Genomic DNA, 72,089 nt, shown 5'->3' with positions numbered 1-72,089 from the left:
TGTCAGTGCAGTGCTAGTTGCATTGGGTTGAGAAATGCATGCAAGTTAAGAAAAATGAGGCTAGACTATGATTTTAAGATATTTGCTTATGAAATGTACAGGGGAGGTGTGGAGGTAGCTTGAGGAGGAGGCAAATGTGAGACAGTTATTTTCCTTCTATGCTTCTGAAACTCCACATTAATTCCTATTTTTGTGCTAAGGAACCATGGACAGCTATAGAAACAAAATTGTACTCTGCTTTTAAGCAAAGCAACCCCTTTCATTACTTTAGATTTTTGATGTCTGTTTTCCACCCAGCAGGGACAAAGCCCATGTCCCTTTCCCCTACAGAGTCTTTATCTCTTTGGCTCATTTCTGTTCATCTCCTGAAGACCACCATATTTTAACAAGGTGTCAGGATCCCCAAAGTGAGGTTAGGGGTGTGCATGTGATTGTGACTATATGTGTGTGCACTAGGGGATAGACTGTGAATATACCATATGATGCCAGAGAACTAACCCTCTTCTGTGAAGAGGATCAGATGTCATCAATGGTAAATTTTATATTATATAATGGTACCATGATAAGAAAACAAGACAAAACAAAACTTGTCCATAAAACAATTTTGGCCACTCTTCTTCCCACTGCAGATTATGGTTAGAATGAAAAATGCAAAAGAAAATATTTGTGTTTTCTTTTTCCCTCTATTGCAAACTTATAAAGAGCTACTTAGATATGCTTGTGTGAATCTATCTATCTTGGAGATTGACAGTCCAGTGGGATGTGATGTAGGCCTCTGGTTTAAATTGCTTAATAGTTGAAGCGAAAGAAAATATGTATTAGAAAATTCTTCCTGGAACATCAAAATAATGCATTAATTTAGGAAAAAAGTGATTCATATGTGACCTTGTGTAATATTTGACTTTTTAAATGCCACACATAGCACTTATCTGGTTTTTAGCTTTGCTGGGAAATGGCTGTATCCAGCAAGGATAAAAGGCTTCCAGCTGGGATAACCATCCTATAATTAGTGATGCATTTTTTAAAAGGAAAACCAGAAATTATTGGAGACAGTTGATGTAAAAATCTCTACATTGCTAAAGTATGTGTGTTGGTAGCATGACAGATTTAGGCCTATTGGTGCAATGTTACACACACACACACACACACACACACACACCAGTTTCTCTTATCAGCATATTTGAGGAGGTCAGTTTTCTTTCTATTGATTTCAGGACGATTCACTGGAAGTCAGATCGGTTAATTTGTGTGATGTTGTTATCATGTTATAATATGAAATATATATTCAGTTTTTATCTCCAGTTCATGACACACAGCTCCTAAAACTCTTAGAGTTTCCTGAGGATCATCTCCTGTTATAATATTTGGTCTTTATTCCAGTTTCTTACCTAAGAACTTCTAACTAAAACTCTTGGAGTTTTCTGAGTGACAGGGTGAGAGGAGCATCTTTTGTTACATAATAAGCCTCTTTTGACTATACCTGAGTTTATGCTAATGAGGTGACTGTTGGTGGGCCCCTGGATAGCTTCAGGATGGGCTCTGGTTGCCAGAGGAACCAACCAGCCTCTGGGGAAGGGGGAGGGGCTGGAGACCGAGTGAATGGACAGAGGCTGATGATGTGATCAATCATGCCTGTGTGATGAAACTCCCATACCAACCTCTAAATGACAGGGTCTGGAAAGCTGCCCAGTTGGTGCACACGTCAAAGATGCTGGGACTTGAGCTCAGCATCTAAGATGGAGGTAGTCCTGGGGGCCTGAGTTTTTAACCTGTGGCGTCAGTGCTAACTCTGAGTAGTTAGTAGTAGTTAGTAGTATTAGTTAGTAGTTGGAATTGAGTTGAACATCTGACACCCTGTTGGTGTCCAGTGGGTGAGAGAATTGGTTGGTGTGGAACTTCTGTGCCACCCCACCCCCAATGTATTTGGTGGCCAGGAGTGCTGTGAGTAAAACAGCTCTGAATTTATGTCCACAATACATGATGATTTTATCAGAGTGATGTGATATGAAGAGAAAAATATTAAGAATTCTCTACTTAGAGCTCAATAAATACCAGTGTTGTATCTTAGCACTGGAAGCTGAAATCATCTCCCACATCACCAGAGCATTTTCATCTCTCTCCCTCAGTACTTCCAGAACATTCATCTCATATTTTGATTGCTGCATTTTCCATGTGATGCTGTTATTAGGAGTTTGCACGTTGGTCTCTCCATTGGACTTGGGCAGGCACGCTGGTACTTAGCACACCTGGATAGTGGTTTACAAACCTGGCTGATACCTCAATTGCTTGAGATTAAAAAAAAAATACTGATCCATGTGTTTCTGTGTCCTCTGAGAACCAGATGCCAAAGAAGGATTAGATAGGCAAGAGATTTATTGGGGGCAGCATCTGTGAAAGAGGCGGGAGGGAAGGGCAGGAGTGTGTGTGGGGGGCGGGGAGCATGCAGCCACAGTCCATAGCTGACACCTGTGACAGAAGAGGGGCTGGAAAAATCTCAGCAGTGTGGCCAGGCTGATGGGATGTGCCCTAGCAAACAGGCCTGCTGGAAGTGTTCTATCCCACAGGAATGAGATAGAACTAGTACTCCACAGTGTGCTGCTCCTAGCTGGAGCGGTGTGTGTATGTGTGTGCGCATGTGCGTCATGGAGTGGCCAGTGGCTCTGGCTTGCCTAGGCCCAAGGAGGTTACAAGGACCTGAGACCTTCCGTGCTCAAACTGGGAAAGCCCTGGCCAAATCCTGGTTAGCTGGTAACCTGAGTGTGGCCTCAGCATGAACCCAGAGTTGTACCCAAAGGGGCAGCAGGGAGTCCACCGCACAACTAGGATATTCTCCCCTTTGGGGGTGCACTTGGAAGAGAGCTGAGTGGCACATTTCAGAGCTGCCGCTGCCCCTTTGGTTTCTCCTGACACTAAACAGTTCTCCAGTTTTCCACACACCAACGGAATGTCTGACAATTCAGTTCAATTCTGACTTACCTAGCTGGGGTTGGCATGATACCCCACAAGTCAAAGGGCTGAGTCCCAGCAGACTGCCTCTATGTTAGCGGCCTCGAGAGGGGTCCCCGGATAGCCATACTTCTGCCCAACTGATTGTAGATCTGGGGGTTCCCACACTTCGCCTTCAGGCTTGATGATTCACAAGAGTGACTCAAAGGGCTCAGGAAAGGCTCTACTTATGATTGCAGCTTTATTAGAAGGATGCAGCTAAGGAACAGCCAAGTGGCAAGTGAACCAGTGAGCCAAGTGAACATCTTCAGGCACGGTGTGGGGGAAGGTGAGGAAGCTTCCAGGCTCTCTTCAGGAGCGCCCTCTCAGGAGCTCTCCAAATCTTGAGTTTTTATCAGACTCAGTTTCCAGTCTCCTTTCCCTCCCCAGATGTTGGGGGTGAGACTGAGAGTCTCTCTCCTTTCATCAGAAGTCTGGTCTACTGGTGACCATCCCCTCCTGAATGTATCCTGAATGTATCAAGGTGCCCCAGCCTGAGTCACCTCGTTACCAAAAACTCAGATGTGGCCCAAAGAGGCTCATCAGAAAAAAGAAAAACACTCCTATCACTCAGGAAATTTCAGGGGGTTTGGGGTCTCTGTGCCAACTGGGGCAAAGACCAAATACATACATTTGCATAATACTACACTCCCAAGCAGAGATTCTGTTTGAAGTGACCTGGGGTAGAGCCCAGACAGCCGCATTAAAAAAAAATAAACAAAACCAAACACCTGAAGGAGACCAATACATAGCCAGAGTTGAGACCCATGAGAAGCCATTCTTTATTTAGGCAAATGAAAAGAGGAGAGGGAAAGAGACAAAGACTGTTGGAGGAGGCTTGTTTAGTCAAGGAAGGCAGTGGCAAGCTAGGGTGCAGACTTGGGGGAGCAGCCTTGGGCTGGGTCTGGAGGAGTGGGTGGTTTTCTGGGTTGGCTGCCCAGCCTGGAGCCCTGCTGCTGAGGAGAAGGAGGAAGCCTGCCTGCAGGGTCGGGGCAGGCCTGGGCAGGGCAAACTGGGCCGGATAAAGAAACAGGTGCTGGGAGCTTTTATCTTTATTTCATATCCCCAAGTTTGTGGTGGTGGAGCGACCAATTTTCCCATAATCCTAGGAATGGGAGGCACTTGGGACACTCGACACATGCATCCTCTTCTGTCTGCCCATAGGGCTCGCATTTCAACGTCAGTCACCAGCAGATTCACCAGGCACTGTAAGCCACACAAGAGGGAAAAGTAGAGAAACTTCTCAAGGAGGGCATTCAGTTTCACCCAGACACTATGTAAGTTCTCTTAGTTGATGCTCTACATCTCTATTAACTTTTTTTTTTAGACTTATTTATTTGAGAGAGAGAGAGAGCAAGTTGAGGGAGGAACAGAGGGAGAGAGTGCATCTCAAGCAGACTCCCCATTGTGTGCAGAGCTCAACGTGGGGCTGGATCCCAAGACCCTGAGACCATGACCTGAACTGAAACCAAGAGTCGGAGTCGGATACTCAACCACTGAGCCACTCAGGTGCCCCTATGTCCATATTAGGTTTTGAGGATGGCTGTAACAAAATTTCATGTGTGCCGGGGAGGTTTAAATAGCAGAAATGTATTTCATGTGGTTCTGGAGGCTGGCGGTCTGAGATCAAGATGTTGGCAGAATTAGTTCCTTCCGGGCTGTGAGAGAGACCCTGTGGAAAGCCTCTCTCCCTGGCTTGTAGGTGGCCATCCCTCCCTCCCCACAATCCACCTGTCCCTTCCCCTCACGTATTCCTTCTGTGCCTGTCTGTGTCCAAACTCCCCTCTTTGTAAGGACAATGGTGTTATTGGATGAGGGACCATCTCATCTTAACTCATTATATCTGTAATGACCCTATCTCCAAATAAGGTCACATTTTGAGGTCCTGGGGTTTAGGACTTTCCAACTTCTAGCTTTACCTTTAGGTGCTCATCAGAAGAACAGCCTGGTAATGGCTAGATAACCCAACTTGCTCTGAGTTCTTTCCAGAGCTGATGCTTAAGTACATAGTTTATAGACAATAAAATAAATATTAGACAATAAATAAAATATTAAAAAAAGAAAGATTCTCTCCATAATGATCCCTTGAAGCAGCTAAGGTTGTTATTAAGACATAATGTACCTAAGCATATACATTTTTAAAAAGATTTAATTTACTTATTCATGAGAGACACAAAGAGAGAGGCAGAGACATAGACATAGGGAAAAGCAGGGTCCTTGCAAGGAGCCCAAAGTGGGACTTGATCCTGGACCAGGATCACACCCTGAGCAGAAGGCAGATGCCACTCAGGCATCCCTAAGCATATATATTTTGGCCTTCCTTCTAGAAAGAGCAGTAAATGGCAGAAATTTCATTTTGTTCAATGATTCCCAAGAGAGAACGAATATTTATGATCCAACCAAAGGGACTCCAAGAATAGCAAAGAGCCTGATCTCAGGCAGGCAGCAGTTTTTAAAAGGAGGCCCTGCTTTTAATATGGAGGCCCCTGCACTCTGAAAACTCACACCCTTCAATTCTGGTTATTTTTTTGATTATTTCCCATCCATGTATTCCTGCTGCATGGATTTTCTTTTTTTCTTTTTCTTTTTTTAATTTTTTTTATTTATGATAGTCAGAGAGAGAGGCAGAGACACAGGCAGAGGGAGAAGCAGGCTCCATGCACCGGGAGCCTGATGTGGGATTCGATCCCGGGTCTCCAGGATCGTGCCCTGGGCCAAAGGCAGGCACCAAACCGCTGCGCCACCCAGGGATCCCTGCATGGATTTTCTATTTGAAGTTCAACTTCTGGAAGTGTCTTGTAATTTCCCCTGCTTTTCTTCTACATTTTCTACATCTTATCTTTCCAGGAGACATTCCTCTCTTTAGCTCCCAGCACTGTAATTGATTTTTCAATTCATGCTATCATGTTTTTAATTTTCAGAAGCCATTTTTGTTTGTTACTTGAATAGCACTCTGTCTTTGTTTCCTGGATGCAAACTTCCCTTATATCTGAGGTGATAAAAGCTATTTTAGAATTCTTTTTTCTCTTGAACAGTGTCTAGAGGTCTCACAATTAATAGTTTTTAGAATAGGGATTCAAACTCGTGCAGTCAGACCTCACAACCTGTCCTCTTGATACTGTCCTAAAACGCCTTCATTTTAATGAACGTCAGATTCTGGCCCTGCTAAGTAGGCAGATTGAATACAAACATCAATTTTTTTTCCCTTTTAGTAATTCCAGTAAAACTAAATAAAAAGACTTAAAGAAAGATAAACTCACAGGGACAGGCAGAAAAGCATACAGGCGATTCCAACAGCAAAATATCAGAAGTTGGATTTTTGTGAGAAATTAATGAGAAAATTTATGTAGAAGACTTAACACAGTGTGTGGCACCCAAGAAGCGTAGCATAAAAGTTAGATATTAATGTAACATAATACCTGCTTTAAAAAAGAGATAGAATGCCTTTAAAAAGTATTTTAAATGTGTTGTATATGACTTAAGAGCTTCCTTGTACCAAACCAGGTGCTTACTTCCACATGTGAATGTTAAAAAGGTGGAAAAAATTTTATCATGATATTGGCATAATAGTATAATTTGGGGTGTTGAGTTTATTTTTATATTTTATGGAGAAAAATCTGATGTGTGATACATAGAGACAAGAAATACATTGGGGTATCTGGATGGCTCAGTCAGTTAAGCATCTGCCTTTGACTCAGGTCAGGATCTCAAGGTCTTGGGATTGACTGAGTCCCACGTTGGGCTTCCTGCTCAGGGGGGAGTTTGCTTCTCCTGCCCCCTCTGCTTCTCCCCCTGCTCATGCTCTTTCTCTCTCAAAAAAATAAAATCTTTTTTAAAAATAATACATTATCAGAAAATATGAATATGTGTAATTTAATGGTGAATGGTATATTAGAACTTCATGTATCTTAGTTAAACTGGAAAACTCTTGTAGACAATACTACACTAATATGAAAACAACACATGACTTACTTTATGAAAATATAGTCTACCAGGGTAAAAGTAAATAATTCAAGAAATATTTATTGAACATGCACAATATATTTTTAAAGAATAAGGTGCTGCTTCTAGGGGAGAATCCAAAGGTAAATTCCTGATCTATGCCTACAAGAAGCTTATTAGGGGAGAGAGATATTTACTTGTTAACTAGAGAACAAAGCACAATTAAGTAATGATTTCAACAGAAGGATAAACAACATAGGAGTTGGGCAAAAAGAATATTTAAAGCCCACCAAGGGAACTGATAAAGGGTTCATTAACCAGGGGGTATTTGGGTTTGATTTTGAGGCTGGGCCAGGGCTTTCTTTGATAGAAGGAAGTACAAAAGCAAAGCCCTTGAAACAGGGTAATGTGTTGCCCATTCCAAGTCCTGTCTGGCTCTCTCTTTTCTTTTTTTTTTCTTTAGATTTTATTTATTCATTCATGAGCGACAGAGAGAGAGAGAGAGAGAGAGAGAGGCAGAGACACAGGCAGAGGGAGGAGCAGGCTCCAGGCAGGGAGCCCAACATGGGACTCAATCCTGGGTCTCCAGGCTCAGGCCCTGGGCCAAAGGCAGGTGCTAAACCACTGCGCCACCCAGGGATCCCCCTGTCTGGCTTTCAATGTACTGTCTATCCTCACCTCTTACTGTAGCCAGGACAGAGGCACCATTTAAGTGTTAAATGTACTTAAATGAGCTCATTGATTGGTTTTGTTTCTCAAGTAGGCAGTAATCTTGTTGAGGATAGATATCCTGTGATAATTTTTTTTTGTATTACTCACCCCACCCCAATTAATCTCAGAGTGTTGGTACATGGCAAGTTCTCTGTAAATACTGAATGAATACAGGAACTTTTTGCTGCTCAGACAATACATTTTAATGCAGGAAAATTTAGAGGACAGTAGGAAAGCAGTACATAAGGAAAATATTAGGACTAGGATTCCGACCATTTCAAAAATGTTTTCAAGTGAGCTACAAATATCTATCTATCTTTTCAATGAGTCTAAAGACTAATTACAAAACAAACTCTAGAGTCTTGAAAAAGTATTTTTTTATATAGGCAGTCGTTGCAAACCCCCCCCCCCCACTTTATTTCTGCTAAAAGTGGTTACTAAAATATTTAGAAGTTCTAAGAAAGCACCCCAGTAGATCTGAGTCACAGTGGAACCTTCTATGTCCAAAAACAGAAGGACATATTGTTGCTGTTTCTTGAGCAGTGTTTTGTGTCAGTGGTCTTCATTGCATGACCACTGGACTACTGGAAACATCCAAGCTATCTGCACAATTGCCTCTGGAGATTCCTGTCCTTGAATTGGGCTTGTTTTTATATAATAAATTTTCTGTTTATTAGTTATCTATTTTACAATTTAAAGCTTGGATTCAACAACCAAACCATTTCACAACATATCCAGTCATTCGTCATGACTTCCAGTGATCACCATTCTGGGGCAACACAGACGCTTTCTCCATGCCATGAACTTCTACTAAATTGGTCACCCAGGGATGCCTGGGTGGCTCAGCAGCTGAGCGTCTGCCTTCAGCTCAGGGCGTGATCCTGGAGTCCCAGGATCGAGTCCCATATCAGGCTTGCTGTGAGGAGCCTCCTTCTCCCTGTGCCTGTGTCTCTGCCTCTCTCTGTGTGTCTCTCATGAATAAATAAAATTTAAAAATCTTTTAAAAATTGGTCACCCAGAACCCACATTTCTGCAAGATTTCAGTGGAATGAGAATGAGAGGATGAGAAAAGCCTAAAAGATGCGCTTCTATACCTGAAGAAATATTGAAGAAAATTCTATATATCTGAAAGCTCTTTGAGCAGAACAGATTTCAGAGCAATAATGTGAGACCTTATAAAATATAAGTCCTGGCAGACCAATTTAATCATTTTCAGGGACGTGTGGTAAGCCAAATTGAGGGAGAGGAAGCCAAGGATATAATGTGCCTTGACTTTACAAAGATCTTTGTTCTGTGCTAACAAGAATACTTGCCTAGAAATCGAAAATAAGGTAGTTCAGGGTCACACAATTTCGGGCATTTCTAAGATGAAGACACGGCTCCTTTCCTGGGCTTTTCCTTTATTTCTGCCTGGGACGCCACTGGCTTCACTTTCACAACAGGGTGGAAAGGTGAAGAGAAAGGGCTAGGCAGCCCATGTTCCTAGGGTACTTCCTTTGCACAAGAAGTAGCAGGGAGGTAGGACACACAGCAATATGTTTACATATTGCCCTTGAAGTTTGCAAAGCATATTGCATGAAAAATGGCTATAGGAGTGTGTGTGTGTGTGTGTGTGTGTGCACATGCATGTGTGTGTGTGTGTGTGTACTGGGAAGAAAAGGTGAGGTGACCAGAAGCAGCAAAAAGACCAGAGTGTCCTTTGAATGAATTACCTTTCTATCTTTACATGCCTAATGAGCAAGGTTTCAGTACCTAGAAATGCCCTGTGCTAAGAATACTGGATTCAGCAAGGAAGTTCAAGCGTTATTCTCGCCCTGAAGGATGTTGTAGTAACTGAACTTGCTTGGTGGGAGGCCCTTTGCCTCATGCGTGGTTATGCTTGCACCAGATTCAACTGGAATGAGCTGGAGCAACCTACGTGTTGCCATCCATATAGTGCCCATCCTAGGGAACTCAGTTGCACAGGTGTCTAATCTGTTAGCTGTGGGGGTACTTAGAACTTTAAATGTGCTGGTTGCCTATTTTGGATGATAAGTCCCCTATGGAGCAATGTTTTTTTTTTTTCTGTCCTCATGTTCCTGATGCTTACCAGCATGGTGCCTACCAAATATTGTGAGGAGGGAAGACAGCAGGCAGGGAGGGAGGGAATGTAGTGAGTTTAAGAACCTAACGTGGACCAGCCAGTTGCAGAAGATACATGTAGTGGAAAGAGAGGAAATTGGGAAGGTGAGAATCAGGTGTGGGCAGTAAGGCAGGAAAACTGCACAGGGGTGAGAGTAGTAAGAATAAGAACCTAATCCCCCAAAACTTTCTGTATCAGGACCTGGAGGCTGTGCTGGAGGGCAGGATACACTGGTCCCAGTTTCTGACAATGGGGGCCCATGAGGAAATGCCTTTGTTCCTCCTCATGGTCGACAAGAGGGCCGGCCACTGTGAACCTGGTATTTGATAACGCCAAGTGGCCCAGTGCCATCTCTAAAATTATCTTCTGCCTCCCTCCCTGGCCACTTTATCTCTTCTTATATTTTCATAAAGGCAAAATTTCATAAAGGCAAAATGAATAGCCTGGGCTGCCTTCTTTTGCATTCTTCTTATTTCCTCCAAAACCATTATATTTCTTCTTTTATATTCTTCGCAGTTCTGATAGTGTCTTACACAGAGTAGGTGCTTCAGAAACTAGCTTGAGAAACTCTCTGTACTCCTGATGGAAACTCTAGGGAGACCATCCTACTTCCTAGTTTCTTTCAGGTCAAGCGGCATCTGTAGGGCAGCTTACTGATAGATTTACTTCTGGCTCACATTTGAGTGAATTTCTTTCAATAGGCCAGTCCAGGAGTGAAGCACCATTTCTCAGGGAGGGGCAAGGAGAGAGACGGACTTCCCCTTGGCTTAAGCTTGCTGACATGCGAGACAGAAAATGGTGTCACACAGGTTGGGTCACAGCTAACCCTCTCCCATCTTGAGAGAGAACAGACTTGCATGACTTTGCAAACTCTCTACTTCTATTTCAATGGCTGACGAAAGATAGCCTCCAACTTATTTGTACAGAGAAAAATGAGTATTTCAGAACAGGAAACGTCATCCTGTGCACAGAGGGTAGTAATTCGGAATCCTGAAGTGCTAGATGCAATGCAGGATGTTGTTTTCAAGAAAAGTTCAGTTTGATGTCTGATGTCATGACCAAATATATGCCTGTCGTTAAGTATTTTTTTGACTTTTGTCCATGAAGATGGAGAGAATGCTCTTGAAGAGAAGGAAAGAGCTTTGTACTGATGTTGCCTAGCAACCAAAACCTATTTTTTTCCAATTTGTTGTTTTAAAAAATTCTACATCATGTTAAATCAATCTGAGTTTGAGGCATACACTTCCTGATTGTATTTAATGGCTGCTGGACATACACAAGAAGGTGGAAACATTTCCTTTTGGGTATTTAATTTTCTAATTAGCCTACGCGGTCTAGGAGCAACTGTCGTTATCTTGAGATATATGTACAATTTGGGCAGAAAGGGACCATTGGGACAATGCTGAGTATCTGTTCTCCCAGCTGGGATCACCTTCTTTGGTCCTGGACTGAAGGCTGAACCACCCCTCCTGACCATACCCTCTCTGGTTCTGGACCTCAATCCATGGGTGTCATGTCTTTATCAGCCCAGTCTACATTTTGTATCTGTTTTCAGCTAATGTATTCCTTTGATTAATAGCATGGTGTGATGGTGTCTCACTGATGCTTCTGTGGTTTTATTTTTTTTATTTTTATTTTTTAAAGATTTTATTTATTTATTCATGAAAGACACACACACACACACACACACAGAGATAGAGAGACAGAGAGACAGAGACACAGGCAGAGGGAGAAGCAGGCTCCATGCAGGGAGCCTGACGTGGGACTCGATCCTGGGTCTCCAGGATCAGGCCCTGGGCCGGAGGCGGCATTAAACTGCTGAGCCACCCAGGGTCCCCGCTTCTGTGGTTTTAAAGTGTGGTCCTGGATTGGTGATTCAGAAGACTTGGGTTCCCATTCTAGCTTTGCCATTGACTGGCTGGCTGTACTTGAGCAAATTGCTTGGCACCAGTTAGACTAAGTAAACTGTGCTGTAGGAACAAATGAATCCTAACATCTCTGTGGCTTCACACCACAAAGGTTAGCTTCTTGCTTATGAAAATTCTGATGAGCATTGGGGAACTCTCCAAGGCAGCTTTCTCCCATGGGATGATTCAAAGATCCAGGTAGCTTTTACAGCATCTACAACCTCAACATAGAGGCCACCAAGGGGAAAGGGAGATAGAGGAGCACACAAACTCTTCACTATTTAACCTGGCAAGTGGCATGTCACTTCTGTCCACAGGGCATGGGCCACAACTAGTGACATGACCATAACCTAACTTCAGGAGATATTGGGAAATGTAGGAGAACGTTTGGAATATTTGGTGAATAGGAGCCACTCTCCTCCTGTAAAGACCTAGGAGGCTATGAAGAACCACACTGCCATGATTCCAGATTAGGTATTCAATCTTCTCTAAACAGAGCTCTATTTTTAAAAGGAAGAGATTAGCATTATCTTCACCCACTCTCTTTATTGTACTGGATTGAATATTTTCACTTTTCTTTATACCATAAAAATGATTCCCTATTTTTAGAAAAAAATCAGACAAATTAGAAAAAAAGTATTTCTATGGGCTAAACTTTTTTCAAAACAAATTCTTCAGTTGGAAGGATTTAAGACAGTTCTGATCATTTATTGTCCTAACTACTTCTTTAGCAATGAAAAAAATGTACAATGTGTACAAACAACTCATTTTTCACTGAGAAAAACATCTATTTGACTTTGTGTCAAAGGATTATAATGTTATCCTTAAATTAGTGCTGAATTCTCAGAGAAGTAAGTAATTTTAAATGAAGAACAGACATAAGAAAAAGGAAATTCAGGTTTACTCGTTTTTTTTTTAAAAGAAGATATGCCCATGAATACTTAAAAATAAATACTTTTAATTCCATCCTTATTCTCTATTTAGTGAGATTTCTGGCAGTTTGGTAAAAGGACTGTGTACACCTATTCTTTGATGATAGCCTCTCCAGCATTGATAATAGATGAACCCAAATTCTCCATGTGAACCAGTTTTATGCAATATGTACAGTCCTTTTTGTTCTATGGACAGATGGAAACATTTCCTAAGTTCCTCTTGCGGAGGATCATTATTTAACATATTAATCCAAATCAAATGAATTCTAGACCTATTCTTCCATTTTGGATTTTTAACAGAGCAGGTTTTAATTTAGTACATTATCTGCAGTTTTTAAAAATTCCATAAATCCCCCTTACTCTGGGATAAGGCATTTCTAATAGTAGGTTACTCTGGTTGGTGGTTTTAAAATACGGATGAAGGTTATTTGACTCACTTGCCATCAAGAGGTAAGGTATATGTCCCCATCTCTTGAATCTGGGCAGACTTGTGTTGCTCTGATCAGTAGAGTATGGCAAAAATGATGTAGTGTGGCTTCTAAGGTTTGATACTAAAAGGCCACGCTACTTTTGTTTTGGTCATTGGAACACATGTTGTTGGAGTCCTGAGCTGCCACAAGCCATGTCGAGAGGCCATGTACGGAGGTTCTAGCCAATGATCCCAGTTTAGCCAAGTTTTGGAATCATGACAGCCTAGGTACTGGACATTTAAATGAAGAAGACCCCAAAAGATCCTATCCCTTATCCACTCAAGTCTTCTTTGTAGGGGCTTTTTAATCTTTGTGGAGCAGATGCAAATATTCCCAATTTGCCGTGTCTGAATTTCTGCCCCGCAGAATCTGTGGGTATAATCAAACAGTGGTTGCCAGAAAAGTTACCATCCCTGCTGGCTTCAAATTTGGGGTATGCATTATCATGCTTTTTGTCCATTTATAAATGGAAAATATTAATACATTTAGTGCAAAATCCATATATTTAAGTGGGCATTTTCTTTGACAAGGCCATATTCAAAAACAATATAATTTTATTTGATTTCTTGCTTCCCTACTGTATGAAATTCTAATACTTCAGGGCATGGATTGAATCTTTTCATCCCTGTATGCCCAGAATCTTGTACTTAGGAGGCATTTAGCACATGTTAATTGAATGGAAAAAGACAGATATTGACACCAACATTGACAGATGCCATAAGTTGTTAAGAAATTTTATTAATCAGAATTGCTCAGAATTTAAATTATGAGGTTGATGAGTCTACTCTAATCATCAGTTACCAGGGGTTGGCAAACTATGGTCCATGGGCCACATCTACCCTGCCGTTTATTTTTATGTAAACACAATTTTATTAGGAAACAGTCATGCTTATTCATTTACGTAGTACCTATAACTGCATTTGTGCTAGAGTGGCAGAGTTAAGCAGCTGTGACCGAGACTGGATGGCCTGCAAAGCCTAAAATATTTCGTATCAAGTCCTTTCCAGAAAAAACTTTGCCAACCCCTAAGTTAGACAACCCAAATATTAGCCTAGTAGCTTATGAAAACACTGAGAATTAGTATAGACACCCATAGTGCTTCTCACACTTAGTTGAGCATCAGAATCCCCTGGAAAGCTTGTTGAAGTGCAGAATGCCTGGCTTCCCCCCTCCAGTGTCTGACTTGGTAGGTCCAGAGTAGGGTCTGAGCATCTTGCATCTGAACAAGTTCCTGGGTGGCCTTGGTACTGCTGGTCTGGGGACCACACTTTGAGAAGCACTGGGGGAGTAGAAATAGGAATAAAGACATTTCAATTTCTATTCCTGGCTCTCTCGTGACTCTGCAGCTGGATGATCTTGAGTAAGGATCTAATTTTCTACCTGTAAAGTTAGGAGACGCGTCTAATGTAGGCCTTCCCAGCCAAGTTCTCAAGATAGTCTCCCTCAGCCCTCGGGGAGGCTGGGTGGGACCCTGAGCAACCTCTGTCACTTACCCAGAACACTTTGCAAATATTGTCATTGTCTACTTGTGCTATGGCATGTAAAACACAGAGAAGTGTTGCAACAAAGAGTTTTAAAGGTCTATTTAGCTCTGAAATATCATGGGTTTAGATGTTTTGGTTGACAAGCACCTCCATCTCAACTATATCATCATTGTCCTCTGAACATGGCTGTTAGTGTGCACCACGCGTGTGTGGCCCTTGCATTCCCTTCTTATAAATCAGATTCTAGAGATGTTTTCCTACTTAGTTGCTAACTTTTTCTCAGACTGAGATCAGGGGTCTGATAGTCTATCTTAGAGCACATGGATTTGATGTTCATTCAATCCTTCAGCATTTTTCGGCACTCTTTTGAGTCTGGGGGCTGCCTGGGGTTTATTCCTTCCGCTTTTTTTTTTTAAAGGTATTTTCTATTTATTTATGATAGTCACAGAGAGAGAGAGAGAGAGGCAGAGACATAGGCAGAGGGAGTAGCAGGCTCCATGCACCGGGAGCCCGACGTGGGATTCGATCCCGGGTCTCCAGAATCGCGCCCTGGGCCAAAAGCAGGCGCCAAACCGCTGTGCCACCCAGGGATCCCTTCCTTCCGCTTTTTAATAAAACCATCCATGTTCCCCAACGGCCATGTGGCTAGAGAGTGGGGCTGTCTTTCCACTGCTTCTTCCTCTTCTCGGCTCCTACAGAGAGAAAAACCAGAGACAGCTGTAAAGAGACAAGAAATCTTTTCTTCCCATCTAAAGAGTTCTCCCTGGCAGGTTGTAACTTTATAAATGTCAATTGAATGAATGAGTAAACAGATGGCCTAGTGTGGTGTCTACAAGGCAATAAACGGTCAAGCATCACTGCTTACTGCTATCTATAACGCAGGCACTCTCTATGTGTGTTTGTGTGTGAATGTGTGTCTTATACATGTATATGTACATATATGCACACAAATATGAATAAATCTTTTGTTAAAGACACTGGCTGTGTTGAATCTACTTCGTAGTTATTTCCATGCCCTTCCATCCATTTTGAATACCTACTAAGCTCAAGTTTGCATAAGACATTGTACAAAGAAAAGCAAGGCACGGCTTGTTATTTTCAGTGAGCTTACAATTTGCTCCATAATTATTCTTTGGAAAACTAGCTGAGAGAGAAGGTGGGCGAAAATGCTTTACTGAGACATCATCTTTTGTTGTAGGGATTGGTTTATAGTCTCTGTCTAGTGCCTCCAAATGATCTCAAAATGGAATTACTTTGTTGCATGGTGAGCATGAGTCATCATCTAGTGAAGTGGGCACTGTGAATTCTAGAGGCAACACAGCTAGAACAAAATTTATGAAGGTAGAAAGCCAAACTTGGAAGGGAGCCTGCTTTAGAATAAGCTGAATGATCTAAGGTACACAGTGTATCTTTCTGCACTGAAAAGCTCTCTGGTTTTGTTGTGTAGATGAGTTTAAAAGGCCATTTCTAACTTTTGGTATTACAGCTTCTCTTTTGTAGGGATTTTGCACATTTGCCTGTCTGGGACTAAATGTCTGATTTGCCACCCGATCTTAACCAGGCATAATTGGTATTGAATGATTGATTTGACAAACGTTTATGGAATGTGTACTATTGATGGATGCTGGTGTAGCTACAGAGATGAGTAAGATATGATTCCCATCCTCAGACTGGCAGAAGAGAGAAAAACATCATAAACACCACAATGACATAAATCCTGCGAAGATGTAGAAGGGAGAACTAACTACTTGAGTAGCCAGGGAAAACTTCACGGGGAAAAACACATTTGAGGTTTAATGTCCAAAAAGTCAGAAGATGCTGTGTGTTGCATCAGAATGGCCTCCAATGCAATTAGTGACTTTCTGGATTGAGGTGAAAGCCTGGAAAATAGATGGCAAAAAAGAAATTTTTCTTTACTATAATATGACCTCATTTTAAGGGAGTTGATATTTTTACTATGAAAGAAATGTATTATTGAGTACCTTCCTGAGTGTGGATAGGCTAGGATGGGTAAAGTGGTGTCTGGGTATCAAGGTGGAGAGGTTTTATTGTTCTGCATAGTAGAAGGCCAACATTGGGAGCCAGAAGGATTAATGTGGAAGAGTGATGAGAGGTCCAAGAAGTGAGAAGCCAGTTCGATCATGGAGAGTGGGTCTCTAGGTGGCCTAAAGAGGAAAAGAATCCCTAGTGGCAAAGTGGTCTGACGACCTAAGGACATGATTGTCTAGTGTTCTACCTGAAGTTGCCTGCATTATCCATTGTTGAGATGCATTGCTGAGTCTTCCGAAAGTTTCATTCAACCCAGCACGCACACACATATGCTTTGTGCGGGTGGTGATTTTGTTGAAAATGAGCTAAGAGCTGCGTTCTGTGGCTGGTTCTTTGGGGTGCAAGAAAGAGAGAGAGCATGAGAAAGAGGTCAAGGAATAAGGGTTCATGGCAATTTTCTCTGAAGATTGGTGGAGAAGTGGTGGTGATCGCAGCCAATATCCATCTTTCAACTAGAGGTATAGAATTTGCTGCAAAGTACCACCTTCTCTATGCTGCTGTCTTGTGTGATGTAATAATAATTAATAATAATGTAATAATAATTACTTAGTGATATTGTATAGGATAAAATAAAAGCCTTAATTTAAAACTTGGATTCTCTGAGGCTAAGATACCAAATTAATTTGGAACACATGAACTTTTTCTATCACTTTTCACTTTATTCTGCTCATATGCATTTTGAAATGAGTGAGATGTAAATAAATGAATAAATAAGAACAATTACAAATTAGCTTCTTTTGAGATATTTACTTTGGCAGCATTGGTTAATTGTGTTGGTTATGATGTGAATTCCTCTGATCCTTGGCCAAACACACTGATTCTGTCACACATGATTTATTGCAGTTTTTGGATTAAGAAATATCTTTCACGTTGGAAATTGCTGTGTTTGGCCATGTGCTGCTTAAGTATAAATTAAGAATTTGTTTCTATCAACTCGATCAAGTATTGGAAGAAGTCCCATAATTTGTCTTCTGGAACACAACACAAAATCTTTTTCTCTAGAGAAATAATGTAAGTCTTTCACGAGAACATTTATTGAGGGCCTACTATACGCACAGAACTGTTCTAGGGGCTGAAGGAAAAACAGGGTCCTGATTCTGTTCATGAGGTGGTAACCGAGAAACATACCTAATAAAATGATAATCAGCAACACGATGAATGTAAAAAGTCAAATGAATAGAAATGTTGAGTACTCACTGGTAGACTAGCAAAATGGTGACTGCAGTCAGAAAAATCTCTTAGGAGGTTTGCTGTGGACTACATTGTGAAAATATTTTTATTTTTTAGAAGTTTTATTGAGTTAGATTAGGAAAAAAATGACATGTATTTAAATTGTAAAATTTTATCTGTTTTGGCATATGCATTCACGTATGAAACCATCAAACCAAGATAATGAACCCATTCATCACCCCCCAGTTTTGCCATGATCTTCCCTGGTTCCTCCCTCTCATGCCTTTCTACCTTCAGGTAGTCACTGATCTGCTGCTGTCATTGGAGTTTGCATCTGCTAGAAATTTTTACTTGACTGCTTTTACATAGTGTAATTATTCTGAAGTTCCTCCAAGTTGTTGCATGTCTCACTAGTTCACTATTTTTTTTTTTTTACTGTTTAATAACCTGTTGTCTGAATATAGCACAATTTGTTTAGTCATCTGTTTTCAGTTTTTCATTTTTACAAAAAAAAAAAAAAAAACAACCCACATTTTGTGTGTGTGCTGGTGGAACACTGGGAGGATCTGTTTACTTTCCTCTGTGTGCCCTCCATAACCATTGATACGACTATTCTACTAGATCAGGAGGAAGGGCTGCCAACTGGGGTTTTGGGCTTTGTGGTTTTGGGCAAATTTATCTGTAACATGAAGATGCTAATATTATAGGGTAAATGAGATTGTATGTGTGAAACTGACTGGCACATAGTGTCTAATTAATGTTATTTTTCTGGATTAAAATAACTGCAGCCTACGGTAAAATTAAGAAGTTTGACAATACCAAATATATGTGAGTCAATAAGGTCTCCTATACACTGCTGGTAGGTGGGTAATTTGGTGTAATCCCTTTTCACAGAAATAATAATATAATTTTTATTCTTGGAATATGATGTGGTGAAACATGTTAATAAATTTCTTCTGTATCAATACATTTTGAATTTCTGGAATAAACTCTACTAGGTCAGATGTGTTACCTAATTCCAAGAAGATATTATTTGCTAATATTTTATGAATTTTTAAGTAATATTCATACATCAGTTTGATCTGTGCTTGACTTTTTAAGTTTTTTCTGGATTTTGGTATCCATATTACTTCATTAAAACGTATTTAGAAGTTTTCCTGCCTTTCTCGTGCTCTAAAAGAGTTTAAATAATGTTGGATGTATGTGTTATTTAAAGACTTCTTAGAATTCCCCTGTGAAGCCACCTGAGTCCATTACTTCTTTAATGGGAAGTTGGTGAGAGAATGGTATTTGACAGTTTTTCCTATTTCTTCTATAGAAACTGATCTGTTAAGATTTACTATCTTGCCTAGAGCTGGTTTAGGTAAATGTACTTTTCTAGGAAATGATGCATTTTATCTAATTTTTCAAATTTCACCGTGCAAATTTATTTGTACATAGTTGGTCGAAAAGCTTATGCAATTATTGTAATTTTCTGTAGTTATAGTTCTTACTCTTTTAAAGAAGTTTTATGTATTTGTGGTTTCTTCCACTTGTCCTGTGGTCTGTTGCTATGTAACAAACCACTTCAAATCACACTGGCTTAAAACAACATTTATTTTTTGCTTGTGGATCTACAGGTTAGCTGCAGCTCAGGTAAGCTAGACTGGACCTTAGTATCCAGGTTCCAGGTTCCAGGCTGCAGTTTGGGTTCAATTTGCTCCATGTGTTTCTCATCCTCTCTGGTCCAGTGGCTTCCTGGGACTGTGCTGCCCAAGACGGATGGACCCACGGAAGCACATGGTGCCTCTTGAGTTATTCAGTGAAGTACTTGTATGCTGTCATTTAAACCTATGTTTCATCAACCAGTACAAGTCATATGGCCAAAGCCAGCACCAATGATGTAGAAGAGCTCTGCCTACTGTAGTTGGTGTTACTAAAAAGTCACATGACAAAGTAAGTGGCTATATAATTCTATGATTGAGTGGGCATAAGAATGGACGACAACAATTTCTCCTACCACAGTCCATCTACTCTTTGATCTATTTTTTTACATGCAAAATACACTTACTCTTACAGAAGGCATGCCAAAGTCTCATCCATTTATGACATCTGGGATTTCATTTATATTCGTTTTGCATTTGGTTGCTCTTGACTGAGAGAACAGTGAATTTAAAGACAATTATTTCCCCTAACTCACCCAGCATGCAGTGATGGAACAGAGACAGGTTAATTTCCACAAGTACATGCATTCAGAATGGGGATGAAGAGAAGGTACATGACTGTCATTGATTCGTAGCAATACTCAAATCCTGTGGGCAATATTGCCTGGCTCCTTTACCCTGGGAGTAGAGCATTTGCCTTTATTAGCCTGCACTTTACTCCCTGGGAATAGATTCCCATTTTGTTGTTCTTTATGGCTCTTGACTCTACTTTCTGGAAAGTTCTTTCTTGATCATCATGTTCCTTAGCCACTTCTGAAGCAGAAATGAAGAACATGCTACCTCAGTCTGCTTCCTGCCAGTAGAATGTTGGAGAAAACAAACTCTTATATTTTAAATGGTTATAGAATTAAGCCTGGCTGACAGCACTTTTGGCAATTCATTAACTTCTAAAAAGGACACAGAATACAGAAACCTACACTTATCACAATGTAATAATGCTAGTACATAATTAAAATAAAGACTGAAATGAAAAAGCCTCTATTGGTTGGAAATTTAAAAATTCCCTCTTAAAAGAACTTGTAGCTATTATATGTCAGAACCTAGGGCTTCCATTAAAGGAGCTACAGTAGATCCTTTCATTTGCATAAAACGGCTCCTAAAGTCTGTGGATATTATCTTTGCTTTTCCCAAAGTACATATAATTAATTCTGGGGAGAGAAGGATATCTGAAAACGAAATATGAGTCTGGCTAACAACACAATAGTGATCAAATATTTAGAAAACTCATGAAGTTCTAGAGAGACTTGGATTATGGTTAATGTTCTATGAATATTTGTTCCATGTTTTTTGGTATATAAATATTAAAAACTGCTGTATCTTCTGTTCAGATTGCTTGCCTTATTCTCAGTGAGTGCTAATTGCCCCAAAATTCTATCTTGTTTAAAACTGTAAAAATTAAAATGGTGGCCTGCTCCTCTTCTTCCACCTTTTCATCTTCATGGTCCTTTGCTTATCGTTGAATACGTATTGCTACTTGGCTCTGCCTTTGGCCACATTTCCTTCTATTTGATGGTGTATAGTTTTCTCTTGCCTGGTTTCATTACAAATGGAGTCTGAATTTTTTTTCTCTCTTATTCTTCCTGTGGCTTTCCAGTGATTCCCAAGAAGGTAAGAAAATATTTTGACTTTACTCTCTTTAAACTGGAAGTTCAGCTTTGGAATTGTAAAGACAGATGGGCTTTATGACAACCTTTTGCAATGTACTGATGATAGTTTTGATTAACTAAGACAATTTCAAGGGCAGTATAATGACCAATATTTTGATCTTACTGAGAAAGAAAGAGGGCATTAAAATAATTATTTCTGGATGTGTTGTCTAAAAAACTATCAGATAATCTCAAAATTGCGTATGGAATATCTCCAAACAAGTTTTTCTGACATCCTTAACAATGCTTCAAATGTTCATTCCTCATGTGATTTTTAAAAGGCATTATATAAAAGGAAAATAATATAAATAACACGTGGAAGAAATTCCATGCTATTGAAGTAAACTGAAGCCAATTTAATGTGAATGAGTTCTGGTTTGCCTTGTATAATCAACCTTAGATAGAACTTGAAAGTTTTGTACCAGGAATGTTAATTTACACCATGAATGCTAGTTGATTAAGTGAGAAGTTTGTGGTAATTTTTTATAGAAGTTTGGGTATTAAATTTTCATCAAGAATTACTTCCTTGATTAAACTATTGTTATTAAGGAGGAAATAAGATTGGACCTGAGTCATTTTGAATCCAGGCATGTAACTCTGTAAAAACATAGGCACTTCCTTTATTTGATGCTGTTCCATTAAAATAATTTTTGTGCTGGACAAAGAAAACGATATTGAAAGAGTATTTCATTTTATATATTTTTATTTTTTTAAAAAAGGTTTATTTATTTATTTGAGAGAGAGAGAGAGAAAGAGACTGAACAAGTGGAGGGGCAGAGGGAGAGGGAAACAAACAGACTCCCACTGAGCACAGAGCCTATGTGGTGCTGGATCCTAGGACCCTGAGATCAGGACCTGAGCCAAAATCAAGAGTCAGATGCTGAACCGATTGAGCCACCCAGGTACCTCAATAATTTTTATCTTAAAATATTTTGATGCTTACCTAGAGTTTTCGAGTGTAGGTTTTCAGGACTTTCTGTTTCTTATCATTCAAAGGAGAAAAATCTTTTGCTTTTTGTGACTGATAATAAAGAGTATCACAGATTTTATTAAAATTATTCTCTGTAATTGGCCCCTGTATTTATTTCACTTGAAGATACTTCTGTTTACTATGAGCATAAGTGCAAAACAAACAAACCTTCAAAACAATAACTGCATTGCCAAATCTTAATGTGGTAGTTTTAAACATGTATGTAAATTCCTTGATACTCCTCCCTTCAAGGGATGGAGCTTAATTTTCTTCCTCTTGAGTGTAGGCTGCACTTATACTTGCTTCTAAGGAATATGATATGGTGGAAGTGATGGTATTTGGATTCCAAGTCTAGGTAAGAAAAATTATTGTGGCTTTTTTCTTGATCTCTCTTGGATCACTCACTCTCAGGGGAAGCCAGCTGTCATATTGTGAAGACACTTGTATTGTCCCATACAATGTTCATGTGACATGTTCTCCTGACAACATCAAGGAACTAACGCTGACTTTCAATAGCCATGAGAGTGCACCATCTTGGAAGTAGGTTCTCCAGCCCCCATTGAGTCTTGAGATGACTGCAGCCCTAGCCAATATCTTGACTGTGACTTTATGAGAGCCTTTGAGACAGAACCATTTAGCTAAGCCACACTTGAATTCCTGATGCACAGAAACCATGCAATAATAAATGCCTGTTGTTTTAAGATGGGAAGTTTTTGGATAATTTGTTACACAGCAATAGATAGCTAAAATCCTCAATGTGACCAATTTCACTCTCTTTATAAGGACAGATTGACAAAGACTTTGCATTTATATTCCACAGAGTACAAAGTAACCAGCTTAATACCCATCGATTGTTTGCTTCCATTTCAATTTCCTGGTTCTGTTTTCGAAGATCTTGATATTCCCTATGACTTCTTAACAGTTGAATCAATACTCAAGAAAAAATAGGAAGACTTCAGTATTTTCTGGATTTAATGGAAGAAAAAGACTCTTTTTGCCATTTGAAGTGAACCTCTTGTCTAAATAGGGAATATTAGAAGCTTAAGTGTCTTTTGGCAAGAATTTCCAGAAAGGGGTGATTGAAATAAAAACTTTTTAGCTCTCCAGTTCCTAAAAATGCTAATAAATAGAAACCAGAAATAGAAACAACAACGACAATGAATCCTGCTGACTTAATCCTACAAATTACTCCATATAGATTGTAAGAGGCATGACTAGGATAACAGCTATAATTTGATAAAGCAGGCCAAAGACAGTCTCAGGATTTGACACAGTGGACATGGAAAACAAAAATTAATCCATTGCCATAAGGACACAATGGATTAGTGGTTACTCTATCCAGTGTCAGGACCTAAGACAGCCCATTATACCTGGAGCTTCATTGGATTTATAAGCCAATTGGCATCTAAACCCATTTTCCTCCAGAAGGAGGTAGATTTTGGGTGATGAATGTTCAATGATCAGTTTCTTCCATCCCATTTCCACCTTAACCCTGATTGATTACTTTCAGATACCTTATTGGGAGCTCCCCAGAATATCTCCTCCACTTGAAACGCACCATTTTAAAAAAATTATTTATTCATTCATGCGAGACACAGAGAGAGAGAGAGGCAGAGACAGAGGCAGAGGGAGAAGCAGACTCCATGCAGGGAGCCTGATAAGGGATTCGATCCCGGGATTCTGGGATCATGCCCTGAGCCAAAGGCAGACACTCAACCACTGAGCCACCCAGGTGTCCCTCACACCATTTTGAATTCTACTTCAACAGTCACTAGAAGGGAGGCTTGGTCCCCCAAAGATCTATACGGATAATACCAAGTAAAATGGGTTTCCTTTAATGGCAGGTCAGAATGTATCATTTAAGATACATTCTCTTATTTCTCTTATTTCTCCAGAAAATTTATTGTTCTACTCTATCTCATAAAACTGGTGTGAGGGAAAAATTAGTGCAGGTAATTAGGCCTTGGAACAGGCTGTACTTAATGTGGGAGTAAATAATGAAGAAGCTTTACCCCCCTCTCTTACTACTGCCTTTCAATAGCTCTATGTTGAGTGTCCCCTAGAGCTGATCTCATTGCTTCCCTAGTTGTTTAAATGCTTTATTTTCATATATTAATATATCAGAGTTTTTTGGTTAATCACAATTTTACTATTTTAGTAGGGCTGCATTTTCAGTTCTTAAAATGTTTTAATGTGGTGAAATATACATAATATGCAATTCATCATCTTGATGGTTTTTAAGTGTACAATTCAGTAGTATTAAGTATATTCATATTGCTGTGTGGCCATCACCACCATGCATCTCCAGAACTCTTTTAATCTTACAGAACTGATGCTCTGTACCCATTAAACAATCACTCCCCATTCCCCTTCCCTCTGGTGCCTGGCGAGTACCATTCTATTTTCTGTCTCTACACATTTAACTATTCTCTTATAAGTGGAATTATACAGTGTTTGTCGTTTTGTGATTGACTTATTTCACTTTGCAAGTCCTTATTTCACCCATGTTATAGCATGTACCCAATTTTCCTTTTTTCTAAAACCTGAATAATATCCCATGGTATGTAAACACTACATTTTGTTCATCTATTCATGATGGACATTTGAGTTGCTTCAAGCTTTTGGCGATTGTGAATAATGTTGTTATGAACGTGGCCACACAAATAATCTCTTCAAGACCCTGCTTTCAGGTCTTTTGGGTACATCCCCAGAAGTGTAATTCCTGAATCATATTATAATTCCATTTTGGTTTTTTTTGAGGAACTTCCATTCTGTTCTTTATAGTGGCAACACCATTTTACATTCTCAGCCACAGTGCATGGGGTTCCAATTTCTCCACATCTTTGCCAACACTTGTTATTTTCTGGATTTAAAAAAAAAAAGTAATCTTCCATATGGTGTGAGGTGGTATCTCTTTGTGGTTCAGTTTTATTTTCACAAAGTAAAATATTGAGCCCAATCTGTCTGATGTCAAAACTTCAAGAACTCGTTAAACACAAATGTTACTCTATTCCCCACTTGACACATACTTAGAAATCTATTATAGGGAAGATGAAGTGAGGACGTATTTGGTTCCTTTGCTTCCTCCTCTCTTCTTTCTACTTTCTCCCACACTTTGTAGCTGCACTTTCCACCTCCAAGATTGAACATAGGAGAGGGAGGATTAGTGGAGAAGAGCAAAGTCTTAAATGCTCAGATCTGCTCCTGATGGTTAAGAAGGGAGCACAGGCTGCAGTGGAGGAGGGTGGCTTTCACCAAAGGTGAGAAATGAGACAGTGTTTTCCACAAGGTGGAGTGGACCCCATGGAAAGTAAGCAGGTTTTCTTTTAGTCACCTTGAAAGGGCCCCATTCTAGAGATCTGCCAGGTAGGGCTACGTGATTGTAATGGAGAGAATCCTGTGGAATAGTCTGCTATAAGTAGGTGCTAAGTTATGATATTCTGCTATAAGCAGGAGGAATTCCAAGAGACTAGTCAGGTAGTATCAATAGTAAGTTCCTATTGGAGGAATCTCAAAGTGCTCGATAAGAGCAAGCATTTGGGAATAGGCCACCCCCACGAAGATACCAGAACCAGGTTATATCAGCACTAGTCAGGTAAAGCCTTATCTGCTCCTTCCTAGGCCCTGGGATTGTTGGGGAACCATAGTTAGAGGCAGATGGTGAATGAAGAAGAAGAAATCAGAATGGAAGAAGCTCATGCTTCATCCTCCTTTTTCCATGGATAGTTTCTTCAGTCTGAGTCAAGCCTGAGCTTTGGTCGGAGGAGAAGCTTCAAATTGAGAGATTGAAACTTCGATATTAAATTGGACTGGACTTTTTAATGTATCAAAGTGGGGATGTTTGTTCATACCTGAGAGTGACTTGAACATTGTTATTTGACTAATAATTAATTATGTAGGAGTGTGCTGGAATAGCATAACTGAGTCATGGGCAGGAGCAAGTAGTTTTGCCTGCTTGCACTCTTCTGGATGCAGCTTATTCTTAGTTAAAAAACAAAAAACCAGGGGCATCAGGCCAGCTCAGTTGGTAGAGCATGTGACTCTTGACTTTGGGGTTGTGAGTTTGAGTCCTGTTGGGTATAGAGAGATTGCTTAAAAACAAAAACAAAAAACCAAATAGAACAGTACCTGGCACATAGTAAGCCCTCAATGAATGTTATGTGTTTTCATTGTCACCTTCAATATTGTTGTTACCACACTTAATTCTTTCATCTCAGATCCTGTGGCGAAGAATCAGTCACGGAAATGCAGGATGGGGAGAGGGGAGAGGCAGTCCTGAGATCCACAGAGGCTGTTTTCACAACAGTTAGAGTTACTCTATTAAGGTACAGATAAGTACCTGGTAATTCCCATTTTCCGTTTAATAAAAGATCCTCAATTAATAATTAATGTGGCTTTAGTACTAATTTCCTCTTGGTTACACTGAAGTAATGAGGTGGTTCAGGTATATTACTAAAACTCTGGAGGTATGGGAGGAGCACAGTGGAGAAATGGGCAGTTGAAGTATCTCATATTTTCAAGCACCATATGATTGTAATGTAGATTGAAATAATAAAGAAGGGCAGGGTCAGAACAAACTTTCTCAGCTTCCAGGAATCCTAGTGAAGCTGTAACATTGAGACCAGACAAATTTATGGTTGGGTTTATGAAGGGCACCTGTTCCAACCTGAATATGACTCCTATAAAGGATTTCAACCAAGTGTGCAATGGGAGAGCAGATTAAATGCCCATTAACCATCCCTTCCTGAACTTTACCTAGCACTGATAATTAGCTTTTGTTGTTGCTCCTGTTAATAAGCTTTCTATTTTATTTTTTTAAAAGATTTTATTTATTTGTTTGAGAGAGAGAGTATGTGCAGGTGGGGGGAAGGGCAGAGGGAGAGGGACAAGCAGATATCCTGCTGAGCATGGAGCTCGATGCAGGACTCCAACTCATGACCCTGAGATCATGACCTGAGCTGAAATCAAGAGTCAGACACTTAACCAACCAACTGAGCCACTCAGGTACCCTAATAGTCTTTTTATTTTAGAACAGTTTTAGATTTACAGAATTGTTGGATAGACAGTATAGAGATCTCCCATATACCTGGCAGCCTCTTTTCTCTATTATTAACATTATATATTTATTTAAGATTTTATTTATTTATTTATTTATTTATTTATTTATTTATTTATTTATTTATGAGAGACGCAGAGAGAGGCAGAGACACAGGCAGACGGAAAATCAGGCTCCCTGCAGGGGAGCCCGTTGTGGGACTCGATCCCAGGACTCAGGGATCACACCCCAGGCCGAAGGCAGACGCTCAACCACTGAGCCACCCAGGTGTGCCTACTATTAACATCTTAGATAAGTATATACATTTGATACAAATGAGCCAGTATTGATATATTATTAACTAAAATCCATACTTTTTTTTTTTAAAGATTTTATTTATTCACGAGAGACACAGAGAGAGGCAGAGACACAGGCAGAGGGAGAAGCAGGCTCCATGCAGGGAGCCCCATGTGGGACTCGATCCCGGGTCTCCAGGATCACACCCCAGGCTGCAGGCGGCGCTAAACCGCTGAGCCACCCAGGTTGCCCTAAAATCCATACTTTATTGCTATTTCCTCCATTATACCTTAATGTCGTTTTACTGACCCAGGAGCACATCCAGGATGCTACATTACATTTAGTGGTCGTGTTTCCTTAGGTTGCTATTGATTTTGACAGTTTCTCAGACTTTCCTTGTATTTGACAACATTGACAGTTTTGAGAAACAAAAATATTTGTCACTCAGTTGGGATTCATCTCATGTTTTTCTCATGTTTAGACTGTGGTTCTGGATTCTGGGGAGGAAAACCACAGAAATAGGTGTTGTCATCGTCACATTATATCAAGGGTACATACAATCAACAGGACCTAACTTTTGATGTTGACCTTCATCACCGGGCTGAGTAGTGTTTATCAAGTTTCTCTGCTGTAAAGTTACTCTTTTTTCCTCCGCTTTTGTGTACTGTACTCTCTGGAAAGAATTCAGTTTTTGTAATCCACATTTAATGGCTTCACCTCTTTGAGAATTGACTTATCTGCATAAGTTATTTGGAATACTTCTGCATGGGAGATTAGTTTCTTGTCCCACATTTATTTATTTATTCAATCGTTTATTTATATCAGTATGGATTCAATATTTAGTAGTTCACATTATAATGCTGATAATATTATATCAATATTATATGTTATATAATTAATATATTATTATATATAATGTAATATATAATATATAATTAATATATTATAATATTATATCAATATTATATATGTTATAATCCAATACTATATTTATATTGTTGCTCTAATTGTGCCAGCTTTGAGCACTGGGAGGTCTTTTAGTTGTCTCCTGTGTCCCTTTGGCATTCCTCCATCATTGGAAAGTTGTTGTTTATTCACTTGTTTTAGCCCTACCTTACCTTCTGGAGTAATGAGATGCTCCAGGCTCTTCCTGTATGTTTCTTGCCCCAGTTCTAGAATCAGTCATTTCTCCAAATGAGCCCTGGTTCCAGTTCCTTTTACAGAGATGGTCCTAGAAACAATGAACTGGATGCTGGGTGTGCTTGTTGCTATTGGCATGTCTTAGCTTCTAGATCCTCTTATCTAACAGATAAATATTTCTATATGTAACCATCTGTATCTGTATTAAGCTAGATAGGAGTTTATACTGATGTCTTCAGCTCAATCCATTATCACATGGATCAATCTAAACTTCTTCCTTTGCTTATTTGTAATCTCTCACTCTAATAATGAGAAACTTCACTCCCATCATTATCTGACATTTGCTTAATTATTAAATTACTGTGCACATGTGTAATGGTTTCAGAATTGCTAATCCATACTCTTGTGGGAAAGACCTTTATCAGCTAGATGGGCTCAGGTACAGTTTCTTTTGCCCTTTGTCTTATAGACTCTTCATTTTCAGTGTTATTTAGGCCAGCACCTTATTCTCATTCTACCTTCAGTGAAATTTTCCACATCTATAATATGGCTAGATTTTTTTTTAAGAGATTTTATTTATTCATTCATTCATTCATTCATTCATTCATGGGAGACATACAGAGAAAAGCAGATACACAGGCAGAGGGAGAGAAGCAGGCTCCCTGTGGGGTGCCTGATGAGGGGCTCCATCCTAGGACCCTGAGATCATGACCTGAACTGAAGGCAGATGCTTACCTGACTGAGCTACCCAGGTGCCCCAGTACAGTTAAATTCTTTTGTCACATTCTCCAAACCAATTTATCACAGAGTAAGGGCACAATCAAAGGTAGTTATTCTTCACACATTTTTAAGGTTGCTTGATATTCATAGTTTCACTGATTCACTTAGGCAACTGAATATTGCTAAATATTCAACAAATTGTCTTCTATTAGATAATTGCTTATTATTAGACTGTTATAAATATATCAATAACATGCTTATATATTAATCTTTGTGTATACTTGTTGTTTCATTATGGGAAATTTCCAGAGATGATTAAATCTCCAAATTAAAGAACATGAATATATTTAAGGCCCATAATACTTACAGTTGCCTTCTTTTTTTAAAAAAAATATTTATTTATTTGAGATAGAGAGAGAGAGAAAGAGAGATCACAAGCAGGGGAAGTGGGAGAGGCAGAAGTATACTCCCCACTGAGCAGGGAGCTGATGCAGGGCTTGATCCCAGGATCCTAAGATCATGACCTGAGCCAAAGGCAGATGCTTAACCAACTGAGCCACTGAGGTTCCCTACTGCCAGAATGAATAAGAAAACTGTAGACAAAGAATTGTAATTTATTTATTTACTTTTTAAAAATATTTATTTATTTATTTATTTGAGAGAAAGAGAGCTCTCAAGTGCATGCATGAAGTAGGGGGAGAAGGGCAGAGGGAGATGGAGACAAAATCTCAAGAATCACTGGGCTCCATCCCATGACCCTGAGATCATGACCTGAATTAAAATCAAGACTCAAGACACTTAACCAACGGAGACACCCAGGCACCCTGAAAATTATAATTTAAAAGTTGTTTTTTGGGGTGCCTGGGTGGCTCAGTTGGTAAAACATCTGCCTTCAGCTCAGGTCATGATCTCAGGGTCCTGGGATTGAGCTCCACATTGGGCTCCTCGTTCAGCCAGGAGCCTGCTTCTCCCTCTCTCTCTGCTCTACCCCACTTATGCTCTCTTTCCCTCTCTCAAATAAATAAACAAAATCTTTTTAAAAAGTTGTTTTTCAATTTGATACAAACAATAAACAATATATCTTTTACTTATTGTCTAAGGCTGAGAATTTTTTCACCATTTATATTTATTCATTCTTTTATAGTCTATCATGCCCCTTAATCTATTTTCCTTTTGGGTGTAAACTTTGTTTTTCAGATGTGCTCAGTTGTGTGGCTGTTCAGTTGAGCTTGAGACCTCATGCTACATTTGTAGCCAATCACTGACCTCCTCCCTGGCATCAGTGATACTAAATGTTCCTGCTTTGTAGGTCTTCCCAAGAGAATTGCCTTTCTGAACACCTACAGTATAGAAGGGATTCCCTCCCCCACTGTTGTTCTCTGAGAATCCAAGAGACCCTTCCCTGTCTGCTAACAGACACAGAACTTAATTCCTCAGTAACTGTAATCAGCAGTGGCCTTTCTCTTTCTCTTCAAAGTGCTGTTAAAATTTGAGGATTTTCCTCATGTAAGCATCCTCCTGGAATAGGGCTTCATAACTCTTTGGAAGGAGTGAGGCTTCCTATGATATTCCTATGACAATAATGTGCCTGTGTGCATAGTCAACCTGTGCAAAGAAGGGTGCATTTTCAAGAAGAATGATCACCTTAGAAGGAATGTTTCTAAACCCAAGACTTTATAATGAATCTATCAGCTGTCAAGAGTCAAGAGACTTGTTTATATCATTCAGATCATGGAGTCTACAATTCTTAGGGTTCTTGAGGCTTTATCTTAGTGGCTTTGGTTTTGCAACGTGGGAGCCTTGAACATTGTGGTAGACAGTGTAACAGAATTGACAGACAGACCACCAAGTGTTGGCTAGTGGTGGCAGTTGGTTTACTGCCACCCAGCAGGACAATGTTGGACAAGACACCTAACATTTGTGAGCTGCGGTAAAGATGATTGGAGGGGTAGATGAGGGAATTGGGTAGGGTGGTTTTTTAATCTCAAAAACTCTTTTGGTAGCACATCCAATCTGAACTGGTCTTATGGTCACCCATCATAGAGTTGGCAGGTATCAGATAGGCCCAGTCTAAAGACTACAACTAAATTGCTAATCTTCTTCAACTCTTAAGAAAGGTCAAATCCATACTCCAGATTCCTCCCTTTTCATAAATGGACTCAGAGGTAAGGTACCAGTGGCTATGTGGCTGAAGTAGACTTTCCTCTTCAACTCTTCACGTTCTTTCTTGTTAAATTTAGCAATTCTTTCTTCTTTCCTTAAAGGAAGTTATAAAAACCACTCTTATCCTCAAAGTCAAATTATTCCTTGAACTAGAAAGTCACTCAGAATTTGGAATTGCAATGTTTTTCAAGGATTTAAATGCAAAGCAGAGTCACCCAAAGGCTACTTCATCATATTTTAATTCTGTTTCATTTAGTGCTAATTTAAAACAGAAACCTGTGGAGCAGAACAGAAGGGATGTTTAGGATGGCCCTAAAGCCAGGAGGTAAAAGCCTGGGAAAGCAGATAAGGTCCCTCTCTTCCTTCTCTTGATGAATCTCCCCCTCCCTCCCACCCACTCCACCATCCCCTTCACAATGGAGCTGGTGCCAGCTGTCTGCTCCACAGATTCAATCAAATGCACCAGCAGGATGCAGCATCTGCAGGTGTAGATGAGGGTGATAGTGAGGATGTCAGAGGGAGAGATTTATCAGTGCCCTCAAACACACAAGCTCTTCACTTGGCTCATCGGTCGCCAGTGTTTTTTTATTTTTGTTTGCTCCCTCCACTTCAGACGCTCCAAGAACACTGAAACTTCTTGGGAATTTCGGGCATAGCTGAGAATTTTCTGGCATGAATATGAGAACTGATGAGACAGATGTATGCTTGGCTCGGTGGGGCTGCACTTACTGGCACTCCAGGGCTGATGCTGTAAGACTTGACGCAAACAATCATTTCTTGCAAGAAGCCAGAGTGCAGGGGATCAAACCAGGCAGAGCTCATGGTCCAACTACTCAGTGTGATGTCCAGAGGTCCTCCCAGGTAGCTTTAAGTACCAAGCAAAACACGAGGCTGGTGATACCTTTAATTTAATCTGATATGATATTTTCAAAATGAAAACCAGAAAGGCAAGAGGGGACCAAACTTCCTTGGCCAATGATGAGTGAGAAAATATTCCCAACCTGACACAAATAGGATAATCCTCTGCCCCTGCTTTTGCAGCATTCTCATTGCTCGGAAGGTCTCATTTGTTGGTAGAGATTTTAAGCTCTTGAGTCTGTGTAATTTTCAAATTTTTAATACATAGAAATGACTGAAAATGTCAGGGGACCAGGAACCAGAATTTTGACAAGCCCCTTTTCATCCCCTTGGGGTCACCTGCAATCCTTGGAGAGGGAATGCTCCCACCAGCATTTTAGGATTGCTTCCTTAAGACCTGGGTCCACCAGACACATGGGGATCATGGTTACCAAGTTAGGACCAAGTGAGCTCTTTGAGGTAACACAGCATGGTTCACTGGGAATTCAGAACATCTGGAATCTCACCAACCTGTGCTGCGAATAGGCCTATGATCCTGGAAAAGCCACATCCTCCTCCCTGGACATCTGATTCCTCATATGTAAAATATGAACTCTGAAGTTCTAATTTTGGGGAGTGTTATTTTGGGGACAGTAAGATTGTTTTAAACAAGTCACAGGAGCTGTCATGGGAAGACAGGAGAAACAAGAGAAACAAACTGGATTTGTGTTCATTTTGAAGTCGAGCCTGCAAAGAAACACATTTTATATTTGGCTTCTTTGCTCCAGAGCCTTTACCTGCAGATAAAAACAATAAGTATCTTTTAGGATTGTGGTAAATATTGCAACTTGGAAACCACAAATTTGTATTCAAGGACGAAGGGGAGAGAAAACCCGGAAGGAGCAGTGTTGTCATTGTAGTGAGTAAAGTGCCTCAGGGCCATCACGAACTGGCCTTAGACTGAGATGCAAGGAGGTCGATACAGACATCATGCCATGAGTCTACCACCCTCAACTATTTCCAGGTTGAGATTCTCAGGTGACAGAAAATCAGATGAGAGGTTTTAAATACTAACTACCAGGGAGGAGACTTATTCAAACCAGTGACAAAGGGTGGGCAGTTTGAAAGAAAAACGTTAATGTTGCTTGACCTTAAGTATGGTAATACCCTATTACACAGAGCAAAGAATTATAGGACTTCTGGTAAACCCTGGGGTATGTTATGTTCTTTAAACATAAATACGCAGTAAAATCCTATTACGGTGGAGGAACTTACAAAGGGAAAGATAGTTGTTTCCCTACGAACAGTATAAGCAGGCTTAATTACATAATCAATATTTACTACATGCTTTGTGTGTAATACACTCTGCTAGGCACAAAAGAAAATCAAAGAAAGTAGTAAATAAAAGAAGTCCCTCTTCTGCCATTGACTCACTGTAGGACCTTCATTGGGCAATGTATTCAACCCCTTTTTCAGTTTTCTCATCTGAAAATGAGGATAACAATGCTATCAACTTTAAAGGGTTGCTTTTATTTATAAAGCATTTGTAAGAGTACCTGGCATTATACCAGAATGCTCAATATTACTGTTTTTATTATATGGAAAAAGTACTGGTAAGCTTCTTGGGAACTTATAAGACACTTTACATTTATCAAGTCATTGGTTTCCCATAATAACCTGGCAAAGAAGGATTTACACTTGACAGAAGGCTTACCAAAGTTGCACACTAAATGACAGGGGGCGACTTTAAATCACCTCATTGTTCTTTGCACTTTGCCAAGCTGCCTCTGTAAAGATGTGAGAAAGCAGAGCTAACATCCTCAAGAACCTTGCTATTGATGGGGATAGCCAAAAACTAAACAAGAGAGAGTGACAGGAGATAGAAGTGTCTGCTAGCTGGGCATGGAGCATTTGGGACTAACTTTAGGAAAAATGTGGACTTAGTGCTCCATTACTGGTCTGTCCTGGCACATAACCAACACTGGACAGAACTGAGGCTCTATTTATAGTCTTCCTGCTCCAAGTCCTCTCCCCTCCGTCAACCTACCTCCAGCAACCAAATGTCCTCAGGGTCTCACAGTTTAGATGTCTGTTCCTCAGAATCTGATCCCAACAAAGAAGGCACTGGTACATTCTTACAGATGAACGTGGAAATGTATGAGATTGAGATGTTCCTCCTTCCCCACATTGTGTTCCCTACCCTACCCTCAACTCTGTTCTCTGGATGCTTGTACAGGGGACAAAGCCTGAAGACAAAGGGGTGGTGGATCATCAGGCATGAAGAACTTGAGATGGTGGGAAATTTTGAGGAAACCAGGAAGTGTTTATCGGAGCCATTTAAAAGACGTTCTATACTTTACCCATCTGGTGTGATTTTAAAGATGTAGTAAATTTGTGAAGGTCAGAAATCATTAGAATCTTAGGTAAATAAGCACGGAAAGGTCAGAGACTATGTCCTTATTCACTCTTGTATTTACAGCACTGGCATAATGTCCAGTATATAGCAGGTGCTCACTTTGTCAAGTGAATAAATTATTTGTGGAACAAATCAATGCACAATGAATCAAATTACAGTGTGGCTTTTAAATTTATCCAGCCTATGGGCAGCCCAGGTGGCTCAGCGGTTTAGCGCCGCCTTCAGCCCAGGGCGTGATCCTGGAGACCTGGGATCGAGTCCCACGTGGGGCTCCCCGCATGGAGCCTGCTTCTCCCTCTGCCTGTGTCTCTGCCTCTCTCTCTCTCTCTCTCTCTCTCTGTGTCTCTCATGAATAAATAAATAAAATCTTTAAAAATAAATTTATCCAGCCTAGATGAGTAGCTTGATTAGCTGGCCATGGAGGAATCATGAAATATTTGACTTGTTATAGTCTGAAAATTAAAAAAAAAAAAAGTGACAAGCCTTCATTCTGATCGTTACCAAAAATATCTCTTGAGTAAAGACAAGGATGATACATTGCATAAAACCTATTACTCCTCTGTTGTAGAAGGAAAATGTACTCCTCAAAGGGTGCTATTATCACATCACCCTTTTTCTCATATGCATTGGAATGTCCAGCAATTAGCCTGACTTTAAATGGTACCGGCACACATGTTTCTCTAGGACCAATGCTCCTAACACAGACTTTGCAGTTCACAGAGACCCTCATCTTTAGAGCTTGCAGACTAAGTCACAGAGCACCATGCCCTTACTATCTCAGCGCTCTTCATTCCTTTGTGTGGATCTGTATTTCTATTCACTACCCTCTTCCTTCTGCCTGAAGGACTCCCTTTAGCATTTCAAATCGTATGGGTCTGCTGGACAAATTCATTCAGACTGAATGAGTCTCTATTCAATGTAAGAGTCTCTGTTTAACCAGAATGTTTGAAAGATGTTCTTCTTGGGTATAGAATCCTAGGTTGGTAGAATTTGGGGGTGGGGAGGTGGGTGGAGTATATTAATGAGGTCCCTCCAGTGATTTTTTTTTTTTGCTTGCATTGTTTTTGATGAGAAACTTTCTACCATTGGTATCTTTGTTTATCTATCCTTAACATCTTTTCCTCTGGTTGCTTTTAAGCTTATTTTAAACAATTTGATTAGGATGTGCCTTGTTGTCATTTTTTAAATGTTTATTAAGATTGGAATTCATTGAACTTCTTGAACATGTGGGTTTATATCATATATCAACTTCAGAAAAATCTTGACTATTGTTTCTTATACTACATATATAGTTTTAAGTAGGTCCATGGCCAGTATGGGGTTTGAATTCATGACTTTGAGATCAAGAGTTGCATGCTCCACTGACTGAGCCAGCCAGCTACCCCTCTTCTAATGTTTTCTTTTCTGTTATTTCCCACTTTGGAGACTTCAATTAAGCACATATTAGGCTACTTAAAATTGTTCCACAGCTTGCTGATACTATGCTCATTTTTAAAAGTTTGGGCTGTTTTTTTTTTTTCTTCCTGTGTTCCCTTTTTTGGGTAGTTTCTATTGCTACTTCTTTAAGTTTATTCATCTTTTGTTTGCAAAGTCTTGCTGTTAATCCCATCTGGTGTGTTTTTCATCTCAGAAATTGCATTTTTAATCACCAGCAGTTCAATCTTAGTCTTTTTTTTTCTGTCTTACAGAAAAGTACAGTTATAATACCTGTTCAATGTTCTTGTCAGCTAAATATATCTATGTTAGTTCTGGGTCAGTTACAAGAGACTGATTTTCTCCTCATTATGGATTATATTTTTCTACTTCTTTTCATGCCTGGTTATTCTTTACTGAACGCCAGGTATTGTGAATTTTACCTTTTTTATTCCTATCAATATTTATGAGCTTTGTTCTGGGACATAGTTACGTTGCTTGGAAATAGTCTGAAACTTTCTGTCTTGCTTTTAGGGAGAGCCTAAATAGCATTTCAACAAGACAGTTCTGATTATTAGCACTATTGCCATTTTGAAGTGGAGAATCCTTTTCTTTTTGTAGGATATTTAGTGGCATCCCTACCTTTTACCCACTGGACACTAGCACCTCTCCCTCCATTAAATCGTGACAACAAAAAATATCTACAGGCTTTGCAAAGGTCTCCTGGAGAAAAAAAAATTATCCATGGTTGAGAATCACTGGAATTGGGTTAACTCTGAGCCACCACTGATAGCCAGACTCTCCTGAATCTTCTCCAGTGCCCTGTGAGGCTTTCCAATCTGGCTGGCGGGAACACATTTTTTGCTAGCTGTGTGAGTGTTGAGTACCTATTCCCTCTAATCCTTCATGGTGAGTCTTTCCCCAGGCTCAGATGGTTTCCTTACGCCTGAGTGCTGATTAGTATTCTGCTGAATACATCAGGAGACCCTCTGTGGGTCTCCAGAGTTTTCTCTCTGAGTGGCTCTCTCTTCTCTGCTGTTCTGTTCTGCAAATTCTAGCTGCTTGGTGTCCTTAGACTCCTAACTTAGTCTTCTCAATTTAGGGAGACTGCTGGACTCTCCTTGTAACCCCTCTCCCCAGAAATGCTTCCAAGGCAATAACTTGGGAAAATAGGTTTATCTTGCTTGTGTCCCATCTCTTGGAGATCACTGGTATCCCTTGTTGCCTGATATCCAGTGTATTGGGTTAAACTATTATTTTTATATAATTTATTCAGTTTTCTGGTTGTTTTACACTGGAGGATCAATCTAGTCACTGTATTGAAGATATAAACTTGTTGCCTATCACATTTGGCATCAGCTCCACCTCCCACCCTGTTTGACATACCTTGCAGTTATGATTTCTTGACAAATAAGTTTAAATTTTATGTAGTCAAATCTATTGATCTTTTCTTTTGCAATTATATTCCTATAACTTTTATGTTTAAAAAGTCCTTCCCATACAAACAAAGGGCTGCAGAAGGGGAGGTGATGGGGTGACTGGGTGATGGGAACTAAGGAGGACACTGGGATGCGATGAGCACTGGGTGTTATACTATATGTTGGCAAATTGAATTTAAATTTTTAAAAAAAGAAAAAAAAGTCCTTCCCATCCAGACACTACATAAATATTTAGCTATATTTTCTTCTAGGTTTCTCTTTTAGGGATTTAATTGAAATTCTTGTCTCCCCAATGCAGTTAGAATTTATATCAGTGAATGAAGTGCTGAAGCAAGTATTTAAATGAATCTTTACTCCCAAAAAACTTCCTGATCTCAGCCCTTTTTATGGAATAGCTCATCCTTTACTCACTGCATTTTTAAAAAATGTATTTAATAGATCTTAGGTTCTTATTCAGGAAGAGGATCTGTGTCTGGGGTATCCATTTGTTTCCCAAATCTGAGCATCCATTCTCAGGCCTAAGATATTTTTTGACTCACACATTTCAGTATACTGAACATATTCCAAAGACTCTCTGACATTTCCCACTTCCTTAGCCAGGGAGCTCCTGTGGGGAACAGGGGGTGGACCCCTGCAAGGGCCAGAAAGGAGCTATTTGCTGTCACCCTTGCTTCTCAGACACCTCACCCATGGTCATTGTCTTGTAGGCTTAATAAAACCACCTGCCTCATATAACAGCTTTTCCATACCAGCACACACATTCACTCACACACACACACTCTCTCTCTCTCTCTCTCTCTCTCTCTCTCTCATGCGCTGGCGCATGGTTCTATCTTGTCAGTTTATCACCCCCTCTGCCTGTCACTCTTTATCAGTTGAAGAGCCAAAGTAAGGAGAAGGTGAGAAGAGAGATTGCTGGTGCATATGCAACTGTCAAAAATCTAAATATAGGTCATATGAGTGACTAAAAATCATCTCCACAAATTCCATCTTTCCTCAGCACATTTTCTCCTATCTGTATCTCTAATTTGCTCTTTGTTTTGCTTACTTCTTTTACTTCTGTTTCCTTTCACTCCCCTACCTTTCTGACCACCTCCTCCCAGCAGGCATATACAGAACTTTCCAAGGGGTCATAGGACTGTTCACACATATTCTGATTCTTATTCTTTCATGCACACGGTGAGATTGAATTCAGTCATATTCCAGTGACATGCTTTGGTGAATGAAAGATGAGCAGAAGTTTAAAAAATTAGTGTGTTATTTGGCATAGGGCTGGGCAACATTCCAGAGGGTTGGGTACTCCATCAGCTTGGGTCCCAGTGTGTAGATGACTTAGAATAGAATCCTCAGACAGTAAAGAAGAACATGTCATACAAGTGAGAGACAAATCTTAGCTTGAAGCACTGAAATGTGAAGGATGTTACCAGGGCATAATCTAGCCTAATCTGGACTGATAGATAGTATAGAGACTACTTTTAAAACAAAACAGTGAGACATAGGGATTTGTGAATCATGTCATTGTGTGTATACCTGCTACACGGTATCTTTGTCATCTCCCAGGAACCTGGATGGATGGAGTGATCAAGGATGGTTTTGTCAAGGAAAATGAAGATAGCTTCCTTCTTCCTCATCCAATCAATGGAGCTGCAGGGAGCTCACAGCCCAACAAGGGTAAGCTAACAGAAATGAATGTATTAAATCGGAACTGTCCTTGTACCTTGGATGCACATAGTACAGGTGCTTTTCTTAGTATAGTTGGCTAGGAAGAAAATCATAGGCTTGTTTCCTGTGGGTCAATTGTCAGTTCAGTGTTTATGATAGACACTTGGGGTTAGTATGCCAGGATGTAAAGATTAGTTCTTGGCCTAGTTTCCAGTGATCTTGCAGTTTTGTACACTTCCCCAGCAGGTGTTCTGTGAAAGCAGAAAAAGAAATAAAGAAATTCCAAGCAGATGCTTAATCAATAGTAAGCGCCAGCATTTCTACATCTTATCTCAGGTCAAAAGCAAGGATCAGCATATTTAATTTTGGCTCAATTGGGCCTTTGTGATTCAGGGGTCTTTTCCATTCTGCTTCCCTGTCTGCAGTGTTCGAACTAATAACCTTATTAGGTAAATTCTGCAGCTCATCTGGTTAAATGGTGGTCATTTCTTAATTTAATGAGTTATTTCAAGGGTTTTTCATACAGATTTCACCGTGCCTTATTGATCCTAGAGATTATATTCTAATGCTTTTGGCTGGTTTTTGCCATCACCCCGTCATAGCTGTGGTTAAGCTTGATGGGCACTAATTGGGTGGAAGGTCAATGTAAATTAGTTACCACGCTGAATTTGAGTCAGTTTTTAAAGAAATGTATTTTAAATGCAAACAGCAACTCAAACAATTCTTACAAAGTTCTGACAGAGGACTTCCATGTGGACATCCTGCTGAGCTGCTGTATTGAGTAGATAAAACTCATTTATAATTAGCATCCCTATTTGCATACAAACAGTTGATGGGCTAAAGTCCTTAAAAATTATTTGCTCTCTTACAGAGATTAAATGTGCCCCTGTAGCCTAATCAGCTGCTTGCCAGAAAACCTCTTTTCATAGGCCACTCTGAACCCTCGTCTAACCTACACAGAACTACAACAAAGACTGAATTAGTGTACTGCAAAGAAATACAATGCTATTGAATGTGTAGCTGGGTGTTTCTGAAATATTAAGGAAAAAATGTTGTAATCTCCTGTTTGCTCCATTCCATCCTAGGAAACTGGAGAGCAGAAATCTCAAATTGATGAAGAGGTTTCTGTCACCTATTGAATGGGTTATTTGAAATAGAGATAGAATTTGAATGGTAGAAAATTTAGAAAATAAGACTTCATACATACCCATGGGTGTGGACTGAAATCAAACAATTATGACCCCATTGCATAATTCTAGGGGCTATACTTACAGAATACAGTGTGAATGGTGCCCCAAGGAACTGAGCAACTATGATTATAAACCTAGTGGAATGAGATCTTTTACTTGCCTGTAGCTATTGGTGTGAGGGCCTGTGTTGCTCTTCCTTTCTTCTTTTCTTTTCTTTTTTTCTTTTCTTTTTTTCTTTTCTTTTCTTTTCTTTTCTTTTTTTCTTTTCTTTTTTTCTTTTCTTTTCTTTTCTTTTCTCTTTCTTTTCTTTTCTTTTCTTTTCTTCTTTCTTTAAAAAAGATTTTATTTATTTATTTGAGAGAAAGAGAGAGAGAGAGAGAGAGAGGGAGAGAGAGAATAAGCAGGAGGAGTAGCAGAGGGAGAGGGAGAAGCAGAGTTTCTGCTGAGCAGGAAGCCCGATGTGGGACCCAGTCCCAGGACCCTGAGATCATGACCTAAGCCCAAAGCAGATACTCAACAACTGAGCCACCCAGGTGCCCCACTCTTCTATTTGACAAGATTATGCTCATCTTTCCAGATTCAGATCAAATAGTACTTTTTTTTTTGAGCCTTCTAGATTCTTACTGTTGGTATTAGTTATGGTTTCAGCAGGAAACAGGTGCATACTCAAATTGGATAAATTGTGGAGAATTTATAAAGGGGCTATTTACAAAGGTATGAACAGGACATATGGGGGCTGCAGGGAAGACGTTGCAGGATGAAGGAACTTGTAACATCAGGACCTGAAAGGGCAAGGGAAGGGTGTGGTCACTAGGACCTGGTGACAGTAGCTGTATGAGGGTAACTGCAAAATAAAACCTGAGACCTTCATAGTCAACACTCAGTGGCTCACTAGGGAGGAAGCCTGGAAAGCGAATTCTCAATCTCGCTTCACTTTCTGCCTTCACTCTCCCTTCATTGCTCCCACTAGCTGAACCCAACCAGAAGTCAGAGGGCAAAGGAGGCTGCCAATGCCATCCACATAGGTGGTATATAAGTTATCTATTGCTGTGTAACAAATTACACCAAAGCTTAGTAGCTTAAAATACCAAACATTGTCTTACGGTATCTGTGGAACAGGAGTCCTGGAGAGGCTGAGCTGGATTCTGGCTCAGGGTCTGTCATGAAGCTGCATTTAAGAAGTCAGCTGAGACCATGGTTTTCTGAAGGCTGGAGAAGTTGTTTCCAGGATCATGTACTCATAGGGCTGTTGGTTGGAGGCCCTAGTTCCTCACCATATGAACCTCTCCCTAAAGTTACCTGAGCATTCTGGTGACAAATCTACTTGTTTCCCCCAGAACAGGTGATCCAAGAGAGGGAGAGAGCTGTGGAGAAACTGCAATGTTTTTATGACTTAAACATGAAAGTTGCATACCATTACTTCTGACATATATCAACCCTAATGCAATGTGGCAAAGGGTTATGCAGGAACATAAAAGCCAGGGAATGGAGATCACTGGGGGCTGTCTTGGAGGCTGGCTACCTGGAACATTTGTAGGGTGTATAAGTGTTGAAAGCAGACGTAGAAAGGCAGATGGAAGATGTCCAGCACATATCCAAGTAGCAATACTTCCTCTCTCCAATGACCACATAACAAATCATCCACACCTTAACTATAGCACTTATGTTGTTTTAAAGTATTTTATTTATGTCTGTCTATTGGAATGTAAGCTCTTTGAAAAGGAGTACTGTGTTTTATTCTTCTTATGCCTTTGTGGTCTAACACAGTGCCAGACTCATGGTGGGTGCCCCCAAATATTTGGAGTTTTTAATAGATGGAATCTATGAGCACTTGGTTGTCTATAGTCAACAATGCATACTGTGACACCTCCATCTCATATGCTTCTCCTTCACCCCTCATGTCCCCAATGTTGCCCAGTACTGTTCAAATACCCACCATTTGCTTCAACGTGGATGGAACTGGAGGGTATTATGCTGAGTGAAATAAGTCAGTCGGAGAAGGACAAACAGTGTATGTTCTCATTCATTTGGGGAATATGAATAATAGTGAAAGGGAATATAAAGGAAGGGAGAAGAAATGTTGGGAAATATCAGGAAGGGAGACAGAACATAAAGACTCCTAACTCGGGGAAACGAACTAGGGGTGGTGGAGGGGGAGGAGGGCGGGTGTTGGAGGGGAATGGGTGACGGGCACTGAGGTGGACACTTGACGGGATGAGCACTGGGTGTTTTTCTGTATGTTGGTAAATTGAACACCAATAAAAATTAATTAAAAAAAAATGCCCTATGTCAGTTAGGAAACTGATCTAATATACTAATTTGTACATAAGATGCTAGTGACACTTAAATTCTGGGATATTTGTATATAACTGTTGTTGTTTTTCCAAATCAAAAAAAGGGAAGATGAGCTGGAATATTAGCAGTCCATTACTTATTAGCCCCAGGGCACTCCTGTGAGTCCTCTGGTAATACTTAGGCTCAAGTTCTATCTTTTGTGTCTGCTTTGGTGTCACTTGAGTGTTACCTTCTGTACTCAAGGACTTCTTTACATAAAGCTCTCAAGGAAAGGAGGGCTGTAGCCATCCATGGGGTAGAAAGAAGTTCCATGGGCACATAGTCCATCCTTTTAAAGCTTTGGACAATAAATACGTTACAAAAGAAAGCCAAGACTATCTAGCCCCCAAGAAAATATTTTTTTTTTCAAGAGAAGATTTCTAATGGTGGACTTTGAGGCTCTTTTTTGGTAAGGCTACAAGGGGAGATGCTTGTGGACAAGGATCTGGTACATGACCTGGTACCTGAGCCCTTGCACATATGGCCAGAACCACTTGAGGAGTATTTATCACAGGTCTGTGCTTAGTGGGTGTGCTGGCCTATCTATTTGGCACCACTACTACCCCTGTTGAAGATGTTCTCTGCAGAGGAGAAGCTGGGAATCATGGTTCTTAAAATCTCCTTCCCCTAAATAGTCCTGGGGTAAAATTTACCAAAGAGAGGCAAGTATGTGGGACTTGAGAAGCAGTTGTAGGCAGAAGTAGGATCCAAGCAACTTTCCAGCAAGTTCGAGGGCAGTAGTTCTAAAACTTCAGGTGCACCAGAAGCATTTGAAGTGCTTATTAGAGCACAGTTTGCTGGACTCCACTCCCAGGGTAATTGACTCAGTAGGTCTGGGGTGTGGCCCCCAAATTCTCATTTCTAATAATCTTCCAGGTAATGTGGATGCTGCTAGTTCCCAAACCATACTTAGAGAACCACAGCTTTAGACAAACAATTGTGTCACTGCTTTCTTTCCCTTGATTTTTATTATGTGTGGGAAACATAGCACTCCATCTGTTTTCCTTAGTAAACTGGACCAGTGCACTGGGCATGAGCAGAAGGGAGAGCTTTCCAGAGTGCTACTGTTTAGGACCAAAAATCAAGAAGGCCCAAATAGGCTTCTGGGACCCACGTGGCTTCAAGGTCAAAGGCAAGGCCCATGCAGTCATGCTCATCTTCAGCTATCAATGAGAAAAGAATACCCAGACCTCTTGCACTTGGGCTCTTCAGACCTTTGTTGTCACCCAGCTCTGCTGGACATGCCAGGGCAAGAAGGCACCTCCCACTACTAGCCCTGGAAAGCAGCCTGGGAGTTGTTCTGAATCACAGCTGATGGTAGGTCCACTGTCATGGTGAGGACATATTTGACTAGTGGGAGGCAGCACAACAGCTGGCTTTGGAGTATGAGAAGGGAAATTGCAGGCAGCTGTTTATATTGCAGAGGAGTAAAGTGACTTCTTTTGAACAAAGGCTGTGGTGAAGCTTGTAGTGAAGTTGAGGCCAAGAGGTAGGCCAGGAGCCCATCTACCATATTGTGCCAAGATTTCAGGGGCTGCTGGTCTCCCACAGGTTCCTTGGGCTACATCTGACAGAAATAATTGTCAGGAAAACCATGTTTGTGTGTCACTTTACAGGCTACCTGGGCCTTCATGTCTTGGTGAATTGTCACACTCTCATTGAATCTGGAGGTGACATTTTCTGAAAAGCAGGCATGTTACAGATAAAGAAATTGATGAAGAAGCCAAGTAGCATGACCAAGGTCACAGAGTTGGTTAGTGGGAGAGCCAGGGCCACAGCCCAGGCCCCTGACTCTGAATTCCAAATTCTACACCAGGTGGTGGCCTCTAGCCCCCTCTGGGAGCTGTGGCTCCAAGATTGGGAGGAACACAGGGAGGTAGGAGTTTGAGGGTCACCTCTTCTACCTCCAAATGGGAGACATGTGTCCTTCCTGCAGAACAAGGGATATAGGTTGTTTGTTTTTGGTAATTTAAAATTTTGTAGTAATTATAGATTTACAGAGGTTGCAAACATAGTTCACAGAGGTCCCATGTGCTCTTCACCTGGTTCCCCTCATTGGTACCTTCTCACATACCTAACAGCATGGGATGAAAACCAGGAGAGATGACATTTTTAAGCAATAGTTTCTCACATAAACATTTTCCAAACATTAAAAAGTAGGCATTTTCATTACCAATTAATTTGGTATGTGCCCTTAATGTTTCAGGACACCAAATAGCATGAAATATCCCTGCTGGGGAAGGAATATTCTAGAATTCCTTTGGCAAACTGGCCCCAAATCATGTTTCAAGGTCTTCTCACCTCAGAATTGTCTTATGTCTCCTCAATATGAAAGACACCTATGCTTTTTGGAGACATTTTATAAAAAGACAAGTTATGAGAAGGTCGGTGGATATAGCAAACTGGGCAGACCTTTCCCGAAATGTTTGTGTACTAAAGAGGGCAGGGTTTGGAGCCAGTCGGATCTGAATCCGAATCCTTATAATCAGTCATGCACCAACTACTGACATTTCTTCTAGCATCGTCTTAAAATGTTAAGTAAAATTAAAAATAATTCTTTGCATTGTAACTTTTTTTACATACATCAGTTTTACTGGAGTTTATAAACCGCTAAATCATGATGCTTTGCACTTTTTTGCACTTGCCACTATGGTTTGATGATTAGATCTGGAAACTTGTTGAAGCACAGGTAGGCTGGCTTCAAAACAGTAAAATTCAATGACTATGCAAGGCATAATCTGCCAATTTGTAGTCATTAGAGAAATTAAACTCGCTGGTAAGCAAAAGCAGGTGTGTCATCCTAGCAGTAGGACATGAATGTTAATTTGGAGTCTGGTAATCAGTGTTATATTGTCCACCTTGAAACCATTTACTTATGCCTTAGGTTTGAATACTAAGAACCTGCAACATGAATGCCTTTAAAAATCTCAGATGCTTCATACTTGGTGGGTTTCAGAGCCTTCTAGGAATGACCTTATATCCCTAAGATAAGCATAGCTTTCACACTTATTATGTAGTAGATGAAAGGATCAAAAACAACTATCCCAGTCTGGAAAAAACATGCTGTTTTTTTTTTTTTTTTTTTTTTTTTAAGAGAGAAAAATCGACCTAGTTCAGTGTTCCAAATAAAGACAGGGATTATTCAATACAAATTCTGTAGGCGTTGTTGGATGGATGGGAGCTGTACAAAGGTGAACCCTGTGTGTATGCAGGGTGCCTTCTTTGTTCACTTAATGTTATATCGTAAGAATGTCTATGTTGTAATGTTGTATACAGGAACAACAGTGCCAGTTAGAAGGTAGATGTGAAATGAATAAACAGGTTATAGAAAATTTACTGAAGTCAGATGTCCCCATCTAAACCAAGCTATTAATGTTTGTTTGGATTTTGCAGTGACCTTCCGTCTTTCAGGCAGGGCTCTGGGGTTCAGGGAGCACACAGAAAACATCTGTGAGTCTGTAGACAGAAACGGTAGGGGTAGGCACATCTCTTCAATCACGATTAATGTCAGTATTGCATACAATTTCTTGACAGCATTTATTATAACCAGCCTTTTCCCCTGTTCAAAAAGGATCTTTCCAACAGGGCTAGTGTTAGTATGGCCATGTGTCAGCAGCCCAGGGTTGCGTGCTTCTGTGTTTGTGCTGGCTTTCTCTGTGCTGCTGGCGATTACTTACTACTTGATTGTCTCAACCACAATGTGATTTCCAACATAAAAATATATCATTTGTGGAAAGAAGGAATCATGATATGGAGGTCTCAGGATATTCCTCTCCTTCCAATGCTAATGATCCCTAAGCAATTTCCAAAAAGATCACTTTGCTGGTTATAAAAATAATGATGCTGAAAATGGCTGATTCCCTCAAGCGTGGCTCAAAAGCCCTTCAGACAGTTAAGTGCAACGATCCCTGGAACATCTTCCTGAAACAGGTTTACTGCCCAAAACAATTTGGTGTTTTCCAAGTGGCTTTTAGGATAACCTGAGTGACATGGGATTTTATTTATTTGTTTGCTTCTTTGAGGGTGGAAGGAGCTTTCATAGCTTATGTGGTTCTTGACAGTCAGACCTAGATCTTGACAAGCAAGGATTTTCTTCTCTTTGTTTAGTGGCATTGTTATGACTTCCAAGAACTGAAATACCTTGACCTCAGTGTTTTAAGTGGGCATGGGCCTACTGCCAAGTTTGGCCAAGTGTTAGGTATTGCTCTCTGATGTACCCTGAAAACACCATCACACTCAATTACTCTGAGTAACCTAGCCTTGTGGGATGAGTTGTAAGATGGTGGCTGGGCTGTGAAGACAATTGACCCATTATGCTTACCACTGCTGAGCTGTACTGCACAAGAGGCAAAGCTCAGTTTCATTTTCCTGACCCTCTGCAAAGTATTCTATCTACATGCATTAGGTACCCAGAGAATAATATAAAATAGACTCTGATTTTTTCTGGACTTGGATGCTGTATAGACCTTGAACTCTTGGAACAGAAGCATGAAGAACATGTTATTTTTTGTGTGTGGTCTGACCACACTGTGCCCCAGAAATTATCTCCAAATATTTTTCAAAATGTCAAGCAGTGATGTCTAGTCTAGAGTTACTATGTGTCTTGTATGTGTTAAGTGGTCATCCATTGCATCTTGCTGATGACCCTGGGTATTCTTTTGTACAATGATCAGAAAAGATTTACAAAGGCAAAACATGCTGGCTTCTATATTTGGCATCTTTTGGGGGAATCTTCTTTTTATTGGATCATCCGTAGAGCCTTCAGTGAACTAAGACTACCTTTCACCAACTGTTCGTTACATATTTATTTGCCACAATGTCTAGCACAATTGAGTCTGTTATACCTCTTTTTGTTGTAATCGAAAGGACTCCAGAACAAAGTCCCATCTTCAAGTTCTGGCATTGTGCCCTCAGCTCCCATGTGGGCATCAATAAGAACTCACCAGTGAAGATCACATGACATCAAGTTCGGTAGCTCAATGGGCTTCGTGGCATCAAGAGGAACTATGAATTTTGTTTTGTTTGACTATCTTTTGTTTTTTAGCTTCTGTGTGCTTTGAAAATGCAGTGATAACCCAATTTGTGGAATAGAGACCTAGAAAACTCATCTCTAGATCACATGTTTATTTTGGGGACTGCTGGGCTCCAGCTTGCCAGATTGTTTATCTCTGGCTTTCCCTCAGAACTACCTGTAAAGCCTCAGGTAATGTGGAACATTGTGAGTCACCTGTTCTGAAGGTGGGATCCTTTTAGGGCTCCACCTGTCCTGCAGAGTGAGTCCTGTCTGGATTGATGTAAATTCAACAATGTCATCACACAGCTTGAGTTGTAATACAGGCTTTATTGGGAAGGGGAAAACTAATATAGGCCACAGGTTGTTGAGGGAAGAGAAGGTACTAGTCTACTGATTCTCATTGTCCCAGAGAGCGATGCTAGGCTGGGGCATGGTGGGCCCTCGGTGTAGTTCTTTCTTCCAGTGGCTGGACCTCACCACTCGATGGGACTCTCCTTTTTAATTTTTTTACATGGCAATTAAAAGAAAAAGTACCCACTCCAGTAGAGGATACACAGATTGCTTGGCAGTCGGCAGTCTGGATTTGGGCTGCCAGTTACAGGTAGGAGTGGTCTGGGCACATGAACTGTCCAGTACCTAAAGAACTTGGGGCCTCTTTCTGGTGGGGGGGAATCCCGTTACTTGGCCCATGGGGAGCTAAGCTTGGATGAAGCCCCTTCTGCAGATTCCAGTTATCTTATAGTCCAGGCCATCCAGAGAAAGCTCCTGGGATTACATCCAGGCAGTTCTGCCTATTGCTCTACCATGTCAAGTAGCCATGATTTAACAACTAAGAGTGGCCCATGAAGACAAGAATGACTGTGGGCCCAGTTGATTTTATCTCTTTGGTTTTATACCATTTTGTCCATAAATTCAGAAAAGGGACAGTGAAGGAGAGATAAATCATCATGTACCCTAAGAAAACTTACGATCACTGGGAATGTCATGTGATAATTTTATGTCACTAGTTCTGCAGATATTTACTGAGCAACTATGTGTGTGACACTGGCAGTATAGTCTTGACCATACAGTTCAGCGTACTTTATAGGAATAGAACAGATATTCGTGACTGGTGATGGATAATGCTGAAGTCCATGGGGTAAATCTTGGGGTAGGGATGGTAGAAGAAAAAAAAGAAATATTGCATTAGGTACAACTATTTCCTTTTTTGGAGTGTAGCTTGGAAACTGCTTGTATTCACATAATGGGAAAATCCAAATGTTGGTAACAGCCATGTGCAGTGGTATGCTAGAGCTGGCCTGTATGAGCCCACGAGAGCCAACTCAGGAATTTTGAGGGCCAGTTGTTAAACACAGCCATTATACAAAATTAAATGCTCTAGACTTAAAATAAAATAACTTATACTAAAAATAAAGACAATAATACTTAAAATTTATTTCCTAAATGTTTTAGTGCATTTCACGTTATGCTGTTGAGGTTATTTACATCTATTGCCTCTGTATGGTGGAGACGCTACATAATGATGTGCTATTGTGACTCTCTCCCCAGCTCTGTGTTCAGTGACAATACGGCGGTAGCTTGAAATTGGCCATTGTGCAGTCTTTACACCATGGAAATCAGCAGATGCTATCAATTAGGCTTAATTTATAGCCAAAGCTGGGAGAATTTCAGTTTAATGAACATTAAGAGTGAGAAAAATAGTTTAAAACTTAGAAAAATCACATATCAGATTTAATGAGAGTACACCAATTGGGAAAAGAGTTAGGGACTGGGAAGCAACTCCATTTGTCAGTCGCGTTCAATTGCGATTATAGGTTGGCTCTAGAGGCAAGGGTTTGGCAAAAGTCAACGAGAGTGTTCTGTGAGAATGAATTGGCCAGAAAGGAACATAAACAGTATTATTATTTATAAATTGAATGAGATGTATCCATTATTAAAATTTACAATAAACAAATAAGTGCATGTTTTTCTTGTTTGAAGAGCCAGTTTACTGTCCACGTACGTACTATGCATCTGCTATGATGCCGCTGACTGTATGCCAAAACTATCATGGAAGGTGCCGGCAGCAGCAGCAAGGCTGTTCATATAGTTTCCTCTGATTGGGCAGAGGAAGGAGATGGTCACCACTCTCACACTCCAGGGCGTCCTCTGCCCCGCTGCTCAGGGTGTGTGTTTACTTGTTTTTTAGCTGAGCGGTTATGAAACTTCCTATGAAGTCTTCAAGGTCTTTCATTTCTTGTCAGCATGCTTAGTCCACTAGGGCTGCTGTAACAAAGTATCCAAACGGGGTGGCTTGAACCACAGAAATGTATCTCACAATCCCTGAGATCAGTTTGCTGCCAATCTGGGGTGTTCCTCAGCATGGTCCTGATCTCTGCCTGTCCCCCTGTGTGCCTGTCCAAGTGTCCGCATTCCCCCTGAATGGAGGGACACAGTCAGATGTGGTTGGTTGCCCACCCAAATGACCTCATCTTAACTCGGTCATATGCAATGGCCGGATTTCCAAATCAGGACCCTTCTAGAGCCTTCTCAATTTAGCTCTTTCTCTGATTTTCCCTGAATCCGTCATCTCAGCTATTAAGGAGAGATGAAAGTTTTTGCCATGGAGTCACTGGTAGGGTGAAGGTACAGAGTAACTGTGGAGTGAACAGTGTTGTGAGAGCAGATGTGAAAGGACCGTATGTACTGTAAAGCACTCAAAACCCTCTATAATGGTTGGTTTCATTGCGTGTTCTCCACTGGCCTGTGCATGTTTCTCAAAAGCCAGGGCTATGGATTTTACTTCTGCATTCTCAGCACAGCAACTTTGTTTTAAAAAGATCCATTCAGTTAGAATTTTCCTTCTTTTACTCCTTTCCCTCCTTTGCCACACCCTCTTACTGTCCTCAGTTTCAGAGGTCCTCTGTGTGTCACTGATTCCACCTGCTTAACCTTTTCCTTACTTGTGGCCCTGCTCCTTGCAGTCATTCCCTGGAGTGTGGACTCTCTTTGTTTGGCTCAAACTATCAGAATCTGCTCTTAACCAATAACTCTGCTCCAGGTCTCTCTCCAAACCAGCCAGGTTGATGGATTCATCCTTTAAAAATACTATCTGATTATTTTCTTCTTTGCTTAAAATCTCTCAAACCTACCCATTTCCCACAAGATCATATCCAGAGTCTCTAGAATATGAATACTATGCTCTCTCTCTGTGGCCTGGCCTCCGTGTTCCTAAAACCCATCTCCTGCAACCTGCTCCTATGAACTTTATGCTTCGGCACGCTGATTTGGGTAAGAAGTACCCAAGGTACTATACTATGTTATGGCTGCTTCAGAGTATACTATTTGTCTTCCTGGAATGTCCTTCTTTTCCCCTTTCTGGCAAATTCCTTTTCATCTTTTGAGACCCAGTATGAGTTTCCACTTCTTCAGATTCAACTAAGCAGAGTTGATCACTCTCTTCTTTGGAGACCACATGAATTCGGAAACTTTCTTCTGGGACAGCATTCATTGCATGGAATTGTAGTGATTTGTTTGCGTGTTTCTCTCTCAGCTAGATTGAAAAATCCAGCTTTATTCACTTCGTCAAATTAATTGCTTCATATGATGCCAGGGCCTGCAGCTCTGGAATAAATAATGAGTGAATATGAATCTGCTAATTCATTAAAAAAACAAGACCTTTAAACTTTGTGGTTTAGTTACATTATAAATATCGAGGAGTCACCTGCTGTGTGTCAGTCTGCACAGCAAACTCTAAGATCATTATTCTTCCCACTCTACGGATGAGCAAACTGAGGCATAGGTGAGTTAAATTGCCAAGTAATGCGTAAATAGTGCTTATCATGTGTGCATTGAACTCCAATCTGTTTGATTCCAAGCCTTTGCTCTTAGTCACTTCCCTCCATAATGCAATAACTGAAGATGAAAATGATAATGGGAATAAAAGACTTTTTAGGGATAAAAGCTATAGTAACATAAGTATTTACTTAATTTATCCCTTAGGGCTTAATTTGTAATATTAACAACATTTGTTAGTTTAAAAAAAAAGAAGTTACTTGTCTGGAAAAGCCAACTTTTAACAAAATCAAATGGAAAGTAGATTTTCTTTAGAAGTTTGAATCAAACACTCAAATCCCTCTGGAAACTTGTGACTTCCCACCAACAGCAGAGCATGATGACACTTTGCAAGGGCTGGGTTTGCCCTGCCCTAGTTGACTAGGGCATGAGGAGCCTATTAAGGTTTTAGTTTTTTATTTTCTATTAGGACAGGAGTAAAAGTCAAGACAAGTGCACTGTCACTCTTCTTATCCTTTGGTCTCCATTTTAGCTCTATAAGGAGAGAAGGGCAAGGATTTTATTCCCATTTCACAGGCTAGAAAGTGAGGCTCATGAAAGTTATGTGAAGCCATGTGCCTATCCTCCACTATTTTGGCATCTACTTTCTTTCTTATCTGCGTGAAAGCATTTCTTTCAGGACAGATTCCCAGAATTTCAGCAAGAAATGGAGAGCCAAGTATAAGAGGAGCTACTCCCTCTGCTTTAGAAAGGAAACCTGCCCGATTTATTTTTGGTTTGACATTCTATTGCTTGCTGTTTCCTCTCTAGTGCCTTTGTTTGCAGTGGGTCCTCAGCTTTTAGCCTGCCGGTCTATGCATGTGCCTTAAAGTTGACCCGGAGTCAGGACGTTTCGGTATTGACATTTCCTGTCTCAATTTCCTTCCCTGCTTCCTTATGATTAATGGTCAACCCTCCTCCACCTGCATTTCTGCCTTCCAGCAAGAGATGCACTCTCCGACAAGAATTGTTTCCCTGCAGTTTTGTAACTAAAAATAACAATAATAAAAGTCTTCAATTAATCTCTCACCTCTCCAATCTGCTTTGCAATGGTTCTCTGGGTTGTGCTCATGCGTTAGGTCAAGCAACTGGCTGGCCAGTGGAAGAACCTTTCTAAACTGCCAAGAAAAGGTGAGGTTAGCACCTCCTGAGCAGGACACCGTCTCCCTGGGTCAGGATAGGCAGAGCACACAGGAGCTTAGGCTTGTTTTGCTCTTCAAAAAATTGTTTCTTGAAGAATTATTGTGTGCCAAGCACTGCAGTAAGTATGTCATGTCCATCATGGCCTGTAATCCTTATAGATCAACCTGGTGAGGGAAGTCACATTATCTTCATCTTATTTTATTTATTTAATTTTTTAAAAAAGATTTTATTTATTCATGAGAGACACATACAGAGAGAGGCAGAGACATAAGCAGAGGGAGAAGCAGGCTCCCTGCAGGGAGCCTGATGTGGGACTCAATCCCAGGACCCCAGGATCACGCCCTAAGCCAAGGGCAGACGCTCAACCACTGAGCCACCCACGTGCTCCACACCATCTTCATTTTAAAGATGATAATTGAAACATAGAGAGGTTAACTAAACTGCCCAAAGTATACAGTTAGAGGCAGGATTTAAACCCAGGATTATCTTGGTTCGTTTTTGTGAGCCTCTCGGATGTGTTTTAACTTTATTATTATTGTTATTATTATCAGAATTGTAAACACTCACTTGATAAACTGTTGCCAGCCTTTAGTACATGCTAGGAGAGGTGTCCAACCAAGGAAAAAAGAAACCTAAGTAAGATACAGTTTCTGCCTTCAAAGGGTTTTCAGGTAAATGATGCAAGCCTACTGTCTCTCCTTTCTTAAGGAGGAGCTGTTTGAAATAAAGTCATGCCCAATCTCAACATACCAAAGTTCCTTTTCTGGTTTTGACCCACCAGAAGATATTATGTACGGTTAGGCCAATAATTTTTTCTAACCATTTAAAAAATATAATCCAGGTCTCAAATCAATGACTCCTTCATTCCTGTCATGTTTTTTTTTTTTTTAAGTGGTAGGTGGGGTTCAGTTTTGTAACCAGCCGCACCTTTATCATACCTAACAATAGAACAATGCCAGGCCACCCCTTCTGCATGTCAGTAGGTGGCAGTCTGGCTTTGCATGCACGGTGAGCCTGGGATCAAGAGGGATTCAGAAATCCACGTGCTGTGGAAATTCCCATCACCAGCCTTTTCAGGTCTTTCTGGACCGAAAAGCAATGCATTCTCCAAACCTAAAAACATAAATGTTATGACAGAGCCATTTTGAGAAACTGTTACTTTGTCTTAAGTGAGCTAGGGGAAGAATCTCATCGGGACTCTGTGGCCATTGTGGTGTGCAGTCAACTCCACCTCCATCTCCTCTGGGGACACTGTGCCTGCTGGAGACGCTTTCAGATCTATCCCACCTGGACCAGCTCCCTGAAATGGGCCTCTCCTGAATGGCGGCCTCTTCATTTTTCTTGCTCATATCAGAGAATTCAAATAGCTATGTCGTCCTGCTCTAGTAATTCTCAGTCTCCCTAAGATATCATCAGTCATGATTAGATAACCATAGGACTTTAATATAACCTCACCAATTGAGACACAAATAATATTGGTATCTGTGATAGTGATGGCTGACAAGTTTACCTGTGAATTTCTTAGCAAAAAAAAAAAAAATTTGCTAAGCAAACAAGCCCTAATAATGAAATAATGGGATTCCTATTGAATTAAGGGAAGCAAAAATTACATATATATCACAGACTGCATGAATTGTACCATTGTAGAGGTCAAGAGGTAACTTGTAGAACATTCTCTTCATTGTACCAAATTCAGCATCTCTTTGGAAATTCAAGTTAATGATAGTTTCGAGTTACTCTACTTACTAGAAAGAATAAGGGAGCCTTACCTTTGACATCCATAACCATATTACAGACTTTTAACTTGTGGTCTTCCAATTTCTTTAAATTAGTAGATTAACTAAATTAGTTTTACTTTATTTGGTGATCTAAGTAGTTTGATTAGTTTGACTAAATGAGGTTTACCCTATTCTTGAGTTTCATACAAAAATAAGGAATTGATACGATTACCTAATGACTTTCCTTGCCATAAGGTGTTGGGTCAATTTTCTCTTTTTCCTTTCCAGGAAGCCGTTAATTGTGAGTGCCAAATAAGACTCCTTAGGAAGCAACAGAAGCTCTTTAAATAAGCCACTGGAAGCCACTCTTCCTTCCTTTGCTGTCAGAGATGAGCACCTACATCCGGGAATTAAGCTTGAACGAGAAGGAGTCTGTCCTGTGGGCTGCTGTGACTGGAAGTGTTCCGGGGGGGGGGGGGGGGGGGGGGGGGGCCTGTCCTGAAATTCCTCCTCCATGCTACCAGGCATCTAAAATTTGGGCTTTGGACATGGCCCGGACACACCCCAGTCTTTACAATTGTATTCATATCATGCAAATGTTTCTGTGGGCCAAGAATGAAAGCCTTAGGGCCGTCACCACTCACTTTCCAATCAAGGAAGCCATGGAGAGGCTCCTTTGAGAATGTGCCAAGGGAGACGCTTTCAGATGGGAGGAGAGCTGGAGGGTACTGGGGATAAAGGGAAGGAGCCAAGAACGACAATAATGATAACCAAAGCTCTGGCCCTGCCCCCCACCCCAACTCCATCCACCATTATTCTTCCCTTGGTTTTGTGGCCTTTCACTTCCTGAACACACCATCCTGTTTCCTGCTGTAGGGCACCCACCACAGCTATTCCTGGAATCCTCTTTCCCAAGGCCTTTTCCTGCTCATTGACCTCATCATGAATGTCTCAGGTCCAATTTCACCACCTCTGAGAAGCCTTCCTTGATCACCCAACCTCAAATCATCCCTTGCTCCACAGCTACCCCAACACTCTCTATTGTATCACTCTGGATTACTGTCTTTCTAGTACTTATACTCTGAAACGGTCCTGTCAGCCCATATGGTTACTTGTTTGTCTTCTGTCAGTAAACTTCATTTTACTATGAGGCTTTTGTCTTTTACTATGGGACTCAGTTTTGGTAAATGCTGGGGCTGGTATCCTCAGCCTCTTGGAAATATCCCAGCATTAATTAAACATTCAGCAAATGCTTATTTATTACATGACTAGGTGAAATAAGAAAAAAATTAAATTTAATTACCTGAAGACATGGACTTGGAACCAGTAACACGAGAAGGCCAAGAACTGAGAAAAGTTACAGATTTTCCCCTCCTGCAAACTCATGAGTTAGCCTGTCACAATTCCTGTATGCTGGCAGGTGATGGCCAGGTCTAAGATAAAGGACAGTTTATTAGTCACACAAATGGCAGTAGCCAGAGTATCAGCATTGGCTGTAGTTTCCTGAGCCTCAGTTTCCATAAAGATGGCAAGGTAGTATCTGCACACACAGTGGGGTACATTACAGGAGAAGAGGTCTGAGCTTAGGGATCCCGGATCTCATACAATGGACTGTAAGCATACCTGGCCACAGACTGGAGGGAGGCACCTTCATTATACCTGACAGTTAACAAACCTGCCCTTTGCCTTTGAGGGAGATATACTTACTTGCTTGGTTTCTTTCTTTCTTATGTTTTTAAAGATTTATTTATTTATTTTAGGGCGGGTGCAGAGGGAGAGCCAGAGTGAGAGAGAGATAGAGAGAAACTTAAGCAGACTCCGTGGAGCCCAATGTGTGGCCTGATCTCACGACTCTGAGATCATGACCTGAGCCAAAACCAAGAGTCGGAGGCTCAACTGGCTGCACCACCCAGGTGCCCCCCAGGGAGATACTCTTTCTTTGTTCAAGCATGTTCATTCGAGGATGCTTGATTGGATAAAACTTCTTTGAAAAGACAGTCCATGAAGAAGGCAGTCAGATATTCAGAAATGTGGGAGATATTCAGAAATGTGGGAGGTCCATGGGAAGTTGCCTCCAAATAAGACCCATCTTCCTGGTTTATCTTTCACTAACAATCCCTTTATCCTGTGTTTCCTTCTCATCCCAAGGAAAATTCAAATAATATTTATCTTATACACATTCCCTTCTGTAGGGAAATAGCCTATGAATAAGTAAACCCGTTCTTGCTGAGGAATTTCTATGTGGTTCCTGCTTTTGGAGCCGTGGAGCTTTCATTCTCAATCTGGGGTGCCCGTCTGTCCATGGCTTTCTGGAGTGCTGAAGGGTAAAGCATGGGGGTAAAAATAGAACACTTTTATGCATTATAATTTCTACTAGAAAAAAATGGAGAAAGGCCTACTAGCTTTCTATTAAAATAAACATGGCTATATTATGCACTGGAGCAAAATATTCTCCAGGATTTTAAAGATAAAGCAATAATTTCTTTAGGCAGTACTGCTACCATCCCCTGCCCCTGAGCACAACTTTTTTCTGCCACTTGAGTGGGAAATTTTAAAAGCCCTTTTAAAAAGCAGCATATTGCAAACTATAGCCCAGGATCCCTTAATGGACCATAAAATCAATCACGTGGGGCTTGACTGACAACTAATAATAATAATAATAATAATAATAATAATATACAATAGAACGGGCAATATCAGAGGGCTTCATAAATAGAAGTATAATTTTATTGAACATTTATATCAGGGTGTGTGTGTGTGTGTGTGTGTGTGCATGTGTGTGTGAATGGACCGAGTTGCAGTGTTAAATGTATTTCTCTATGGGCTTCAGTTACAAAAGTTTAAAAGCTACCACTGCAGAGGATATTCTAAAGCATAGAAAACATTTAAAAAAATATTTTGTTTATTTATTTGACAGAAAGAGAGAGAGCACAAGCAGGGGGAGAGACAGAGGGAGAAGCAGACTCCCCACTGAACAGGGAACCTGATGTGGGGCTCGATCTCAGGACCCTGGGATCATAACCTGAGCTGAAGGCAGATGCTTAACTGACTGAACCACCAGATACCCTTGAAAAAAATTTGTTTTACCCATAAACATCTTAAAATCCACTAAGAGCTGAGATGTGAACAAAATTAGTGTCAGATAAGGAAGGAGCTTGGGAAGCAGGCTCTCAAATTTGCATATGATGAAACCAAGCAAATATGATGGAGGATAGAATTAAAATTCCAAATAATCTTGAAGGATTAAATTACAGAAGGAGCAATGGAAATGTAACTAATCAGCACGAAGTTCTGGTTTTTTATTTGAAAAAAAAAAAATCCATCAAATTAGGAGGATTGCTGTTTCCAGGTGAAGGTAGTCTCAGCTCCTCTGTACCTGCATACTCAGCCGCACCTGCCGAGCTCTCTGACAGTTGGACAGGGGGCTTCTCGGGGAGAAAGGCATTTATAAACCTAGTAGAGGGCATCTGGAAGAAGATGACCTGCAATGCAGGACTTGTATGTGGACAAGAGGATACTAGGGGATTAAGGGAAATCACATTTATTGGCCATATATTGTATTTCAGGCAGCTTACCTAACTGTCTTTAGATATTTGGAAGGTATCAGCTGAAAAAAGAGGAGTGGGGTCTCTGTGTGGCTTCCACTGCCATTGCTGATAAGAGCTGCCATTCACTGAGAGCCCACAGCACACCGGACGTTGTAACAGATGCTTTACAACATTTCTTTTAACAATGTGACAACCACCACCATTTATCAAGCCCTATGTGTCAGACATAGTACAGTCTTTTACTTGACTATTTTATGTAATCCTCACAACTATCTTCTGAGGAAGGTATTAATTTTATGCCCATTTGCAAATGAGGAAAGTGGGTCTCAGACAAGTAGTCACACAGTTATTAAGTGATAGATTTTGGCTTAGTGTGAGGAGAAAGTCTTTAACTATTAAAACTGCCTTGAAATGGGGGTGGGTTTTTGCTTGGAGAAATGAAGTCATTGCTCTTGGGACGAATTAAGTAGGAAACACCTTCCATTGGTCAGGGATCTTTCATTGGAAGTCAATGTTCAGATATAGGAAGGGCAAGTGTGGTAGGGCAGACTTCCTGGAGGAGATGGGGATTTATTCTGGTCCTTGGAGGGAGGCTGAGAAGGTGAAAGAAGAGCAAGGATGGACCTTTAAAGGAGACTTCACAGTAGCAAAGCCAGATCTGGGCTATGTGCCTTGCACTGTAGCTGAGGGACACTGAGGAGACCTGTCCGGGTAGTTTGCTCCTTCACCAACCCTTCTTTGTCTGTGTCCTTGACTCCAGTAGCCCATCTGAGCACCAGGCTGGGGTCCTGGTGCCAATTCCACATCTTGTCTTGTGGGCAGTTTTCTTTTGTTGCCAACTAAATCCTACCCTAGGTGGGGTTGCATGGGGGAGATTTAGGCACCTACTAAAAATTGTTACCTTTTCATTTTACAGCTTATAGCTTCCCCACCACTGTCCTCAGTGACCCATCACTTCTTTCATTGAAGACTTTGCTCAGCTTCAAACCTCCAAACCCTGTGGGTTGTCCAGTTCTCCCTTGTAGGAGATTGTTGGGTAGGTCCTTCTGGGCGTCACTGCTATATTGGGATCCAACAAGAGCCTTGAGAACTTTGTGGTGATCGTTTGTCTTATCTTGAACTTGTATCTTGGCTCCGTGTGTTAGTTTTCGATTTTGTGTAATAAAAAACCACCAACTTAGAGACTCAAAACACCACCCATTTATAAACTTGTGGTTACGTACATTGGAAGACTGGATGGGCTTAGCCAGCTTATCTGCTTAGAGTCTCTCAAGACCAAAATCAAGGTGGGCTGAATTCTCATATGGAGACTCTGGGGGAGATTCCACTTCCAGGATCACTGGGACTGATGGCAAAATGCCACCCCTTAGGATTGTAGGACAGGGGTCTCCATTTCCTTGCTGGCTGTCAGCTAGGGATCACCTTTAATTTTAGAGGCCGCCTGGATTCTTTATCATGTGACCTCCTCTGTCTTCATGCCTGCAATCCTCCTGACTTCTACCATCAGCATGAGAAAATGGTCTGACTTTAAAGCCTCCTATGATTACCTTCGGTCCACTGGAGTAATTTCTGTTCTCATTAACTCGAAGTCGACTGACAAATCCCTTAGGCATCACCTTAATCACATCATCATAAAGGAGATATCTCATCCTATCAAAGTGCCCACCCACACTCTCAGGGGAAGGGATTTTTTTTTTTTTTTTTTTTTTTTTAGGGGAAGGGATTATACGAAGGTGAAAGGAATGTGGGGTTATCCTAGGATGCTACCTGGCACATTGAGCAAATATTTCACTTTGCTTTATCTCACTGCCTGATTGTTACCGAGCATGGAGGAACACTGCTTCCTAACCCATCTTTCCCTTTAGGTTCTCTGTGTTATTGATTATTTTATTTTATTTTTATGCTAGCAAATCTCCTACAACTTGGACGGTGCAGTGCCTGGCTCACAGAAAATTCTTGATAGGTTTTCAGAAGTTCTACTCTGTCATATGCTGGCTCCCCAAATATCAGCAACACTGCCTGGTGATAAGACAAAGCTGCGTTCATTGCTCAGTGCTGTGGTGGAGAATACCACCCTGGAAGAGCTTCAGCAGGGTATCAAAGGAGGAGAGTGAGGTCAGATTTGTTGAAAATTGGGAGATCCGTGAAAGATAGGTCTTTCCATGTGTGCGGAGGTGTGGGATTAAGGCTCACAATTAAAGATCATGATATAATAGTCTGGACTGTTGGAAACAGTGAGGTGAAGACTTTTGATGCAAGGACTTAAATAGGCTGGCGGTGCAATCAATGTTTTTTCACCTTTTCTTTTGCAATCAGTGATTTTTAATGGAAGAGTCGATGGCTCTTTAGGGAAATTTCTATAATAAACAGTCAAGGTGTTTGCCTGGGCAAGAGTGTTGTAGAATAATAATGTCATGTTAATATACAGTAAGTTGAGTGTGTGTGTGGGGGGGGGGGTGGGGGTGGGGGGGTAGGTTGTTCCAGTCTTCAGTATCCAAGGTATATGAGGGAGTAGATGACTTTGGTTCTTTTTTAAAAATTTCTATAGTTATATTTATTCTATTTTATTTTTAAAAGATTTTACTTATTTATTCATGAGAGACACAGAGAGAAAGGCAGAGACATGAGCAGAGGGAGAAGCAGGCTTTCTGTGGGGAGCCCGATGTGGGACTCGACCCTAGGATCACAACCTGAGCTGAAGACAGATGCTCAGTCTGAGCCACCCAGGCATCCCCAGTTATATTTATCTTAAAATATTTTTTGTGGCTGTAAAATATATTTACACAGAAATTTTTAAGAAATGAAAAAGAAAAAAATTATCCCAGAATTATATTTCCTGGAGTTTATATTTTGAATATCTTTGTCCACTTTTATATTCCCCAACATTATAAGTATTTCCTAATGTCATTATATGCCCCTTAAAATACAATTTTCATGGGTATGTAATATTCTATTTTATAAATGCAACATAGCATTTTATGCTATTCCCTATTATTAGACATCTAAGCAATTATTTTATTTTTAAAATATATTTTATTTATTTATTTGAGAGAAAGAGAAAGCACACAAGCAGGAGGAGGGGCAGAGGGAGAGGGAGAAGCAGACTTCCCCCTGAGCAGGGACATGGGGCTCAATCCCAGGACCCTGAGATCATGACCTGAGTTGAAAGCAGATGCTTAACTGACTGAGCCACCAAGGTGCCCCAGCAATTGTTTTAAATAATGTTGGAAAGTACATCTTTATACTTTCTATGCTAGATCCCTAGGTGTTTGGGTTTTTAGTCAGCATGAAAAAATTTAGGTTTTTTTTTTTTTTAATTTAGTTTTTTATATACATTACCAAATTTGTCTCTAAGAACATTATACCAACTTATATTACCCCCACAAGAGTATGAACAACCTTATGTAATTGCAATCTTTCCCACCATGAACCATTTAACATCTTTCAGTCCATTTTATGGTAGGTGGAAACTGTCTGCATTTGTCGATATCCAATTGTTTCTTTGCCACACAAATGGCAATTTTATATCATTCAACCTAAAGTATGAACAATACAGATTAAGAGACTAGAGGGAAGCCTGGGGGGGTTCAGTGGTTTAGCACCTGCCTTCAGCCCAGGGTGTGATCCTGGAGTTCCGGGATCGAGTCCTGCATCAGGCTCCCTGCATGGAGCCTGCTTCTCCCTCTGCCTCCCTCCCTCTCTCTCTTTCTCTCTCTCTGTGTGTGTGTCTCTCAGGAATAAATAAATAAAATCTTAAAAAAAAAAAAAAAGATTAAGGGACTAGAAAACATTTCCTGAGCCATTATGGTCCCGCTGGGTGCGGGTGAGGACCATGCATACTCAGCAAGTGATGGAGACCGGTTACCCTTCTTGGCTTATTTCCCTAGGAAGCTGCAGTGGTTCGAAGCTGTCTCCAGTTGTGGTTGATGCCTTTGCACATTTGGGTCTGAGTTAAAATTATGCCTCCAAAGTAATATTTTTAGGAAGTTAGAAAGCAATTCATTTTAGAATCTGCCCCCTCCCGTGCCCCTTGCCCCCCACCCCAAGTAAGAGAGGTTAACTCTTTGGTATTACTGTTCTTTTCTATGTAGGAAGCACATGCTGGAGGATCTTGGGGATTGACCATTATCTGTAAGTAGGAGAAAATTAGTTGCAAACTTTAGTTTGAAAATTTCTAAGTCGTTCCTCAATTCACCAAGATTGGGTTACAGGCTGAATTTGAAGACCCAAGTGACATTTTGTTTTTCCCACACGGAGCCTGGGGTTCTCTACTGGTCTCCAGGAATGTGTTTGGAAGGCTTGGGAAGAGTGAGTAGTAGCGGTTTCTACCAGTCTGATTTGGTTTCACTCTGAGATGAATTTCTCTTGCTGCAAATTTCTCTTCCAGCTCAGCTCTCAGTGCCTTGAGCACTTTTGGCTTCTTACCAGGCTTCTACTTTAAACACAGAGCACAATTTTGCAATTTCATCATCATTTCCTGAAGCCAAGGTGGTGCTTAGTAATGGCTTCTGTCTTAGTGCATTTGGGTGGCTATAACAAAATTCCACAGGCTAGGTGGCTTATATATATTTTTTCCACTTTCATCCTTTTGCTCTTCTTTATTATTTAATTTAATTTAATTTATTTTATTTTAAAGATTTTATTTATTCATTCATGAGAGACACACAGAGAGAGGCAGAGATACAGGCAGAGGGAGAAGCAGGGTCCCTGTGGGAAGCCCAATGTGGGACTCGATCCCAGAACCCCAGGATCACACCCTGGGCCACAGGCAGACAGACACTCAACTGCTGAGCCACCCAGGTGTCCCTTTATTTTTTTAATTTAAATTCAATTAGCCAACGTGTGGTACATCACTCACTTTAGAGTCCAGTTATTCATCAGTTCTAGGTGGCTTATAAACAACAGAAGTCTTACAGTTCTGGAAGCTGGAAGTCTGGGATCAGGGGTGCCAGCATGGTCAGGGGAGTCCTCTTCATACCCACAGACTTCTTGCTGTGTCCTCACATGGTAGAAGGGGCTCAGGGCTCTCTGGTGTCTCTTCCTATTAGGGCACAAATCCCATTCACTGAGTGGGGGGGCGGCGGCAGGGGAAGGGGTGCTGGGGGGGGAGCTTCATGATCTAACTGCCTCTCAAAAGACCCCCACCTCCTAATTCCATTACCTTTAGGGGTTAGTTATCAACATATGAATTTGGGGCAGGGGGCACAAACATTCAGACCATAGCAGTTTCCCAAGGTTAGGGATTTGATTCTATATCCGTGTTATGGTCTCTGCCTCTGGCTGCCATCAAATGATAGCTGGTCTTGAGCTTTTTCTTTTACCTTGAGCACTGCTGAGGGCTTGCAGTTATTGATTGCAGGTAAAAATGACAATAGATATGCTGTCTTGTGGGTGGAGGCCGGTGGAAGAGAAAACCCTGTGCTCTTCCCAAAGAAACTTAGGCAGACCCAGGAGCAGCCCCTGGGCGTTGACTCACCATCCTGTGATCCTGGGTTGCTGTGTCAGGGACACGTGCTACATCATGGTGCCTTCCCAGCCACCAAAGGCTTTTGCTGACCCCATCTGCCTCACACTATTTTAGGATTCAGTCCTTCTGTCAGGAATCCTTCTGCTTAAACAAATGCCTTTCTCTTCCTTTTTTTTTTTTTTTTTTTTTCCTCTTGGAGTCATCTGGTGCCATGCAGTGAAGCCCTGACCCTGCAAACTTGCAATTAAGTTTATTCGTGTTTCTGTTATAGGATTTGGAAATAATCTCGTATCTAGATCTTTGGGGCTTTTACTTCTTCCCCTTTCAGGCTAAAAACGGGTTTGGCAGTAGTGGGCAGTGGGTAGGCAGTATGTGTATACCAGTGCTTCCCAAATTTTGACGCTTATAAGCCACCTGGGGATTTTGTGAGAAATGTAAATTCTGATCTAGTCGGCCTGGGTTAGGGCCCAAGATTTTCTATTTCTTAAAAGCTCCCAGGGGATGCCAATGCTGCTGGTGCAGGGTCTGCACTTTATGGATTTTAACTTTGCCTCAACATTAGAATTATCTGGGAGAATTTTAAAAAATACCAATGCCTAGACTCTACCCCAGACAGGATAACTCAGAATTTGTAGGAGTAGGACCCAGACATAGGTTTGTTTTTTCTTTTTCCTTTTTTCTTTCTTTCTGTCTTTATTTTTTGGTAACAGTTTCAGGTGACCTTATGTAGTACTAAGAGCTGACTACTGGATTTGGATTAGTGGGGCATTAGTGGCAGAAGCCAAAGTTTTATCCCATTGATACTACTTTCTTAGGATGGGATTATTCAGAAAGATGTACTTACCCTAGTTATGACATGTAATAATCATCATATTTGTCCATACTCATCAAGCTATGTTCAAGACATTTTACAAAACCATCTGTGATGACTCTTTGTTCCATGTAATATAGACTTTCAAGTGCCATTAGAAACCCTCCAAATTTTGAGCATGCATGGTTGCTTCCTATTGCACATGAATTTTGGCCACATCTTGTGCCTGGACCCAGAGTGGGCTCTCTAACCCATCTGACTTTTCTTAAGCTATTCCCTCTACCTTGAAATTTCTTACTCTACTCTCTTCTCTCACACTCCCTGTATTCCTTAGGTACAGCCATAGCCATCCCCCCAGGTCTATTTCAAATTTCAGTTCTTTTAAGAAACTTCTCCTTATGCCCAGTCCAGTCATTCTAAATCTTTGTCCTATTGCACTTTTGTTCTCTCTTGTGTAATTTATCAGTCTACTTGGTGTCAGTTATGTTTATATGTATCCTTTTCGTGTTCCAGATTCTGAATTGCTGCAGGGCAAAGACCATGTCTTATTTATCTTTCTATCACTCCCAGCATGTGTTTTCACCTACGGAAACACAATACATGCTCACTGAAGTTGGAGACTTGGCCTCTGAGGGCTACGTTGGAAATAGTAATCTGTAGGAGGTAGATTATGGCCAATTCTTCGGACCTGAGGGGTTTATTCAATAAAAACCAGATTTGTTGGGTCCAGTGTGGAGTAACCTTTTAGTTGAAGTGACTTCAAACAATTCTAGACAATCCAAGTGAAATCTGGTTCAAAGGCACGCTATGTCTATCTGACACTGAGAACCAGAGGAGTTTGGATTTCTCTTCCTCAGGGAAGGTTCCCCCAGCATCTCAAACTGGGAATTCTTTAACCAGAAATGACTCAGGATGGGGTGATGGTTCTTAGGATACTTTGTCCTGGAGGGAGGAAGAAAAGATCTAATGTGTATTGATCATCAACCAGTTATTAGGCTGTTTTAGCCATATGATCTCATTTACTTCTTGATGACCCTGTGAGATGGATAGCATTATTTCTGTTTTAAAGATAAAGAAAGTGAAGTTCAGCTAGACTAGTTATCTGCCCAAGGGCACACAGCTGATGCACCACACAGTCCAGGTCCATACCTGCCTCTGACTCCCAAACCTGTAATAGTTCTTTTGAAGTAGAGAATCCATATCTGGATGTCTTCCAATCTCTAGCTGAGATTCCCTTCTCATGAGGACAAAAGATGATCCAGTCTTTCTGTTCCTGTGCCTTCTTACCCAACAGGACTGGGCTGGGCTTCTTGGAAACCTTCTTTCTCCTCCTATTCATTCTAGACTGCAAGCTCAGTGAGGTCAGGGATGGAGTATTTCGCCATTGTATTTTGCTCTCCAGGAAGCATCAGAAGAGAGAAAAGGTTAACAGTGTAGAGTTTGTTGTCTGGCAATGGCTGGAGTTCTTGATCTGCCACGCGCTGAGTTTATGATCTTGGCAAGTTACCTAAATCCCCTGAGCCTGGTTTCTTTGCTATAGGTTGTGGTGAACATTAAACAGAAGAAGGTCTTAGATTAGTACCTGACACATAATAGGCATTCAGTACATCTTAGATGGACCAAACAGTCCCCATTAGCTGATAACAGGTGATTCTAGACCTAAGTTCACAAACATATTTTGTACTTAATTCAACTTAACTTAGTGTGGGTCCTGTTCTCGGGATGATTGGAAATGCTTGATTTGAGTCTTTCATTCCCTTTCCAAGTGGGTATGTGGGTTAAGGTAACGCCACGGCATGATGGGGAGGGAGAACATCTGGTGTTCTTTATGACGTATGTCCAAAGAGATAACCATTATTCACTGGGTTCCTGGTTTTTTATCTATGTGCGGGTACAGTCCTTCTCAAGGGTCTTGCTTCCTGCTGGGTGCCTTATAGAGGCCAAGAGTGTGAGTCTCTTCACTCCTCTGACACCCTGCTGCCTCTCTGGGACTCTAACCAGGAGGAAAAATAGAAGATAGAAGACCCTTCCACCTGGGACCCACCAATATTCCCTCCCTCTTGTTGACTGAGTGGCTCACTCAATACAAAGATGCTGACACACACGCTCGCCATCTGTCTCTCTCTTTTATCTTCCACAAGTCTGGGAGATCTGTCTAGTCAGAGAAAAAGAACATGTCCTCTCTTACCCTAAACAGGCATTTTTGTCCAAGCTTTTCTATTTGTCAAAGGGCACCTGCTTTTGGAACACAAAAGATAAAGGATTCTTTGTTATCCTCTCCTCTCCACAAAGTCACAACTTTCCTCGGAGGCAATGAGCACAGGATTACTTAATTGGGGCGCGGGTGGAAGGGATGGGGAAAGCCACAGTGGGGCTATGTGCGCAGGGGAAATGCGGGCTAATATTTGAGAAGTATCATCCTTTCATAGCTCCACTTGGCTTCGCTCTCCTCAGCGATTCAAGTAAGACCCTAGCCTTACACTTCGTTCTTGTGTTAATAATATTTCGTCTTTGTTCTTTCTCTGAGCATTCTGCCTCTCTGTGTGATGAATGCTTTGTGTGCCCTTGTTCCTCTCAATTTTTGATTAGACAGTAAACTCCTTAGTAATTTCCTACAGTGCCTATCCATGATCTCAGGCAGTAAATATTGCACAAAATGTTTACTAACTTAGTCACAGAGGTCCAGACATGTATACCACTGTCTGTCTTGATTTTCTTTTTATGTGTACTCATTAATAAAAAAAAAAGCCTCTTATAAATGTTCTTGTTATCATATGAGGTCCTTGTTATATGAAATCATTTCTATATAAATAATCATCTTGAATTACTTGAATGGCATCTGACAAAAATCCACATAAGAAATTTCAGCCTAGGGATACCTGGGTGGCTCAGTGGTTAAGCATCTGCCTTCAGTTCAGGGTGTGATCCCAGGATCCGGAATCTAGTCCCACATTGGGCTCCCTGCAAGGAGCCTGCTTCTCCCTCTGCCTGTGTCTCTGCCTCTCTCTCTCCCTGTGTCTCTCATGAATAAATAAATAAATCTTAAAAAAAAATTTAGTCTATTAAAGTATGAACTTTGAGTGATTGGATATATATGTATATATTTATATATAATTATATGTGATATATATGTGTATACATAAATTTATGTATATATCATATATAAATATATGCATGTACTTATATATAATTATATATATGTATATATATAAATCAAATAGCCTGTTTTGAAATGTATCAACTGCAAGCTCTTTTGTCCTGAGTTGTTTGGAGCCCATGTGGGACTGCACGTGAAGCATCCTGGGGCCTCATTAAAGGTGCAGGATGGGGAAATCCACCAAGACCAAACAAAAAGCTATTTCCCCATATTGGGCAAAACTGGACTTTTGGTTTCCAGTCCAGCATGTAAGAAACTTAGAACAAGGAAAATGCTGAACAGACTGAAAATCAATAACTCTTTTTACATCCATCAGAGAAGTGAGATTACAGGGCAAATCTTTGTCCCCAAAATTGAAGAGGGAGAGGCAGATGGAGAGAATCACAGCCTACCGGATCATGAGCCCAAAGCAGAACATTATGCAGGAAACAGTACCTAGGGAGGAAAACCTAAATGGTAATAGATGAATTTCTGAAGGCTCAGCATGGACAAGTCTGACAGTTAAAAACTCCTGGGGATCCAGTCTTGGTGGGAGGTCCCACGCATTGACCATTCCTACAAGGATCTCTACAAGACTCTTACTGTGAAGATAAGAGAAAAAAAAAACCATCTCCTATGCTTCTGGCAGGGAGAGTGTGTGTGTGGGGGAAGTAGCCATTTTGAAATATACCCAGAAAATTCTGTTCTTATTAACAAGACCTGCTCTCAAGAGAAGCTCCTTTGCCAGAACCTAACCTAATGGGGTTTTGTAGTAGACCAACCAACAGGAGAAGGGAAATCCCAGTTTCCATCCTCTCTAGCATTCCTGTCTCACCTAACTGGAGCAAGGGTGGGGGTGGGGGCAGGAAACAAAAGAAAACAAAGCTGAAGAGCCCTTGTGAATGTGGGCAGCCCAGAGGCACAGGCTCACTTAAAACACTGAGACCTCATACCAGGACTCCAGAGAATGCATCCTTCCCCCCACACCTCACCACCACAGGGATAGGGCTCCAGTATAATAACAGGGGTTTACAGAGGAGGAAACTCTGAGTCTCAGATGTTATTTAAGGAGGGCCGGACAAAATGGATCCAGCTACAAAGCTCACCCCAGAAAAGGCAGCCTGGTGGTTTGACACTTCAAAGATGAGATGAATAGGAAGATAAGCCCAATGTGGGCCCAGGCAGTAATGTGCCAAGTTCTGGGCTGATCAAAAGCTGGCATAGTCTCTGCCATCAGGCAGATATCCATCAACCAATTTCATACATTCCTGTAAAATTGTATTTATGATGAGGGATCTAAGGGAGAGTTCTGTTGTGCCATGAGAACCTATAATTGGGGGTGTAGGTCTAATCAGGGACATAGAGAAGACTTTCCTCAGGAGATGCCCGAGGAAAGATCTAAAGGTTGAGTGAATCTTAATGAAGTGAGGATGCTTTGCAGGCAGAGGGAACAGTATGTGTGAAGACTCTTAGATGGGAACTATGTGGTGAGTACGAGTGATGGCAGAAGCCAAGAGCCCAGTAGTCTTGGGTCTACAGGAGAGACTGTCAAGAGCCAGGATGGAGCTCATTGGAAGGTTGGAAGGAATTGATGGTTAATACTTACAAACAGGCAATGTGTGTGTGTGTATTGTAGATGCTTTCTTGAAAGTTCTATGCAGTTTTATAAAAATATAGATCGCACATACAAAAGACATCCAGTCTAAAAATAGCATGAGAAGAAGTAGAAGGATGGTGGGTATGTAGATGGGTTGTATACATCATTATACACTTTAGTAGGAAATGGAATCCTTGCTGCAAAGAATTTAAAAAGATAAGGTAGGAGCTTTGCCTGGATGGAAAGGGCATGGCCTGAAATTTGGCAGAACTTAGCCCAGGTCTAGTCTTTTATCCCAGGCTTCTCTAGCCCATTTGCCTTTCAATAGGTCAGTTTTCTTATATCCAACATTTCCTGATCTTTCCAGCTTTTGACTATGGTTAAAAAATACCAAGTTAACATGTGGGAAGTAAGTCTGTGAGAAGATGGTGTAAACATGGAAGAGGCTGTCAATGTATTCCTTCATGGTACCCATGTCATTGCACACATGTCTGCTGAATGTCACTATGTGGTTAGTATGAAATGCACTGTCCCTGCCCTTGGAGAGCTTGCCTCTCCCATCTGTCATGGAACAAGAATTCCTGTCCCCTCTTAGGTCCTTCTAGTTGGACTAAGAATCAAAATGACATGAAATAAACAGGAGAAAATAAAGTTTCATTTCATATAGATGCTGAATCCACAGAGATGGAAATTCTAAAGATACTCAGGCAAAATGAGGTATGTAAGTCACCCTGAATGAAGAAATCTGGGACTTCAAAGGGAAGGAATGCAATTTACAGGCAGATGAAAAAGCCTCAAGGTTTGGTAAACAAATGTTTGCTTGGCCACTCAGAAACAATGGGACAGAGAGGACTTTGATCAAACAGGCCTTGCTAGGTCCCTGTCTACCACACCTAGTTCACAGTATAATGTAGTTATCTATGGTGACAGCTCTCTTCCTGGAGCTGGTCCTTTATCTAAATTCTTTTTAGGCAGTTGTGGGGGAGGTAAAGAGCTTTTCCTGAATCGGCTGGGTTTTGATTGCTTTTTGACTTAAAATAATCTTCATGTCAAAGTGGCTCATCTTGGAACAGTCTGCCCTTGGCCCTTCACATCTGGCAATATCACTTAATGTGGCATCAATAGCTCTATACGATCAAGTGCAGGGACTAACATAATAAATCCAAGTTTTCTTCTTTCCTGGATCACGGAGTTCTGTGAGTAAGATCTTTAATAAATTGGGGTGGGGTGGGGGTTCTGTGGCATAGTAGGGGAGAGGGGAGAGGTAGCACGTAAGCTAATTGGGTTGCAGATGGAGTGGTGATTTGGAACCTTTTTCAGAAGAGCTGAGTTTTTTTAAATTTAATTTTTATTTTTAAAAGATTTTTTATTTGAGAGAGAGAGGGTGCAAGTGCTAGCACACAAGCAGTGGTGGGGTGGGATGGGCAGAGGGAAAGGGAGAGAATCTGGATCAGACTCTGTCCTGAGCCCAGAGTCCCACACAGGGCCTATTCTAAGACTGTAAGATCATAACCTGAGCTGAAACTAAGAGTCAGATACTTAACCTATGGAGCCACTCAAGTGCCCCAGAAGAGCTGAGTTTTGAAAGGAAGGGAAGAGAAATGATTATAAAATATGGTAATTATTATTTTTATATTTAAATTTTATTTAAATTTAATTAATTAACATATGCATGATTGATTTCAAGAGTAGAGGTCAATGACTCATCAGTTGCATATAACACCAGTGCTCATTACATCACATGCCCTCCTTAATGTCCATCACCCAGTTACCCTGTATCCCCTCCCCCACCCCTCAAGCGACCCTCAGTTTGTTTCCTATGACTAAAGGTCTCTTATGGCTTGACTCCCTCTCTGATTTCATCTTGTTTTATTTTTTCCTCTCTTCCCCTATGATCCTCTTTTGTTCCTTCAGTTCCACATATGAGTGAGATCATAAGACAATTGTCTTTCTCCGAGTGACTTATTTTGCTTAGCGTAATAAAAATAAAATATTGTAATTAATAAGTTTTTTTATTCATATAAAATATTCTATGTACAGGCATTTTTACAACAACTCCATATGGTATGTTCCCCCAAATCTTGTCTTTTGTAAAATTGTGGGTTAAGATAGGTCCTTCAAAATCAACGGCATTTTGTAACCAGAGACAGATAAAAGCAATAATAATCCGATAATACATAGGCCTGGTGAAACCTGCATGTGGGTCTATGGACCCAATATTGGTCTTTTGCAAGTTTAGAATCCTGGGATTCACACATGACTTGTTTCTAATAGTGACCAAGTTTCATCAACATTAAACATATAATCCAGGGTAAAGTTCTCTTCATCAGTTTTTCTTAACAGGGGGAAAATGTCTGCAGCTTCTTCATCTGTAATTGTAGCTTCCCCAAACAGGCTTAAAATAAATGTTGTGGTTTATGAAGTCATTAAACCAGCCACCAATTGCACTAAAGTCACTTCTATGGGATTTTAAGCTTTTGTCTTAAAATCTTCATATATTTCTAAAACTTTTTTTCTTAATGCTGAGAAAAGCTGTTCTTGACTGAGTGGGAAAAAAATGTACTCGGGGAGAAGAAGCAACTCAACTTCTGGATTATATAAACATTGTTCCTATTTCTCAATCAGATATGAGCAAATGTGTTAAAGGAATAGGTGTTCTAACAGAATAGATTGTAAATCATTTTATGAGACAAAAGCATTCGAAACTTGTTCATCCAAATAAGTGATGTTGTCTTCACAGAAGGAAAGTGGGCAGATGATATGCTTTACTGCAAGCAATGCTCAAAACTTTTGAAAATCTTCATTTCAAAATGCTTTCAGAGCCTGCTATGGACTGAATTTTCTACCCCCCGCCCCCCGCCACCTCTACATTTTGTACGTTGAAGCCCTAAACCCCTGATGGGATTGTATTCAGAGATAGGGCTTTTAGGAGGTAATTAAGGTAAGGTAGGTCATGAGTGGGGTGGTGCCCTGATCCAAAAGGATTAGTGTCCTCAGAAGAAGAGATACCAGAACTCTTTCTCTGCAAGCTAGGAGCCTCACCAGAAACTGACCAGGCTGGCAGCCTGACCTCAGACTTCCAAGCTCCAGAACTTGTGAGGAAAT

At 40.8% G+C, this 72,089-nt stretch overlaps 1 long non-coding RNA gene across 1 annotated transcript; it reads left to right on the top strand.

The window, feature by feature from the left end:
• Window positions 1–21,844: 21,844 nt before the first annotated feature.
• On the top strand, window positions 21,845–54,878 carry LOC140599309 (uncharacterized). The gene is made up of 3 exons (XR_012002033.1): window positions 21,845–22,023; window positions 39,112–39,222; window positions 54,714–54,878. It is a non-coding gene; the product is annotated as an uncharacterized lncRNA (long non-coding RNA).
• Window positions 54,879–72,089: the final 17,211 nt, after the last annotated feature.

This window comes from Vulpes vulpes, chromosome 6, assembly GCF_048418805.1.
Source record: "Vulpes vulpes isolate BD-2025 chromosome 6, VulVul3, whole genome shotgun sequence".
NCBI classification, from domain to species: Eukaryota; Metazoa; Chordata; class Mammalia; order Carnivora; family Canidae; genus Vulpes; species Vulpes vulpes.
The sequence above is the reverse complement of the archived record's forward strand: the minus strand, read 5'-3'. Positions and strand labels throughout refer to the sequence as shown.